General features: G+C 33.9%; 10 protein-coding genes and 1 pseudogene across 13 annotated transcripts in view; 7 read left to right on the top strand and 4 right to left on the bottom strand.

Annotated features, from left to right (window-relative positions):
* Nucleotides 1–2,013, top strand: part of LOC114743128 (squalene monooxygenase-like) — a 4,337-nt gene extending 2,324 nt beyond the window's left edge. Inside the window, exons 5-9 of one of the 2 annotated variants that reach the window (XM_028931323.1) lie at nucleotides 1–115; nucleotides 228–503; nucleotides 1,030–1,308; nucleotides 1,599–1,722; nucleotides 1,762–2,013. The exon at nucleotides 1–115 is cut by the window's left edge and continues 104 nt beyond it. In XM_028931323.1, the coding sequence (XP_028787156.1) occupies nucleotides 1–115; nucleotides 228–503; nucleotides 1,030–1,308; nucleotides 1,599–1,718 (790 nt within the window). In that variant the 3' untranslated portion in view covers nucleotides 1,719–1,722; nucleotides 1,762–2,013. Of the gene's footprint in view, nucleotides 116–227; nucleotides 504–1,029; nucleotides 1,309–1,598 lie in introns of both variants that reach the window. The other variant, XM_028931322.1, reaches the window with a different exon arrangement.
* A 1,326-nt stretch (nucleotides 2,014–3,339) lies between these two features.
* LOC114743123 (uncharacterized) lies at nucleotides 3,340–7,279 on the top strand. Its single transcript, XM_028931316.1, has 2 exons — nucleotides 3,340–3,446; nucleotides 5,180–7,279. Exon 2 carries the CDS (start codon nucleotides 5,334–5,336, stop codon nucleotides 7,083–7,085), a length of 1,752 nt encoding a protein of 583 aa, XP_028787149.1. The 5' UTR covers nucleotides 3,340–3,446; nucleotides 5,180–5,333; the 3' UTR covers nucleotides 7,086–7,279.
* On the bottom strand, nucleotides 7,278–12,842 carry LOC114743124 (LL-diaminopimelate aminotransferase, chloroplastic-like). 2 transcript variants are annotated; one of them, XM_028931317.1, is made up of 10 exons: nucleotides 12,747–12,842; nucleotides 12,500–12,600; nucleotides 12,177–12,244; nucleotides 11,922–12,038; nucleotides 11,464–11,526; nucleotides 10,723–10,827; nucleotides 10,545–10,595; nucleotides 9,608–9,928; nucleotides 8,426–8,632; nucleotides 7,278–8,104 (listed from the first exon to the last, which is right to left on the bottom strand). In XM_028931317.1, the coding sequence occupies exons 1-10, from the start codon at nucleotides 12,830–12,832 to the stop codon at nucleotides 7,811–7,813; spliced, it is 1,413 nt and encodes a 470-aa protein (XP_028787150.1). In that variant the 5' UTR covers nucleotides 12,833–12,842; the 3' UTR covers nucleotides 7,278–7,810. The 2 variants fall into 2 exon arrangements, with proteins under 2 accessions (XP_028787150.1, XP_028787151.1); XM_028931318.1 differs by having other exon boundaries at nucleotides 12,524–12,600.
* A 1,858-nt stretch (nucleotides 12,843–14,700) lies between these two features.
* LOC114743126 (AP-3 complex subunit delta-1-like) lies at nucleotides 14,701–17,779 on the top strand. Its single transcript, XM_028931320.1, has 4 exons — nucleotides 14,701–14,866; nucleotides 15,821–15,996; nucleotides 16,877–17,132; nucleotides 17,222–17,779. The coding sequence occupies exons 2-4, from the start codon at nucleotides 15,828–15,830 to the stop codon at nucleotides 17,532–17,534; spliced, it is 738 nt and encodes a 245-aa protein (XP_028787153.1). The 5' UTR covers nucleotides 14,701–14,866; nucleotides 15,821–15,827; the 3' UTR covers nucleotides 17,535–17,779.
* Nucleotides 17,780–20,143: 2,364 nt separating this feature from the next.
* On the bottom strand, nucleotides 20,144–24,194 carry LOC114743125 (DUF21 domain-containing protein At4g33700). Its single transcript, XM_028931319.1, has 11 exons — nucleotides 23,724–24,194; nucleotides 23,141–23,217; nucleotides 22,973–23,056; nucleotides 22,478–22,591; nucleotides 22,267–22,353; nucleotides 21,844–21,983; nucleotides 21,672–21,759; nucleotides 21,430–21,503; nucleotides 21,198–21,316; nucleotides 20,807–21,072; nucleotides 20,144–20,623 (listed from the first exon to the last, which is right to left on the bottom strand). The coding sequence occupies exons 1-11, from the start codon at nucleotides 23,899–23,901 to the stop codon at nucleotides 20,579–20,581; spliced, it is 1,272 nt and encodes a 423-aa protein (XP_028787152.1). The 5' UTR covers nucleotides 23,902–24,194; the 3' UTR covers nucleotides 20,144–20,578.
* A 21,326-nt stretch (nucleotides 24,195–45,520) lies between these two features.
* LOC114743120 (probable pectin methylesterase CGR3) lies at nucleotides 45,521–48,995 on the top strand (annotated as a pseudogene).
* A 1,518-nt stretch (nucleotides 48,996–50,513) lies between these two features.
* Nucleotides 50,514–54,135, top strand: LOC114743129 (protein trichome birefringence-like 13). Its single transcript, XM_028931324.1, is given in 7 exon segments — nucleotides 50,514–50,937; nucleotides 51,598–51,654; nucleotides 51,657–51,774; nucleotides 51,982–52,122; nucleotides 52,291–52,411; nucleotides 52,904–53,038; nucleotides 53,643–54,135. Coding segments are annotated over 7 exon segments (1,254 nt in total). The 5' UTR covers nucleotides 50,514–50,519; the 3' UTR covers nucleotides 53,907–54,135.
* A 347-nt stretch (nucleotides 54,136–54,482) lies between these two features.
* On the bottom strand, nucleotides 54,483–57,118 carry LOC114743119 (branched-chain-amino-acid aminotransferase 2, chloroplastic-like). Its single transcript, XM_028931312.1, has 7 exons — nucleotides 56,972–57,118; nucleotides 56,520–56,828; nucleotides 56,096–56,191; nucleotides 55,885–56,001; nucleotides 55,289–55,384; nucleotides 54,954–55,066; nucleotides 54,483–54,765 (listed from the first exon to the last, which is right to left on the bottom strand). The coding sequence occupies exons 1-7, from the start codon at nucleotides 57,077–57,079 to the stop codon at nucleotides 54,651–54,653; spliced, it is 954 nt and encodes a 317-aa protein (XP_028787145.1). The 5' UTR covers nucleotides 57,080–57,118; the 3' UTR covers nucleotides 54,483–54,650.
* Nucleotides 56,160–62,377, bottom strand: LOC114743117 (branched-chain-amino-acid aminotransferase 2, chloroplastic-like). Of its 2 annotated transcripts, XM_028931311.1 has the most exons (10): nucleotides 62,179–62,377; nucleotides 61,899–62,064; nucleotides 61,420–61,596; nucleotides 61,155–61,286; nucleotides 60,953–61,048; nucleotides 60,717–60,833; nucleotides 60,351–60,449; nucleotides 59,697–59,809; nucleotides 59,078–59,213; nucleotides 56,160–56,191 (listed from the first exon to the last, which is right to left on the bottom strand). In XM_028931311.1, exons 1-9 carry the CDS (start codon nucleotides 62,199–62,201, stop codon nucleotides 59,099–59,101), a joined length of 1,038 nt encoding a protein of 345 aa, XP_028787144.1. In that variant the 5' UTR covers nucleotides 62,202–62,377; the 3' UTR covers nucleotides 56,160–56,191; nucleotides 59,078–59,098. The 2 variants fall into 2 exon arrangements, with proteins under 2 accessions (XP_028787144.1, XP_028787143.1); XM_028931310.1 differs by lacking the exon at nucleotides 56,160–56,191 and having other exon boundaries at nucleotides 58,861–59,213.
* A 1,545-nt stretch (nucleotides 62,378–63,922) lies between these two features.
* On the top strand, nucleotides 63,923–64,462 carry LOC114743122 (pathogenesis-related protein 1-like). The gene has a single exon (XM_028931315.1). It carries the CDS (start codon nucleotides 63,923–63,925, stop codon nucleotides 64,460–64,462), a length of 540 nt encoding a protein of 179 aa, XP_028787148.1.
* A 1,052-nt stretch (nucleotides 64,463–65,514) lies between these two features.
* Nucleotides 65,515–66,695, top strand: LOC114743121 (pathogenesis-related protein 1-like). The gene is made up of 3 exons (XM_028931314.1): nucleotides 65,515–65,616; nucleotides 65,930–65,974; nucleotides 66,282–66,695. The coding sequence occupies exons 1-3, from the start codon at nucleotides 65,515–65,517 to the stop codon at nucleotides 66,693–66,695; spliced, it is 561 nt and encodes a 186-aa protein (XP_028787147.1).
* Nucleotides 66,696–69,718: the final 3,023 nt, after the last annotated feature.

Below are 69,718 nucleotides of genomic sequence, written 5' to 3'. Positions count from 1 at the left end.
TTATCCCATTAGCAGCACTGAGATTCGCTGTTTGGTTGACGTACCTGGCCAAAAAGTACCTTCTATTGCCAATGGTGAAATGGCTACATACCTGAAATCTGTGGTAGCTCCTCAGGTGCTGATATCATTCTTGACTCTTTATTATCAGTTATTTTAAATAATGAACATTCTTCAATACAGGCTAGCCAGATAACCTTTACGCAATAAGGGATGTTTTATGGTTTCAGGTTCCGCCAGAGCTGTATGATTCTTTTCTAGCAGCCATTGATAAGGGCAAGATAAGGACCATGCCAAACAGAAGCATGCCCGCCTCTCCTTACCCCACACCCGGTGCCCTTCTGATGGGAGACGCCTTTAATATGCGTCACCCTTTGACGGGAGGAGGAATGACTGTGGCACTAGCTGACATTGTTGTCCTGAGGAATCTTCTTAGGCCACTTCGTGATTTGCATGATGCTTCTGCTCTTTGCAAGTATCTTGAATCATTCTACACGCTGCGCAAGGTAAATGTGGTGTGAAGCTGCTAGATGACTGTTTCTTTGATATTAGTATTAGTGGTAAATCACAATTATGGCTGCCTATTTGTTATTTGTGACTTGTTCAAATGCTTGTAAGCATGACACATACGGGATATGACAAACATGACTCTGCGACACTATATAATATGGAATGCTCATGTAGAAAAATAAAATTAAATAAGAACATTTAGTCGTTTCACTCTCCAAATACTACGTGGAAACCAACAATTATGCAAAGTAAATCTGATATCAAGCTGTTAGATAACTATTTTCATGGCGGTAAACAATCTCTATATCTGGTTCCATTGCCAAGAAACATGGACATAGGCAAAAGATATGACATAGATTTGACAGGGACACTATAAAATACTAATCATGTGTGATTGGCCGAGCCATGTAGTACGGGTGCTAGATATGGCTACCACCTATTTTTATTTAGAGTCAGCGTTTTGTACTTTAATGAAGCTTGATTTGAAGGGAATTGATAGGTAGTGGCTGATTTTGTTTGCAGCCAGTGGCATCTACAATAAACACATTGGCAGGTGCACTGTACAAGGTATTTTGTGCATCCCCTGATCCAGCTAGGAAGGAAATGAGACAAGCATGTTTTGATTATCTCAGCCTTGGAGGCGTTTTCTCGAATGGACCAATATCTTTACTATCTGGCTTGAACCCTCGCCCACTTAGCTTGGTTCTCCATTTCTTTGCGGTGGCTATCTATGGTGTTGGCCGTTTGCTAATCCCATTTCCTTCTCCAAAGCGCATGTGGATTGGAGCTAGATTGATTTCAGTGAGTATTTTTGGTTGACAAATTTAAGTATGTTAAATTTGAGCCAGATGGGGGCAAAAAAAAAAAAAAAAAAGAAGCTAACATGAATAAGTCATATAAATACATTATAGGTGAATTTAATTGAAAAATGAGTTTGATGTGTCGTCAATTCATATTTGATTTTTCCACAGGTCTACCTAAGAATTTGTCTTTTTGAGTTTCTCATTTGGATAACTAGAATCTACCTTTCAGATATCACTGCTTAAACCAACCACAGATAATGATACATGTATTTTGTGTTATATTTTCAGGGTGCATCGGGAATCATTTTCCCCATTATTAAGGCCGAAGGAATAAGGCAGATGTTCTTCCCAGTGACCGTGCCGGCATATTTCAGAACTCCTCCTGTTCATTTACATGACTCAAACTGAGACCATATATAGAAGGGGGAGAACTTTTCGAGTTTGTTACTACATATAGTTTCTGCTATAGCTTTCTTTCTTTCTTTGGAAAAGAAAAAACTAGTTATAGTTCGTATTTTTCTTTCCCCTTCATGCTTGATTAAGAACAATAACTGTGGACAACTGCTGCTTCATGTGCATTTCGTTTTGTTCACTGAATTGGAGCAAAAGAAAACTCTAGGAGCCTATCTTCCAATTGTAAAATTTACAGAGACCAGTAATATGTTTCCTTCATAGCTAATGCAAGATCATGTTTTAGGCTGCTGCTTATGGTTTATCTATGTTCATAAAACTAAGAAAATTGTGTGAAGAGTAAGTGATGCGATGGGGGAACGCCCTGAAATGAAATATCGGGCTTGGAAAGATGCCTACTCTAGGCAGATAAGAACGAATTTGTTTATACCAAAAAAAAAAAAAAAAGAACGATTTTGATTGTAACTTGTGAACGCTGACGTTTGTTTTTTGACATTATTTGGAGGATGAGGGATATGATTTTGACTGGAGAAAAAATGAATTCTGGATGACATATCACTAAACTTCAAAGTTTTCTGTTTTGGCATGAGGAAGGAATTCTTGACTCTTGAGGAGCATTCGGCCGTGTGTGAAGATCTCTGACAGGATAAAATGCTTGGCATCGTGAGAGATTAAAGTTAGTGATGTATTTTAATAACAATCAACTGACTTTCCGCATTGGAAGACTCCTAAGTAGTATTTTAAGTTCAAGTTCTAAATATAGATACTATTTTAGAAGCTTAATTCGGTTGATCTCAATCTCATTTGTTCAAGTTAATTCTTTTAGATTACGGCTTTCGATCATGATTAAAATTACCACATATTTTCTTCATCCCTATTTTAGTTGTTTTCAATTTTTCAGAAGAGAGAGCACACAGAGACTAAGGAAACAACATTCATTTGTTATGGCAAATTAATATATTTTGTGAGTAAAAATATTTTTTTATTCCTATAATTTTATAGGATGTCTTATTTTTGTTCTTTGATCTTATAGAATATCTTCTAATTCTCTAACTTCTTAACACACCATTAGTGTCAAATAATAATTTTTTGTGTCAATTATTGTTATTATTTTTTTAAAAAACTTTATATATTAAATCATGTTTTGTCAGCGTTTAACAATTTTAATAATAAGATTATTATTTTTAATGAAACTAACAGTGTTAGGACTAGCAAAATGAAATTTTAATTGAATTTAGGAGCGCGTTTAGAATAACTTATAAATAATTTTTTTAATATAATTTATAAAATACAAAATAACTATGTGAGAAGAGTTTTATTTTGAGTTATGTTATAAGTGATTGTATACATGATTCTAGATAGGGTCCGAATTTGAAACTAAAAGATTAAAGTGTATTTAATAATATTATTATTATTAATTATTAATAGCATAACTATAAATAAGTCTGCGACCCTGCGTCAGAGATTCTCTTCAGCTTTCTACCACATGGCGTTTCAGGATCATGTAGGTCCCTCTTTTCTTTTCGAAATGACGAAAACACCCTCAAATGACCCAAACCAGCCCTAGCCTTTCCCAGGAATACCCAGGATGTTCATCTCTCTGTCTCTTCCTCTCTCTGTCTTTCTCTCTCTGTCTCTATCTCCCTATCCGCTGATATGGCATCGCATTCAGTGTTCGGATCGGCCTCTTTCGGTCTCTGAGAAGCCTCCTCTGCTCATGCTCAGGTCATTATAATATTTGTTTATGCGACGAAGTCTTTTGCGATTTGGGGGTTTTCTCGACAAACCAGCTCCGGATTTTGGATGCTTTCACCCAAGTCAGATGTTTGTTGTTTGAATTTATTCTGTGTAATACGAAGTCGTGTTGAACGATTTTCCTATGATTCTGTTGCTTTTTTTTTTTTTTGGCCTGATGAGATTCTGTTGAAATTTAAGTTGAATTGAATTTCCCCCTTTGTTTGGGCCTTTGTTCTTTGTCATTTTACCGTCTACATGTTTGCAAATGTTTTAGAATATATATCTTTCCTTTAGTAATATTCTACTGCATATGTTTCCATGAATTCATGCCTTTCTAGTTTCAACAAAATTTGTTTCCCCACCTGTTTTCCAGCTGTCTTCTTCGGCTCTCTAAATCTTGTAATAAGACAGTAATTAGAAGTTGAGGTAATCGTGTGATTCAGCTATACAAGTTTAATCTCCTTTGGCATCATTTTGGCTATGGGAACTGACAAGCTAACAAGTTTACTTCAAAAATGACGATTGTTCTTGTCATCTGATAGACCAATCAGCATTGCTCTTATTGCCTCTTTTTATTACGAGTAGCATGTGGCTGTGGGATGCGCTCATTGCACTAATGCTGCAAATTAATCTCATATGCTACTTTGTATTCACTCTACTCTTTTTGTAACTAATTTACAGAGATTAAGAATGTTAGATAAATTAGTTATTTGCGAAAAATTATACTGGTTTGTCTAAAATATCCTTTTTAATCATTTGCATTGGAAATTATCTTATTGATAGAAATTCCCTTTAACGTGTGAAATCAGTAGGGATAGTTTGTGAAAAAAATTATAAATTTGAGAGACATGTGAATTGAGGCCATACATTTAGAAGCAAAATAAATTCTTAATTAACTTTTTCATTTAAGACTGGAAGGAGTATTTTTTTTAATGATGTGTTAGAGATTCATGATATCTTTGACATTTATGTGCTAATAAAATAAGTTTCGGTCAACATATTACCCGCATTATTGAAGTAGACTGTTAAACTGTCGATGAAATCAGTGTTGTTGAGTTTCAAACCTTGTTATCTGCTGTACCCCGTTTGTGTTATATGAATTTATCAGATTATACTCAATGGGTTAGGGGCAAAGTGCTACCTAAGCTCTCGATTTTTTATTTTAAGTTTTTATTCTGTGCTTTGAGTTTGCACTTTTCACTCTCCTTTGTTATCTTTTCTGGCTCACAACCCAGCACCAGCAGCAAGCCTACGTCAGACACTAAAAGCAAATAGCATGCCCACTTTTTTTTCTGGTTCTGCTGGTTGTCATTTGGTGATCAAATGTTAATATGAAAGGTTTCTTCCCGTTTTACGTGTGTATGGATCCCTGACAGCTCCCTATGAATTTCTTTAGGATGTGCATCGGCTGAGAACCATTTATGGGGCTGTCAAATTATGAATTGCTAACCTATGCACGTAGACTGCTGATCCCACTGTAGCCTGTCATTTAAGCTTAAATCTTTGCTTCTCTTTGGTTTTATTTTCAGAAATGCTCCTGTGGTGGTGCTGGTGTCTGAAATTGTTTGTGCTTTCATGTTTATGATGTTATAATTTGCTTAAGAAATTAGTTATTACCTTTTTCTGTGTAATCCTGTTCATTCAATGAACTCTTATATCTTTTTTTTCCTCGGAATTAGTTCTGATGTATTTTGATTATGTTATTCGGTAAATTGCTGCAGGTTGTTTAGATGGGAAAGCTTATTTTAACCTGGCTGGTCACATTCGCCAATATAGTAGAGAAAATGGCCTTGTTATTTTTTCCTCCCATGTGATGGAAATGGTTTGAGTGGTTGATGAATATGTCATAGGAGTTTACACCCAAAACTTCACTGCATGGAAGATCACACATTTGTTGTTGGTCAAAAATTCCCTGATGTAAAAGCATTCCGCAATGCAATTAAAGAAGCAGCTATTGCGCAGCATTTTGAGCTTCATATCATTAAAAGTGACTTGATACGTTATTTTGCCAAGTGTGCATCAGATGGCTGTCCATGGCGCATTCGTGCTGTCAAACTCCCTGATGCTCCTACCTTTACAATTAGAAGTCTTGAGGGGACACATACTTGTGGGAGAAATGCACATAATGGGCACCACCAGGCTTCTGTTGATTGGATTGTGAGTTTTATTGAGGAAAGACTGCGAGATAATATCAATTACAAACCAAAAGATATTTTACATGACATCCATAAGCAATATGGGATAACAATACCATATAAGCAAGCTTGGCGTGCAAAGGAACGTGGCCTTGCTGCAATATATGGCTCCTCTGAAGAAGGATATTGCCTACTTCCTGCATTTTGCGAGCAGATAAAGAAAACCAATCCTGGAAGTTTTGCAGAGGTGTTTACCGCAGGTGCAGATAACCGTTTTCAGAGGCTTTTTGTTTCTTTTTATGCATCGATACATGGCTTCCTTAATGGTTGTTTGCCCATTGTTGGACTTGGGGCAATCCAACTGCAAAGCAAATACCTTAGCACATTCCTTTCAGCAACGTCATTTGATGCTGATGGTGGGTTGTTCCCACTTGCATTTGGTGTTGTTGATGTTGAAAATGATGAAAGCTGGACTTGGTTTTTGTCCCAGTTGCACAAGACACTTGAGGTAAATAGTGAAACCGTCCCGCCAATGATATTCTTGTCAGAGGGACAAAAAGGTATTATGGATTCAGTAAGAAGGAAGTTCCCTAATTCTTTTCATGCATTCTGCATGCGTCACTTAAGTGAAAGTATTGGCAAAGAGTTCAAGAATTCTAGGCTTGTCCAACTTCTGTGGAAGGCAGCATATGCCACCACAACCTCTGCTTTTAGAGAAAAAATGGCCGAAATAGAAGAGGTTTCTTCTGAAGCTGCTAAATGGTTACAGCAGTTTCACCCATCTGAGTGGTCTCTAGTACATTTTGAAGGAACACGATATGGTCATTTGTCCTCTAATGTTGAGGAGTTCAATAGATGGATTTTCGAAGCCCGGGAGCTGCCAATTATTCAGGTGATTGAGCGGATTCATAACAAGCTCAAGACTGAGTTTGATGACAGGCGTTTGAAGAGCAATTCATGGTTCTCTGTACTCACTCCATATGCCGAGAGGCGAATGATGGAGGCTATTACCTGTGCATCCACATATCAAGTCCTTAGATCAGATGAAGTGGAATTTGAGGTTCTCTCAGGTGATCGCTCAGATATTGTGAATATTGGTAGCCATAGCTGTTCTTGCCGTGATTGGCAGCTATATGGAATACCATGTTCTCATGCTGTTGCAGCTCTGATGTCATGTAGAAAGGATGTCTATGCTTTTACCGAGAAGTGTTTTACTGCTGGTAGTTACAGAGAGACCTATGCAGAGGAAATACATGCCATCCCTGAGAAACTTGAATGGAGAAAAACAGATGAGACTTCCACCGATGACAAAGCTGTACTTGTACGGCCGCCCAAATTCCGGAGACCACCAGGACGCCCTGAGAAGAAAAGAATTTGTGTTGAGGACCTTAATCGAGAGAAGCATACAGTGCATTGTAGTCGGTGTAATCAAACTGGACATTACAAGACAACGTGCAAAGCAGAGATTAGTCATAGTATAGAACAGTTTTAGGTGTCTAATTTTGTACTCTTAGGTCACATGAACTAGCATGGTTAGCATCTAGGGACAAAATGTTAAGGATGTACCCATTATTTAGGCTATGTAAAAAATTTATTCAACTCAATCTGCATGTATAAACTGAAGTAACTTTGTAAGATTGTCAGGCTTGTAATCAAAAGCAAGTTCTAGCCGTCCCTTGGCTCATATGTTTTGAACTTTTCTTTTTCTTTTTTTCTTTTTTTGGCCACCAGGAGCTCAAACGCCTATTACCCATGAGAGGTTAAACTTGCAATTTTACATTTAAGATAGAATGGAGGTGATTAGTGTCATTTAATACACGCCCGTTTGCACAGATGTGCTTTCATACACGCACATGCACAAACAAACAAAAATACACACACAACTTGTTCGTCATGGTAAAAGCATTGATTCAATTGAGATGTCTTCGGAAGATATGAGGAGCAATTTATGTCCAATGCAACCTTTTTAGTGTCCCTAAACAAGACCTACACATTAGTGTCAGACACTTGATCGTCTGCAACCTTCCCTCCGAGCCATGGGGGCCATTTCATGAATGAAAATAGAATAGAGCGATGGAAATGAACAGAATGAGGATCAACTTCTTTTATATATAACCATATATAGCACATCAGAATATATTATTTCAAGAGCTAAGTTGAGGCCAGTCTTCCTCAGTCCAAGAAGTTACAGCTTGAAACCAGTGAGATAATTTAAGTTCAACTGTATAGCTCCTTGAATCTTCTGCAGGCCTCCAAAATATTTTCCCGGTGACCAAATGCGCTTACACGAACAAAACCTTCGCCACCAGGTCCAAAACCGCTGCCAGGGGTTGTAACCACATGGGTCTTCTCAAGTATCTCGTTGAAAACATCCCATGAGCTTCGTCCAGGGAAATGGACCCAAACATATGGTGCATTTTTCCCTCCATATACTTTAAAACCAAGCGATTCAAATGTCTCCACTATTATCTTTGCGTTCTCTTTATAAAATGCGATGACTTCCTTCATAGCCTGCATTCAAATTGAGCGAGTCCATCATGTAGCTTGTCCAAGAAGTATTCTACCAAAGGCCAAACCAGCTTTCATAAAAGAGGCACCTCAGAACCCACAAAATTTTCAAGAAGTTTCTGTTTCTTTCTCGATAAAGAACTGTGACACAGAAAACCTGTCCTTTTATCTTTTTACTTTTTATTGGGTGAGAATGCTAATTTTTTTCCCCCAATAAGGTATGAAGAACTGTGAAGAAAATGTAATGTTTTCAGTAAAACTAGCATACTGGCTAAATCATGCAGCATTCTTTCTTCAGAAACTCGTACAAAAACAATAACTGACCTTGAGACCTTCTGGAGAAAGGCAAGCCAGACCCCCTGCCTGGGAAATATTGGATGCACCATTAAAGCAAGTACTCATAATTCGGCTGAAATCCTTGGCAACAGGAAAACCATCAGAAAACAGTAACTGCTTTGGAACCACACTCCACCCAAGTCTAACTCCAGTGAATCCAGCATATTTACTAAATGATGCAGTCTCGATCGCAACCTGCAATCTCAACAAGGTTTCATGCACAATATTACGATACAGAAACCTACCATGTATCCACGGTTAGAAACAGCTTCCTAACTGAACCCTCCTACTATGTGTTAGCCTACAGAAAAAGCCTAAGCCATCTCCCATAAACTTTTTGCCCAATAGTTTCCTAGATGGACATCTTGCCTGATGCCATCATGCCATTGTATTTGAAAATTTCCCTGATTAGTAACCAAGCTACCTCAGTAATATGGTGGACGCAACCATGAGACAAAAAACATAAAGCACGTATGCCTACACTTCTGGTAAGATACTTAAGGGAATGCAAATATTAGGTTGAAAAAGCTACCTAAGCTTGCAAGATGTTTGACCAGGCAAACCATTTGGTGAAATGAACATTCAGATAGGCTAATGTATGTGGGTGTAGAGACTTATCAGCTCAATCGATATATCGAAGTATCTAATAAAATCTCTTAAAAGACTGATTATTCACAAAGGTATGGACAGTGTGACTCAATTTTCATGCTCTGTCCAATCCATGGGAAACATGTCTAGTTGAGCACCAATAGCTCATGTCAGTTTGACAAAAGACCGTAGTGGTAAACGAAAATAAGCAAATTTTTTGTCAAAAAAACAAAGAACAAAAATGAGCAAATCTCACAATATCTCAATTCAGAAGGCTAGGCAATTGTTAAATAAAAAATTGAAAGAAAATGGCATTTGCACAAGTTAGAATTATAAGATCTAGATTGTGGCGGGAAAAAAATATTTTAGATAATGTAGCAACAAGTGCCACAACTCAATTGGAAAATGACAAGTAAGAGAAGGGTCCATCCAATGCATTCTATGATAAAAATTAGCATTGTATAATCAGAACTGTGTATCAATGTTAATAAATGACAATGCTCAAAATTATAATCAAGATGGTGTAAGACTGAACATAAAGCTCAGCAGTTTTTAAGCACTAGTTGCTAATTCTAGACTGACCTCTTTGGCTCCTGGGATTTCAAAGATGGAACGTGGGCTGTCATCTGATATATATAATGCGTATGCAGAATCAAATATTATTATTGACCCATTATTCTTAGCAAACTGAACTAGTCTGCTTAGTTGCTCCCTTGTGGCCACAGCACCAGTAGGATTGTTTGGTGAACAGAAAAATATTATATCTGTTCTTGAAACAGAGGATAAATCAGGGAAAAAACCATTTTCAGGACTACACCACATGTATTCAATTCTCCCGTACTTCTGAGGATCCTTCAGATATTGGCCAGTCTGACCCATAATAACACTTGAGTCTACATAGGCCTGCATCAAGAGGCTCAAACATAAGAAAAAATCAGCTAGAAATAATGTAAAAATGTAAAAAAATTCTTTCTTTCTTTTTTTTTCCTATTTCTGAATTCTTCAAGACGGTAATGAGGGCAGTGATCAGCACATTAATAAAGGTAACTGTAAAAGTTGTTTTATGGTCAATAATTTAAACAGCATATCAGGACCGAGAGGACTGATGAACAATACGAAAATGATTCCTACCCAAGTTTGCAAGTGAAAGGCACTAATAATTCCCACATGTTTACATCTGTTGCAATTTCAAATCAAGAGCAGTCTTCTTTATAAAAGGGCGTTTTCTCAAATGCGAAAATAAACTCACATTCTTAGGATTTGAAAGAACAGTAGAATCTCAAGCTCTCTTCCAGATTTATTTTTTTTTTAAATTAAAAAGTAGACACAAGCTAATCAGACCATTTTCCATTGCATCAAAGAGCATGACAGGCCAAATGAATGAACTAAAATAGTGGGCACAGCGGAGAGCAATAATGGGACAAAACCAAAAAAACTTCAAGCCGTATTAAAAGCAGAAATGGCTTGCGTAATCAACTGTTAATGAGACCATATTAATGCAAAGTGAAGCATAAATTACCGGGTATGATGGGTTTTGCACTGCCATCCTCACATTTGAGCCAAAGACAACCTGTAAAAACAATCATGAAAGGACAAGTTGGAATTTGAAATATCTTACTGCTGAAAGCTCCCCGTTAACAGCAACCATGTTGAGAAAGGAAATTATTGACATATAAAAATTAAATTTACGATCAAACCTGGAGACGAGATATGTCGCATTTTGATCCATCCGAGACAAATATATCATCTTCCTCTATGCCAAGATCACTGTAAAATGTTGAAGCGATTGCCCTTCTTAATGGCTGCGTAGATTAGAATCACCAGTCACTCTTCAAATATCATAAATTTCATTAATATAAATTTCGACTTAAATGAACAACTAAATAGGATAATTATATGATCCCAAGATCAAATTCCTTCCATCTTTATCCAATTAAGTTCCTGAAATAAACTATAAGACTTGTCCAAAGGATTGTTGAAGTGTTCAATCACGGTACAAAGATAATGTTCTCTAGCTACTTCAGTGCTTTTTTATGATAAGAGGAAAAAATATGATATTAAAAACTTAATAAAGAATTCCAGATGCTTTGCTTATTTTTCTTGGTTTAAGTAAGAATTTATGTTGGAACACAAAACTTCCAAGCACACATTATGACACAAGTTCAATAGCCATCAAAACTTGAATTTTTTTAAGGTAATCAAAATTCGAGTTTTATTTCACTTAGGGCTTATAAAATCTCCTTCCGAAAGTCGGTGTGATAAGAAGCATTCTTATAAAGCTCTCATTTTTCACTTGGCTCTTTGAAAAGCATGTTGCATTTAACACCAGGTGTTAATGCACCGGATGTGTCCTTTCCAAACTATCAGCATAAGTAGAAATCTTTGATATGCAAGAAAAAGTACTGATAGTGCCTTTTCTTCAAGTCAACACAACATACCTTTTCACCTTCATATTCTCCATAACCACGATAACCCTCAACCGTAGCTAATGAATTTGCTTTCTGAGGAAAATAGTTTGATGCTCAGTTAGCTACAGGCAAAGCACTGGTTTTATTTATGAGTAACGAAAGTGTTTTTCTTGAATCAAATAGGAACATTGTACAAAGCATACCAACATCCCATGTAATCTCTATACTTAATTACAATCTATAAAAAAGACTTGAACAGAATCAATAGAGAACGGAAGGGGGTTTATACTAGTCCTTGGTGCTGAGAAAGCAGAGTTCGCACAATGAGGAATAGCACTTAACAATTGCTTGACTTGATCTATTTCTATGATAAACACATAATTAATGAACAAGCCCCAACTTCAATTAAAAAAAACAGAGAGAGAGATGCTTGTAAAAAGAAAACATAGTCCAATGATGCATTAACTTCATTAAAGCAAAAGCTGTACCATTGCCATTGCAGAAGCTATGACTTCAGGAATAGGGTCAGTAGTATCGCCAATTCCCAAGCTTATCAATTTTGAGTCTGGGTGCTTTAGCAAGAGTGCAGATTTTCTTCTTGCAACCTATTGTCCACGATAAAATTGAGGATATAGATTAGAAGGTAGAAAGTACGATATCACATATCATATTAGAGTCAAATGAAAGAAATAAATAGGATTAATTCATAACAAAAGCAAAAAATATCCAGTGGCATAACAGACCTCTGGAAAAAGATAGCCAGCTTGAAGTTTAGCCATGTTTGCATTGCGAGAGACATTAGTCCTGTAGCCTTCAACGTGGAAAAGGGAAGAATCATCTTAAATTCTAGATGATAAAGATCATTTTTTCTACATAACGCTTTATATACAGTTCTCCAACGAGTTCTAGTAACTAAATAGTCAATCATTTCGATAGAGAAGGCTGAAAAAGGCAAAAAAATTGGGAACGATTATATAGAAGTATTGTGGATCAAGTATTCTAATGTATCATATCTGCATGCAATTATTTCATAATCACAAGGGTAAAGGAAAACAGAGAAAACTACAACATAGAGAAGATTTCTGGGTACCAGTCTGCAATTCTTGAGGTGTCTCAACGCATTTACAAACACCAAGGCTTTTCGCTGGCAAAGAGACGTTCTGATTCCTGAAATAGCCAAAGAAGGCCCAAAAAACAAAAAACTTTTGAGGTTAAAACAGAAGAAAGTTGCAGAAATATTGATCAATGTTCAAATTCAATGCAGGCCTTCCTGTGTAGTTGGAGATATGAAATGAGAATTAGAAGCAAAATACCGTGAATTGAAGTTAGAATGACTCAAGAAAGAAGAATAAGATGAAGAATAGAGTGGAGAAGTCGTGGGGTTATGGATCATAGCCATTCTCGAATGAGACAGAGACGCCACAGAATGGTGGTACCATGAGATCTCTATTTATACTATTGTGACTTCATAATTTTAGCAGTCGATGTCTCCATAGGCAATTTCAAAAAGTTTTATAATAACTCAAATTTAAAATTCCAAAACCGCCCACATCTGAGCTGTATGTGACTGGGTGTATATATCTTCAAGTCATTTCTCATTCCTCAAATTCTATTGGGACTTTTTTCTGTCTCTCTGTTATATTAAAAATATATTTTACTTCAAAATATATATATTTTAATATTAGATGTTGTTGCTTTCAAGAAATGAATTCATGGAGAACTCGCGCAAGCTTCTCCATCCCCTAATCCAAATCAGCACTTGGTTTGTTGTCGATCTATTTGAAAAATGGCATGGAGAATGAAATAAAATAATCAATTTTTTAAAAATGATTTTATGAATAAAATCTTTTATCTTTCATTATTATTATTAGTAGAATAATAATAATGAAGCCTTTTGACCAAAAAATAATAATGAAACCTAGTCCCAAAAAATGAAAAAAAATGTTATAAAGAAAGAATTGAAAAAAAAAAAAAAGAAACAGAACTAGCAGGCAGCTGCCCGTTTCCATGTGATAGTGATAGTCATAGTATTCTCGGGCTGTTTGGGATGTTTAAAAAACATTTTAAAAAAATATTTTAATATAAATAAAAATAATTTTTTTCCACATATTTATTTCAAATTTCATAAAATTATTTCTAAAACTGTGGCTTATTTCTTATCCAAATATTCTCTCAAACTGAAATTGATTGGTTCACATCCTTGCAAATCACCTTTTCTTTTCCCTTTCCAATTTCTCTGGCATTAACTATGGATACTGCTTCTAACAATTAATTTCAACTTTAATTTGTGACATTATGAGAAATTAGTTTCTTTTGCATGTTAATTTTAATTTAAAAAAAAATGTCTGTACACGCTTTGATGGCCTCAAAAAAAATTATAATAAATAAAGAAAAAAATTATCCATAAATATCCATTTGAAAATTTCATTGCCCATAAACACATAAGTTACTTATAAGCAATAAACAAATATATTATATTAGGCCAAGTAGTCAGTATGAGGTAGGAAGGCATGCATTTTGCTTATAGGTTAAAAGGAAAATACATTTTATGTATAGCTTAAATAAAAGAAAAAAATTACTTATAAATTTTAATTAAAAAACTAAATATGACTAAGTCTTACAAAGTTTATTTAATAGTAATATATCTTAAAAAAAACGTAATATTTACAAGCCTAGTTTGTATAGATTAAATTGTTTTGAGATCTATTATTATTTAATAAAATTTAAGGGAAAGTAGTTTTTCCTAAATTTTAAATATACGTGTTCCAAAACTCCTATAACTACATGAATGAAAGATTAAGGGTGTGTTTGGATAGAAACCAAACCATGGTTTCAGAAGTGCTTTTACGGATTACGAAGTAAATATGTGAAGGAGATTATCTCGTTTTGCGAAAAAGTGCTTCTGAAACCATAGTTTTGAGATATCCAAACAGGTCCTAAATCATCACCAGTGGCTCTGTGCCCAAATGCCCAATAAAACTTCAAAAAAGAAAAAAGAAATATTATCATAAACAATTTATACTCTATGTTTAAATATTTTGATAATTAATACAAAATCTGGTTAACTAATCTATATAGATTAAAAATATTAGTTCAATTAATTAATATGATATATTTTTTTAAAAATATTTTTAATATCTTTTTTAATTTTTTCCCTTCTTTTCTTACTTAATTATTATTTAAAAAAATAATATTAATTTTTAAAAAATTAATAAATATAAAAAAAAAAGTCTTACGTATACGAAAAATTTCCTAATTGGTTCCGTAATCTATGGAATCATACCTGCGTGAATTGTACTTGCGCCTCTTCCCGGGCTGGAAGCTTCGATCGGAAGAACCCTAACCCCTCTATTCGGCGACCATCCTCTTCCCCGCGACCTGAGCCGAAGCTTGAGCTCTGAACGCTAGAAGTCTCTGGGCGAGTTTGTGGCGGGTAAGTTGCGATTTTTGGTTTCCTCTTCTTCATTTGTTTCTGTTCGAATTAGAGGCTATTTATCCTCACGTTCTTCTCTCCCCGACGACTCTTCTATAGTCGGTGACATGAGAAAATCTTGATCTCTGACGGCTGAAGTTGTCTCGGATATCCTCTTATCGCGTTTTGCTTCGATTTCTGGCTTCCTATCAGTCTCTGTGTCCCCAAAAAACAGAACTTCGATTCGAGATATGACCTGAAGCAAGAATTTGTTCCATTGTCATCGTTTATCACTGAAATTTCCGCCTTTTAGGTCATTGAACCAATTACTAAGGTCGTTTATCTGGAAAGCTGGACGTTATTCGGAATTTTCAGATTCTCGAAAGCTTTACCATACCAAATTCCATAACTTTGATTGGGTTTATGTTTCCGGTAGTTTTAGAGTGTCTTTTATATATTAATACAAGGTAGTTTTAGAGTTCTTTCACGACTTTTTAAGGACGTTTCTGTTGGTTTATTTATCTCGATTAGAATGGGATGGCTTCTACTTTATGTTAGGTCTTTGGAAAGGAAGATTATCTAATTTAATGGTAATGTGTTGTCTGATTGGAGTTCTGCTATGTTGAAAAGTTCAAAATGTTAAAAAGTGATGTTGCAGTGGAGATGGTTTTAGGCCTTGGGTATGCAAATTGCTTTAGATTTTTGCTCCCTTTTCATCTTGAACTTATAATCTACCAATGAAGCGAACCATTATTTGTTGCTTTAAATGCTACTCATGTTGCCAAATGCCAATGGCCTCTGTGGGGCCAGCAATTTTGCATTCGCAGTTTGAACTGGAGAATTAGAGTTCTTGTTTCACACCCTTTAGAACTACTCCCCGGTAGTGGATTGTTTTAATTATTGGAATTTCTTTTCTATTCTTCATTTGATTGTTGTTCCCCTTCCTTTTTTCCCCCTCCTTGTTGATTTGTTCAGCTGCTTAATGGATCTGGAGACTGAAAACCGACTAGCTGCTCTTTTTATGAGAGAAGCAGCTGAATTGCGACAACAGGCTGAAAAGGAAGGTGTTCTTGCATATCTTCGACAGCCTAATAAACGGCATCGGCCAAATTCACGCTTCCTCACAGCAACTGTACTTGGGGTACAACAAGGTAGGTCCTATTTACTGTTTTAGAAATAGAACTTGCCCATTGTGTTTGATCACGGAAATTTTATCAAATGAATATGAAATTTGAAGGAAGACAGTAGTTATTCTAACAGCAAGCCATTGGTCCATCTTTTGATGGGCCTTTATATAATGTGATTCTTAGTGACTGTTTTCTTACTGAGGACCATTGCTCTTAATTTTTCCTTCTAATAGTTTGTAGAACTTCTGCATAACTGCCAATGACAAAATTATAAACTGCTTTCCTTTTATGAATTATTTTGACTTGAACCAATTTAACACCCCATTCAGTCCACAACAGTTTCTGATTCATGCAATCTCTGCTTAGCATTTGTGGTTCTATCTCTTCTGATTGTATTAAATACACCTACCTCTGGGTTGATAAATCTCAGCAATTGAGTTTGAAGTGGGTTTTCTTGTGTACTGTATATATGCAAATCATTATGTATTTCTTACTGATATGTTAACTGAGACCCTGTTGTTTTTGCAAAGTAGTACACACGTACAGTCTTTGATTATTTTCAGAATCATGAGAAAAATATTATAATATTTGCATCAAGATATTGTTATGATTTTTTTTCCATGCTGGAATGTGCCAATATTTGGTAAAAATCGTCATGGGAATCAACTCAATAATCATAATCTTTAATTATTCTTAACATTAGTAAAACCAAAATGTTTACAGTCTTTTGAGCTAGAGATGATAGATTTGTCAAACCTGTTGCAATTTAAATTTGTTTTTGTGATTAACTTGAAAATCCTCTTCTTCCTGTGTGTTTGGTAGTCATTTTGTTTAGCATTTTTCTCTTCAGCTACTATCTTATTGTCTTTTCTGTGTGTGCTTCATTCTTTTATTCATTTTTCAGCAAATCGAGCTGTAGATGTAAATGAAATGTGGCGAGTGCGGCAGAAAGAACTAGAGCTGGATAAAAGGCATGAAGGCAGATCTAAAGATCAAAACCCTGGCAACAGAAGCCATAGGGATGGTAACTCATTAAGAAGCGCCGGAAGGTTTGCCATGGATGATAATACTGCCTCTGCTTCATGCTCTAGTAAAGGAGAACCTGACCATTGCCCCGAAGGTTTAAGGGATGAAGAGCTTGAGATGTTTCTAAACTCTAGGTATTCTTGCTTTTCGACATTTTATGTGCATGGTACTTTGATGTAGACACACTGGTTAAGGTTATGACTGAAGAAACTGTCCTTTGCAGGACCAAGCGAGGCAGAGGAGCCATTGGTCCGAGGATGGACGAGACAGGTCCTTACCTTCCACGTCACTTTGATGAGGAGGAGCCTATTACAAGTTCTGATGTGAGCAACCGTCGTGTTTATGGTCCAGAAAGGCCTGCTTCACTGAAGTCTTGTGAATCTTCTGAAGAGGAGGAGATCCATGTTAAAAGAGCGAAAAAGGCTAAAAAATCTCACTCAGGGAGCTCAGACAAGGAGCATTCTAAGAAGCACAAATCCAAAGAGAAGTCTAGACATAAGAAAAGGAAGGAGAAAAGGAGCAAGCATCGCCACTGAGGTGTATTCTGCTATGTATTAATTTACAAGGGAATGTTGTTACTTGCCCGGTATGTGTGCCAAACTGTCCATTTTGATTGTACGCATGCTTAAGTTCTTGCGTAGATGTTACGTGCGTAGATATTTTATGTAACATCAAATGCAACATATTTACAACTAGAGACCGATCTTCCAATCTTGTGTGTAAATAGAGTTATCTTTGGAATGTCGAGATATTCAAATCTAGCTTGATATTCAGATGATGTTGGGAACTACTGTTGACCCCCTCCCCCCCCGGGGGGGAAGGGACCGAAAGCTGCAATCTTTGATCATGGCCAATTCTGTCTGAGTATTTTCTCTCAGTTGTGACATTTTAATGTTCACTTTAATTTGATTGCGACCACCCAAAACCCTTGAGCAAGTTACGGAATTGTATCCAAAAGTCCTTCCTGGGGACCATATCCGTAAGTTGACCAAGAAATCTATCATTTTGGTGCTCTTAGTTGGAAAGGAAGAAACCCATACTTGCATGATCATGAATTGAATCTCTTTTTTGAATTCCGTTTGTCAAAGATTAGATATTTATGGCTATCTGTTCACACTCTTCATTTTTGTCTAGAACAGTTCTTCATAGATGTTGACTCCTCGTTGTAATCTTGATTCTTCCAGTCCCCTAAAACGGAGTCATTTGGAGTTTACAGTTTAAAATTTCGCGTAGAAACAAAATTAAACATGACATGTAAACTTGTTTTGCATTTTTAGAGTACGCAGTACATATGTGACCGTCTTAAGGTACATCTTCAAAATTTTTTTTTTAAAAAAAAAATTCACAAATCAGACTAGGGCATTAACAACAATAATTAATCAACTAACTTGCCTTCCAAGTCTCATTTCTTTACCAAATACAAAAAGTTGGTGCGGACCCTGTTGTAGATATTGGCTGTCTCAATTTGTTTTTAACTAACCCCTCGTCTTTAGTTGTAGCGTAGTTATAATTGTGGTAGTTTGTGAATGCAACTTTTCTAAGTCACATCTTCCTGTGGCAGCGAAGAAATTAAAAGAGGCACCGGTTCAAAACTGCAATTGAAATACTATCTCCAATGTCAACTTATACGAAAGTGCCTTTAAAAAGCTATCCAAACACACTCGACTTTTATTTTATTTTTTTTATTTTCATATTGTATTCTGATCATTCTTTGAAAAAAGTAGCATAAGGTCTCAAATAATGAATATAATTATTGAAAAAAAATTTTAAAAATTTTAATAACAAGTAAGCAGTTTGAATATATTGTTATTTTTTATACTAAAATTTAGGGAGAATTAGAGAGAAGGACCAATAGGAAGTGATATTTATTAAAAAAGATCATAAAAATTAAAATTATTTAAAAGGACCAAATATTCAAATATAAATTTAAAAATACTATATTGTTTTTATTCAAACCTCTTACATTTTGTCTTATATTTTTTTCCTACATTTTATTTTTAAAACTAATGTGAATTAATAAATTTCACTAAATTAGACACAGTTTGTCTCAAAATTTACAACCTACATAAAAATTAATTAAAAAAATACGCAAACATTGTTCAGTCTTGTAAAATTTAAATCTTTATTTTCTTTATAAAAAATTTTTAAAAAATTTTAAGATCATCACAGACTTTAATTAAAGATGAAAATTATATAATTTTATTAAAATTTAGATTATTATTAATTCATTATATAAGAAATATTTAAAAATTCAAAGAAAATGATTTCTTTAAATTTCTTAACGTTACATGAATTTTTTTAATTGTATAATTAGGTGGCTTTTGTTAAACGATTTTGAGGAGGGGTCTTATAAAATTATAATAAATTAAATCAAATTAAATTTTAATACCATACTTCTCGTATCTGGCACCGAAGGAAAGATTTATAAAAAGGAAACCGTGAATATTTAAAACGAACAATTGTCAATATCTTTTTTTTTTGTACTGAAAAGAATAATTGTCAATATCCTGCCTATGTCTGTTAGTGGCCTTGGTCTCAGCATGACAGGGAATGCCAAGACAAGCTGACAGATTTTGCGTATATTTTAGATCAGATAGCCATCAGAATCAGAAATATATGCATCTTGGTCCAAAAAAACTGAGAAAATTATTGTGAGATTTGAAGGAGGAAAGTTAGTAATATCTAAGAAGTATCACAACAACTGCTGAGTAACTTAAATTCTAGAGAGAATTAGAGAGAAGAACCAATAGACAGTAATATTTATGAAAAAAGATCATAAAAATTAAAATTATTTAAAAGGACTAAATATTCAAATACAAATTTAAAAATACCATACTACTCCTATCCAAACCTCCTATATTTTCTCTTATATTCCTTCCTATATTTTATTTTTAAAACTAATGCAAATTGCCAAATTTCACTAAATTAAAAATCAACTCAATTCACAAAATATGAGTTTAAATCTGGCTACTGATATGATAACACCTTGTTGAGTATCAATTAATTAATTTATAAAACACTATATTTATTTATATACATTTACTAAAAAGATTCAGTAACAATGCCTACTCTCTCTTCTTTTTTTTCATCCATCCTAATGTATTTATCCCCATCTGAAAATATTTTCCAAAAATGGCAATACCCATCACAGGAGGACATTGAACTTCATTGATTCTTCAATATGAAACTTACAATTGAATTATAGCACTTTTTTTTTTTTTGGCTAACGCCGACAAAAGCGCATCTAATAAGAAGTCCAAAACATTAATTTTACACTTAATGACATAACTTGCCCCACCCTCAAAACATGAAAATGTGCAGCAAAGCACGTGATGATCCTGTGGGGTGGTGGATCCTCGGCAACAAAATGTATCGATGATGCAAAGTACAGAGTAGCTGTAGTTCCTCATACCTACCCTATTCCTGATCATGGCTTTGTCATCTTCTAATCTAAAATCACATTTCTGAATCCCGACCTATTCGAAGCTCTCACTCCTAAATTGCAATATCCATGTACATAAAACAAGAAAACGATGCGATTATTTGGTGGCTCTGTACATGAACACTGGATCATTTTTGGTCAGGAGTCCTCATAATGATGATCTGTCTCGTCATATATCTCCTCCTATAGCAAGAAATGGTAATGTCAATAACGGTTTTCTAGAGAATAGTTTTGAGTTTTGTGCTTTGTGCTTGCACTACATGTACGTGGGAGAGTGAATCCCATACTGACTGCCCTGTACTGCGAGCAAAAAATTTTCTAGGCGTGAAAGAAAGAAGAAAGCAAGTTTAGGACGACTCTTGATACCTGTAAAAGCTCTTCAATAACATCTTCCATTGTAATGATCCCAACAGCTTCTTCTTCTTCTGGAAGCCTTGGAAGTGAACTTCCATTAATCTCCAGAATGTCCGAGTACATATTCTTTGACCATTTTTTGGATCGAGAGCCAAGCTTGGGAGAATTATGTGAATTTGGAAAGCTTTTCCACTTATGAAGTGGCTTCTTTTTGAAGAGAACTTTCTCAGGAGAAGGTTTAACACCATCAATATCCACACTCCACTCTTTCGTTGAGCCTATGCCAGAGGAATGATAGGCAGTGAGAGGTTATTATTAACTGAAATTACCAGTTTGAATTCAAAGGAACCTATATTGTATGATGGTAAAGGATAAATATGTTAATCACAATATCAGCGCTTACCATGTTTACTGGCAGAATGTTGGGATGAATTTTCACACTGCTTTACAACAACAGCCATGTGGCTATGGCCCTTCTGAAACTCATTCAAGATGTCATACAGTGGCATACTGCCTTCAACTCTGTCAAAATAGGTGATTCAAATACATAAATTTATGGCGACATATCACACAACATGCATCAGATTCTATATAGGATCAACATGCCTTCTATCATGAAACTATTAAATATATACCTTGGAATCCTTCGAATGGTCACACTCTTCACTGGTGCCTCATCTTCTGGGTGAATTGTCAATAAGTTCTTGACCTAAAATTTAGCAGCGCGGATTTAGGAAATGCATTGCCAAGGAAAAATTGAGGCAAAAAATAACTAGATATTGAGCAAAAGTACAAAGAACGTAAACCAAAGAAGTATATTGCAAAAACCATGGATCTCATTTGATCAAATTTACTGAAATGATAGAGGCTCTGCTACCAGAATAAGTCCAATAATGTTTGTAGGTCGCTCATAATAGACTGGGACTCTGCTATGCCCTTTCTCCAATATTAAACTCATCAATTCCCTGCTTAACATCATACATTCAACTACATTGTCAACAGCCCTATAACATACTATGGGAAAGTCGCATTCTATAATAACACATTACCTGTCAAGCCTTGCATTAATATCAATGGCAAAAGTTTCAGTTATAGGGGTCATAGCATTACTGGCAGTTTTCTCAGTTAGTTCAAGTGCCCCAGCAATAATAGTTGTTTCATCATGTGTCAATTCTCCACCTTTTCCAGCCTAAATTTAAACAAAGGACCGTAGTATCAAATAGAAGATAAAAGTGCATGCATTTCAAACTTCAAAGTAAACGAGTCAAGTCTAGATAGCCACAAGAGAAAAAGATAAGATAGTCTCCAGTCACATTCTAAGAAAACTGTATCACAAAAAGGCAGCATGCTAATGAAATAACAAGATGACAGATAACTAGTTTGTTCAACTTCAAAAGAAAGGGAGCAAACAAGATTAAATACAGTGCTTGCAAAACAATAACAAAAACACATCATATAGCTCTGGTACAGACCTCATTACCGTGCATGTCTACAAGAGTTTTTAACTCAGCTCTGCGGAAAAGGGCTGCATTCCGATGACCCAGCAAAAAGTCTAAAAGCTGGAAAACCACAGATATGCAAAAATGCAAATAGGGGAAAATAAAACAAATCAGGAATGAGAATATTAAATTTCTTTGCTCACTAGCAATGGATTAACATAATTTTCCACTTGATTTATTTCACCTTGCTGATTGGAAAAGCAACTGGAAAGCATATCCATACAAGCACACGGACAACGGGAGCCACTGTTGCACCAATCAACAGCCCATATCGAGTACAAACAGACTGAGGGATAATCTGTACAGAAATAAAATTAAAGAGATGTCAGAGCATTTCTCCTCACCATGCTGAATAATTGAGTATTAAAAATTCTTCCTATGAGATACAAGGCTTGTGCTGGACAAGCAGCAACTGCGCAAGTCATGGTTTATTTACATAGTAAACAAGTCTATACACAACCCAAATTCAGAAACTTCAGCTGCTTCTCATGATCAAGTTTAGCAGATTATCATCATTAATTACAGTGATTTTTCAAATTGCCAATCATCTGTGTTAAAAGTCATCTACTGCCTCATTAAGAACAAGGTGGAGCCGGGGACAATGAGACATATTTCAAATCATTCATATACTTGCATTATCATTAATATATAAAGGGCGAAAAGAGAAAATCATACTCACCTCACCAAACAGAAGAATCAATGTCACTGAAATCAGGATAGCGCCCCACCACGTAACGAGACCATCAAGAAAGATAGGAAGTGCCTGAAAACCCATCACCACCTAAAATTAACTAGATTTTTTAAGTCATAAAACTTATCAAATCACACATTAGAACCTAGGTTGCACCTCCATGGCCGCGGCATTGCAAATCAGCAGAGTACAGAGCAATAAATGTTGATTTCTGACAACAGGCAATATCTTCTCTGTAAAGACAAATAGCACATTAAAAGGTCGAAAGCATTAATGGCAGCACAACATCCAACACGGTAATGTATTTTCTATTTCTTGGAACCCAAACATTTCTTAATAAAAAATAACAGTCAGTTAGTAGCGCAATAAACACTTAAGGAAAGGAAGGTTGTTCAGAGTTTCATCCATGGGATCTGGGACAGCCACGTTTAATCGGAATTCCAAAACACAAATCACATCATACCACCTCAATAAATTTTGCGTCAGATGAAAATTTTCAAGAAATCCATAAAGAAAACTGCAAATCACCAACTGTAGAAGGCAAATTTCCAAAAATATGTGCAGTACGACGCTCAAAAGTCTAAATCATAGCTACAACCTTCACAATTAGCTGACAAGAAATCACGAAATTAACAATAAAAAAGTGCACATAAAATAAGGGAAATTAATTAACTAAAAGTAGGTGCAAGAGAGAAGTAACTCGAGAAAGGATCAGAGCTCATCAAGCAAAGCAAATTACCAGCATATTGGCGATCCTTAGGGGTGCCAGACTTAGCGAGAACTTCAAGATCAACAAGACTCAAGGACATGAGGCCCAAGGTAAGGCCCGACATCAAGCCAGCAAACAGGACGAGAAGCACAATTACGGCTAAGAAAAGGAAAAACTTTGGCTCACAGCAGTAAACATGCTCCGCCATTAAAGCGAACTCTCTAGAAACTTGAAACCACTACTTCTGGTTCCTGCTTGCCACTGCAAAGAAGCTAGAGAATAGGAAGAAGTCCAATGCAGAAAAACTGAACAAAAAAAGAGCTAGGGGAGGGAAAAGAGGGTGAGAAGAAGCGGTGGAGAGAGAAGCATAGGTTGCGCCGGAGGAAGGAAAACGACGGAGGAGTATATTATCGACGATTCGAGCAGTAATTCCTTATATACGCGCACACAAATGAACAATGGAATGCGAGAGAGATGGAAGGGGTTGCTTTGCTGCTTCGGATTTGGATTGTTCTTTTTGGGTGTGACGAGTGGTGCGGTGCGCTGTCTTCACAGAAAGTGAAACTGATTATTATATTACAGAAACAAATTTACGATACGATTTGATGAGAAGGAATGACCATGTAAGGAAGTGCTTGAGAATCCCTCCCCTTAGGATCTTTCTCTCATTTTATTATCAAAATCCCTTTTTTAATTCTTAAATTCAAAAAGGAATGGTTCAGGTATAATATTTTATAAAATTATTATTAAAATATTTTATGAATTAAATTTTTTTATATTATCAGTAAAAAAGGTTCAAATTAAATTTTATCAGTTTAAATTTATTTATTTATATTCATCCAAAAAAATCTTTATTTATATTTTAATAATAATTTTATGACATATTATATTTCAACCATCCATGTTTTTATTCTCGAAAAAAAGGATTTTAAAATATATTACTGATTAATCAAAGCACCTTAACAAACTGAAAGACGCATAAATAGTTTATATAGAAATTATACTGATTAATATGTATGTACATATGTAGACACAATTTTAATTAATAAAAATTTCATTATACTTTAATTCAATTATACAATTTTATGTGTAAGTTAATAAAAGAAGAAAAATTAACGAGATAAACAGAAAATCTGATTGTATCAATATTCAAGTAAAGCTACTACACAGATCTGTATACAATTTGGTTATATCTTTACTTTAATTTGTGATTTTAATTATGAATATGTCTTTAAAAAGTGTGATATAGTGTAAAGATTATCCTTATTTTAGATCTACTACAAATAGAATATTAGAATTTATAATAATTAAATTAAATTTAAATAGTCCAAATTTAGTATCTGTTTGGTTGGGCTTTTCAATGGTGAAAAGTAGCTTAAATTGGACACAAACCTAATTAAAAACTTGGATGAAGTTTGGATGGGCGATTGGGCAATCTGGATTTTGTTTAAAAAGCTATAATAAACTATAAGTTAAAATTAACACTTATGGCTTTTGAAGTATGGAAAGAGAAAAATTTAAGAAATTTATTACATTCTTTGATTTTTATTATAAACATCAAATAACTAATTCGTAGATAAAAATATCAGTTAAAATTAGTTGGAAGTAATAAATAAGTTAGAAATATACTTTTGTTTTTAAATATGTTCTTAGAAATATATTTTTATTTTTTCATGTTTCACTTTATATTTAAAATATTTTTTATGATTTCTCTAAAGTTTTAAAATTTAATTCACTCATTAAATTTGACTCTTCATATTAAATTATTTTAATTTCATTGTATTATGTGAAATTATAATTTTAATCATATTTCATTATTTATTAAAACTCATACCCATTTTGGTCATTTTACAACCAAACTTACTTTTACTCAATTATAATTCAAACAACATTTTATTAATTTCACTTTTGCGAACTAACTTTTCTGAATTCCAATCCAAACACAATTCAGTTTATCCAATTTAATTTTTATCCAACTTCACTTTTTCATAAGCAAAATTGATAATAAGTTATTTTTCTAATCGCTGATCCAAATGGACCCTTAATCTAAGCAGTACATAACCACGGAATGCCCCTTCACTTAGATGACTTACTGATTTTCAAAAATTCACTCATTTTTATATGAATTATTTATTTAAAATTTAGTAATTTCAAAAAAAAAATTGGATTCTTCGGTTTTTTAATAATGAAATAGTTGACTTTATTCTAAAATTTAAAATAAAGGAAGTATTTCACCAAGAAAAAATAAAGGAAGCATAACTATTATATGAATATAAATTCTGAATTTAAATCTCATTGACAACGTGAAAATCTGAATGATAAGTATTTTATAGGCATCTATACAAGTACTGTACTTCTTTAATGAGTTAATATAATTTTTTGTACATGAAATTTAGGCTTATTTTGATTTTAGTCATTCAATTTTTAAACTCATGATTTTAGTTCTTAAAATTTATTATGTCTTAAAACATTAGTCCTAAAAAATATAACAATGTTTGAATCTACTAAAGTGTTATAAACAGTATTAAAATAATGATGTAGACTCACACATGACACCTATCTAAATTCTGTGTGAATAATAAAAAGGAAAAAGAAACAAATTCTCAAAACAAGGCCCTTCAGCGTCTTCTTCTTTTTCTTTTTTTTTTACTATTCATTTCAGGAACTGTTCACTACGCTGTGCTCTGCTATTTATATAAAATCTGATTAAATATTATCCTGTGAGTCCGCATCATCATTTTTAACGTCATTAGTGGCATTTCAGTAGATTTTAATACCAATACACTTTTAGTAACTAATGTTTTAAGATAGATTAAATTTCAAGAACTAAAACTACAAGTTTAAAATTTGAGGGACTAAAACTAATATGAATTCAAATTTCAAGTACCAAAAATTATATTAATTTTTTTTTTGGGGGGAATACTAACATTTTATTCTAGCCGTTTTCATGGAATTAAGAAGAGCATCATTCAAATGAGATTCTCACCCATTGTTTTTTTTTTTTTTTTCAATTTTGGACTTTAGGTCTCTCGCTTTCATAGGATTCAGTTTGAAGACAAGCCATTATATTACAGGACAAATTATTATCATTACGGCCAAGTAACAGCTGAAGACGATACTATTACTGGCACTACAAAAAAATATGTTAATTCTAGCGGTTAGAGTGTTACATTTCTAGCGGTTTTAACCGCAACAAATAAAATTTGTAGCGGTTAAGTAAACCGCTAGAAAAACAGGTGCAAGAAAAAATTTCTAGCGGTTATCGCAACCGCTACACATCATGGTCAAAACGATAGAAAATTTCTAGCGGTTACGAACCGCTAGAAAATATCTGAAGGAGACACATTCCTAGCGGTTACAAAACTGCTAGAAATTTTTTCCGGGAAAAAGTTTCTAGCGGTTATAAAACCGCTAGAAAATTTTCCCGGAGAACATTTCTAGCGGTTTTGTAACCGCTAGAAACCTGCTAAACGAAATTCATTTTGCCGGGAATTAAATAATTTCAGTAGCGCGCGAAAATTACTAGCGGTTATAGAATCGCTAGAAATTTTTGGGAAATTAAATTTTCCCGCCAATTGAATTTTAGGAATGGCGGGAAAAACTTTTCTAGCGGTTTTGAACCGCTAGAAATTTTGGCGCAAAATTTAAATTTGACGAAATATTTCTAGCGGTTCGAAATGTTTACCGTGCCAGAAAAAAAAAATTATGGTTTTTCATATTATAATTTTAAAAACCATTAAATAAATTATTTTGAAGAATTTTTGTTAATTTGTATAATTAGTTATATGTTACATTTTATATATTCAAATTTTGTAATAAAAAATATGTAATTAAATTATGAATGTGTCAAAAGAAGTGAATTTAATTTAATAAGATAATTTAATTGAATATTTAATAAGATAGTTGAATTGAAGATGATATATTTTGGAATATTGAACCTATAGTATTAGGTTGATGAGTATTTGAATCAGTTGAGGAGGGCATGACAAATGTGGAGAAGAAAAATCTGAAAGGAAAGGAGAAATAAATATGTTAGTAAAAGATACAATGAATTATAAAATAAAATTCACTTACCATAGAGTAAAGAGAAAAAAACCACAATATGAGATAGTAAGAAAAAAAGAGAGAATTATGAAGAAGAATAGGAGAGGAAGGAAAAGAGATGGAATACATGAATGTAGAGAAGATATGGTATTTATAGAGATCAGCGACACATTTGTAGCGGTGTTTTTGTAGCATTTTATTGCATTTTGTAGCTGTTATTCATTTTCTAGCGTATATATAAGCGCTAGTAATTAGTAGCGGTTATATATATAGCGGTTATTAACCGCTAGAAATTTAGTATTTTTTATTTTTAAAATCTGAACGAATTTTAATTTACAGGTATGTATTTTGTAGCGGTTAATAACCGCTACAAATTACAATTTTCACGAAATTTATGTTGTATTTGGGAAAAATTAGTAATTAGTAGTTAATTATTTAAATAATTTAAGAAAAGACGTGTACCTGATAAGTGGCAAATTATCATCTCCTTGAGGAAAGAAGTCTTCAAAATTCGAGGGTTGGAAGGGTTCACTGTCGTAAATAATGTCACCATCACCCATATCGTAAAGATCCCGTGGCTTGAGGTGAACGACCATATTCCAGTCTTTATGTTTCTCGTCCTCGACATAGTAAATTTGGTGTGCCTCAGAAGCAAGGATATATGGCTCATCATCTTCAAATGCCCCCGTATGAATAAGTCTAGAGAAATTGACTGAGGTGATGCCCAAATGGTCAGTAGCGAGTCCCCGTGAAGTTGTCGTATTTGCCTAGGAGCATTTGAACAGTGTCACGGTGAAAAGCTGGTAAGTCAACTCAATAATGTCAATTAGCTTTCCATAGTAAGTGACGCCTTCAAAGCGCATATCGCCATCACTACTGCTAGCATAACATCTCGTTCCGAATGTCCCGCAAACTCCAGAGTTTTGTGTGAGCAATCCCTGATCACGTCCAACCGTACAGAACTTGAAGCCGTTGACATTGTACGCGGTAAACCTTCGTGCATGGTCTAACGGACCGAGAGAAAGAGCTCTGAATTCATCTGTGTATGGGCTGTTGTCATTACGTATTCGACGTGTAAACCAACTGGGAAACTCTTTGTGGACTCTTTTATCAATGTCAGCAGAACGCGCACGGCCCCGTAGCTGACGCCTGAGATAACTCCTAAACTCACTATAGTAAAGTGTAATTTGTTAGAAGAGTCAGTAAGAAACAAATATAAAGTGTAAAAGCTAGTGAGCTTATATGATATATATACTTACTGCATGAAGGGTTCAACTTGGCTGCAATTTATCAAAACGTGTCTGTGTGCCTGGAGTTTCTCTGTAGGAGTGAGTCTGAAGAATTCATATCCTCCAACTGGTTTCCCAACAGGAGGAAATAAAGTTGACGTGGAAGGACCGGGAGGAGAATCATCTACGCGACGCGGGCGGTTAAAAGATGTCTCCATGTCATCAAAGTACCTCGAACAGAAAGTTAGGACCTCATCTCCGGAATAACCTTCTGCTATTGACCCCTCAGGCCATGCCTTATTCCTAACATATGATTTTAATTTTCCCAAGTACCTGTAAGTTAAAATTGCATTAATAATTACGAGTAAATGAAAGAACAATGTGAAATTTAAAGAGGCGGGAATAAAAGATAATCTAGTACCTCTCTATAGAGTACATCCATCGATAGTGAACTGGGCCAGCAACCTTTGCTTCTCGAACAAGGTGGACAGTCAAGTGAACCATAACAGTAAAGAATGATGGAGGAAATATCATCTCCAAGTGACAAAGTGTAAGAATAATTTTATTTTGCAGCTGATCAAGCTCTTCCGCTACCAAGACCTTCGCACACAACTTCTTGAAAAATGAACATAATTCTACCAAAACCACCGATACATCAGAAGGAAGTGTGTTTTTCAAGCCAATGGAAGTAACTGTTGCATAAGAACATGAGAGTCATGACTTTTCAACCCAGTAACCTTTCGAGCCTGCAGATCGATACACCTTGAGATGTTGCTAGAATATCCATCTGGTACTTTTATGTTCTTCAACGTCGAGAGGAAGATATCCTTGTTCTGCTTTGTCAAGGTGAATTTAGCTGGCTGAAACTTGTCGTTTTCATCAGGCCAAGCCTCTTCACGAATTCCCCAGGCTCGTAAATCTTTTCTAGCTGCGAGATGGTCTTTGGACTTTCCAGCTTCATTGAGCAACGTATATAGCACATTATCGCACACATTTTTTTCAATGTGCATAACATCCAAACTGTGTCGTAGCAAATTAGATTCCCAATAAGGAAGAGTGAAAAATATGCTTCTCTTCCGCCATTGCATAGGTTGCGTATCAGATGTCCCACGAGATCGTCGTCCCAATCGTTCGGGATCCACACTCTTACCAAACTCGATATGAACATCTTCTAACTGCCGCAAAATATCCATACCAGACAAAGTAACAGGAGGATCTCTCTTCTTCTGTTTCCCATCGAAGCGAATCCGTTGCAATCTAAGTCTGTGCTTGGAATCAAGGAACCGTCGATGTCCTATGAAGCACCACTTGCGACTGTGTGGAAGGCGACATGGCACAGAATCAAAATTGCACTCAGGACAGGCCAACCCAGTATGCACATTCCAGCCAGACAAAGTTCCCAAACCGGGAAAATCACTTATTGTCCACATCAAGGCTGCACGGAGATTGAATAGTTGCTTGTCATGTGAGTCATATGCCTCAACACCATTCGTCCATAGGTCGAGCAATTCGTGTATCAACGGTTGCAGGTATACGTCAATATCATTTCCTGGTGCTTTCTTGCCAGGAATGATCATGGAAAGCAAAAAGGAGCTCTGCTTCATGCACATCCAAGGTGGTAGATTGTATGGAATTAACACCACCGGCCAGATACTGTAACTTGTGCTCATGTTTCCGAAGGGATTAAAACCATCGGTTGCCAATGCAAGACGTACATTTCTAGGATCATTGGCAAAGTCTGGAAATTTCGCATCAAACGCTTTCCACGCCTCCGAGTCTCGTGGGTGCCTTAACCTACCATCTAGGTTTTCCTCAGTCGCGTGCCACCTCATGTGCTGAGCCATTTTTGATGACATATACATTCTTTGCAACCGTGGTTTCAAAGGAAAGTATCTAAGAAAATAATATATTAAAAATTTAAAATACCGAATATTTAAGTACTAAATATTGACTCAATTTAAGAAAATTGATGACATAATCAATTGTTTTAAGAATTTCAAATATCGAATATTTTTAGAGACGGAACAAGTAACACGCTGTAATAATTTGTACCTGAGAATTTTGGCCGGTTTCTTCTTTTGCTTCTTGCCCTTCCGTACCGACTTATAGCGTGACGTCTTGCATCTCGTACAAATCTCTTTGTTGGCATCATCTCCCCAGTATAGCATACAGTCGTTTGGGCATGCATCTATCTTCTTATAGTTCAAGCCAAGCTTGTTAATAATCTTTTTTGCTTCGTAAAAAGACGGAGGGAATTCAGCTTGGGGGAAAGCATCTCCCAGTAATTCCAGCAACATAGACATCGCCTTGTCAGTCATACCGCACAAGCATTTGATGTGATACAGCCTCACCAAGAATGACAACTTCGAATACTTTGTACACCCAGAATAAAGAGGCTTGTCAGCTTCGGTCATGAGGTCAAAAAATTCCCGAGCAGTTTCGTTTCTTAGAAACTCCGGTTGAGGTCCCTCTACTTCATCTTCGTTGGGATTCGAGCTTTCGTGAACACCAAAAGCATCACGCACAGCATCATTCACGGCATCGGCTTCATCCACTCGAACTCCCATCCGTGAAACTACTGGCACTGACTCAGCACCCATATCTAGCCGTTCCCCATGTAGTTGCCAAAATACGTACTCTCGCGGAAAAGGCTTAAAGATTAAATGTTCCCTAACAATATCTTTGGGATGCCACTTTTTGAAATTACATTTAGGACAGGGACACTGAATCTTACCATTTACGGCAGCATTGGCGAAAGCAAAATCCAAGAAATAGTTTAGACCAGCCAAGTATTGCGGAGTCGACCGGTGCAAGTTGATCCACGACCTATCCATGACTAATAATGCTCAAATTTCGTGAAAATATGACACAGAGCTCAAAGAGAAGTTAAAATGGAATTCAGTTGAAGTGCTTCAGCTTATAAAGGAGGCTGGAGGAACGGTCATTTTTTTGTAGCAGTTACAAAACCGCTACAAATTTGTAGCGGTTTTAACGGAAATTTTCAATTTCCAGCGGTTATTAACCGCTAGAAATTCTAAATATCGGTTACAAACCAATAAATTTCTAGCGGTTTAACGGGAATTTTCTCTCCATCGGTTTTGAATTTTCTAGCGGTTATAAAACCGCTAGAAAATTAGGTAAAATTTGTTAAATTTTCTAGCGGTTCACAATAAAACCGCTACAAAATATGGTTAAAATCCAGTTGAATTTTCTAACGGTTTTTGAACCGCTACAAACGCTATTATTTTTAAATATTAAATAGAAATACCGCACAATAAATTAATAACATTACGAAAATAAATATTTATTAAATTAATAAATGATTATAGAATTATTTTGATTAATTAACATGTTTAACGTGTTTAATAAATTGTAATGTTGATGTTGTAATAAATAAATAAATATTTCAATATTAATTAGTACTTGACATAAATAAAATTATAGAAATAAATCAATAAAGGAAACAAATAAATATAAAATTTAGATAAATATCTAAATAGTATATAAAACCGTAAAATCAAGATTCTAATAAAATCTCATACAATGAAAGCAAATCATGGGTAGGGGCAGAAGCAGCATCATCGTGATCATCCTCTGCTGAATCCTCCGGCTGGGGGTGGGCAGGCCGCTCAGCCTGCTGGGACTGGACTGGCGGATGGGGGGTAGGGGCGGGACTGGTGGCATGTGTAGGTCGGGGATGTCAGGAACCGAGATGTTTGGAGCTATACTGACCACCATATGACGCAGAGCCGTAGCAGCTGCCAAGAGCTGGTCAAGCTGCGTCTGGAGCTGACGATCACGCTCCTGGAACTGACGATCACGCTCCACGATTCTGGCCTCGAACTCTTGTCTGAGCTCCTCTCGCAATTCCTCTGAGGATGAGGAACCCGGCCGCTTCGCACTCGCATGAGAGCTCCCAGCAGTATATGAAGGGCCAGCGCCACTTGAGCGGGGCAACCTAGTCGGTGTAGGTCCAAGTCCAAGCCCGCTAACTCGACCAGGGTGCTGCGGCCGGCCACGACCCGCTAAAAGTGAGGCGGTGGGATCCAAGGCAGACCCCTGAGACTCACGCAACTCGGAATCGACCTGAGTCATCCGTGCCTACCAAAATTAATATAAAGAAGTTAATTATAATATAATGATATCTACACTGTGATATTATATTAATATTTAATTTATTACTTACCGCTATCTCCTCAACCTCATCCGACGCACGCCCGTCTCGGGGTCTATACACCATCGACCACATCTCGCCATAAGTGGGCGTGTATCCCTGCTCCTACTGCGTCTTTTCCCTCTATAAATGAAATCAAAGAAATAATTAGTTACAAATTAAATACATCTACATATTTAATAAATTTATTTCAAGTACTCACAATCTCGTCATAAGTGATCGCAAAGCTCCTGGATCCAGCCCTATGACGTATCGTCTGATGCCTAACGCTCCTAGCATTTCTCCTAGAAAGAGCCTGAAGCAAAATGTAAAAAAATTAAATTAAATGAGTCAAGTCGGATAAAAAATAAAGAAATTATAATTAATACAATATTATCATACCATCTGGTCAGCCGTCATCCTAAAATAGACGTAAGTGGACCAGTCTTGGTCCGGGACTCCACCAGGTACATCTGCCAGTATCTCCTGGAGGGGCCTCGTCCCGTCACCTTTCTTCTCCCTCCACAGGTCGGCCCTCCTGTTCTTCCATGCCATCCCAAGCCTCTTGATCGTGTCAGCCCTCAACTCCTCCCCCAGAATAAATTTACTCTATGATTAAAATAATAAATTAACTAAATAACAAATTATAAACAAATAATTAAGCAATTTCAATAATCAAAAAAATTAGTTTTTAACTAATTTAACAATATTATAAATAAAATATAAATTAATCAAAAACAAATAATAATTAAACAATTAAGTAATTTAAATGAAAAAATATTTTTACTCAACTAAATTTAAAATTATTATAAGTAATAAATTAATGAAATCAATAACAAATTATTTCATTTAACTACTTTTAAATAATTTAAATAAAATATATATATTCATTTAACTACTTTTAAAAATATTATAAATAACAAACAAATTAAATAAATAAAAAATTATAATCAAACAATTAAATTATTTGAAAACAAAATATATAATCATTTATTTAAATTAAAAAAAATTATAAATAACAATTTTATATTACCTTCATCATTTCCCAGCCTTGCTGCTTCTTGTCTGAGGTGATCTTCTTCCAGTCCTGCACGTAGATGGGGAACAGCGTCCACTGCTGACCAAGGAGGCGCACGTACTTGTTGTACAACTGGCCACCTTTCTTCGTCGGTTGGCCCAACTCATTGAGCGGCACAACCACTCGTCCGCCCGTCATCATAGACAGCTCTCTGGCTGTCAGCCTCCGATAGGACCTGTTCCCCTCAGTGTCTGCAAAATTTAATTAAGAAATAAATTATATATCAATAAATTAATACAATTTCTATATAAATTAAATACTGATCAAAACTTTAAAAAGTTAAATAAATACTTACCGACAAATTCCACCTCATAACCAGCCTGACGTCTCGGAGCAGGACGCTGTGCAGCCTGGGGATACTCATTCCCCTGATCCTCTCCTCCTCCTCCTCCTCCTCCTCGTCAGCAGCATCAGCATGGGGTTGCTCATCCCCAGTAAAATGAGCCTCCTCAGTCCGCTCAACACCATCCTGCTCCATAAAACTGAGGATATCCTCCTCGCTCAGATCGTAGTCATGAATGCTGGGGAATGGCTCACCAGCATCATGATGAACCTCATTGGGTCCAGCTCTCTCAGGATCAACTGGGTCTTTCCCGTGTCGACGAGGCATCCTAATAACAACAAATAGTAATTTTATAAATGAAATAAAAAGAAAAATTATTTATAAGCTATAACATAATAAAATAAATAAAATAAAACATAAAATAAAAATTATTTATCAATAAATTACTATTTTTACCTGAAAATAAGGATCTGCAACTGAATCAGAACTCGAATATGTTTGTGAAGAAAATTCAGCAGAGCTTCGCTTCCAGAACGATTGAAGAAGTGAGAGTGTGGAGGGGTATATATAGACCGACGATTTCTAGCGGTTAGGCACAAAACCGCTAGAAATTTCTAGCGGTTTTGAGCCGAACCGCTAGAAATTCCCAACGGTCACATGTGCCTCGGGAATTGGCTAGCGGTTCGGTCCAAACCGCTAGCAATTTCTGGCGGTTCGGCCAAGAACCGCTAGAAATTCTGGCGGTTCGGTCCAAACCGCTAGCAATTTCTGGCGGTTCGGCCAAGAATCGCTAGAAATTCTGGCGGTTCAGGACCGAACCGCTAGCAATTTCTAGCGATTCGGCCAAGAACCGCCAGAACTTCTGGCGGTTCGGTCCTGAACCGCTAACAATTTCTAGCGGTTCGGTCCATAACCGCTAGAAATGCTAGGGGTTTGGACCGAACCGCTAGAAATTTCTAAACTCCTCGGGGAATGAAAAAAATTTCTAGCGCTTTTGTCATCAAACCGCTAGAATTTTTCGGGTTTCTAGCGGTTATTAGCTGAACCGCTAGAAAGTAAACGCTAAAATTTGGCGCCAAGTTCCCGCCAAAGCCCGGGGAATTTTCTAGCTCTAATTTTCTAGCGGTTAGGTGGTAACCGCTAGAAATGTGCGGGTAATGGTCAAACCGTCTGTATTTGCAGCGGTTTTTATAGGAACCGCTAGGAATATTTGGAATTTCTAGCGGTTTTGTTGAACCGCTAGAAATGTTCCGCTGCTATTTCAGCAATTTCTTGTAGTGTGGGGGGATCCAAGGATCGAAAATAAGCAACTCATGAAGCGAGGCATGCTTCGCTGCAATCCCATGTGCACAAGAATTATGATTTATGAAGACGGGTTCGGATCCTCCTCCTCTTCTTCTTCTGTTTAACTAAAATCCTTTATCTTTAGATTAAAAAATGGTTTAAATTTAATATTCATAAATCAGTTTGAATTTAATATTTTATGAAACTATTATTCATTCCCTTAGGTAATAACTAATCGAATCATATCCATCAAAATACAACATGCAACTTATTCTCACATACTGAAAAAATTTAAATTAATAAAAAAATTTAATTTTATCCGTATTAAAGTTTTTTCTTTTTTTATATTTACAAGTTATTATCATTTCTTTCTCCTGGTACTTTATTTCCAACTAAAATTAAAAATGATTATTGAATACCTTATATTTGTAAATGAACAATACTGACATCGATTCCTTATATTTATTACGTCAAATTTTTTAATAATAATAAACTATATATACTATTTTTAAAATATTAATATTTAATTATAAACACATATCGAAATATTAGAATGCATAATCATGTGTAATTAAATGAGCTAAATATTTGTTTTGTAATTTTATATTCGAGGGAGGTTGGTCGAAACGATATGCAATCAGCGCATTATCATTAGTTACTTTCTTTGCGAGCCACACAAACGCACCCCCACATGTATTACATAACTGCGTTCCGGGCCCACCCCATTTTAGGTATTCACCTTGCTTTTGCTTTTTGTATTACATAAAGTGTCTTTCACAATTGTCAACTAAACTTTTAAGCGATTCTGTGCATACTTTTTAGATAAAGTTTTATGTTCAATCGCTGTGAATATTAAAAATCATTTTTTTTAAAAAAAGGTCACATCGAGGAACTTGAAATAATTATTAAATAATTTTTTATCATTGTAGCAAAATGTAAAATAAACTCTGCTTTTCAAGAATTTTTTAAAAATAAATTAATATGTGTAGATTTAATACATGTATTCATAACTAAGTAAATGAGATATATATGCTAACTTTTTTAATCAATAATCTCTTTTACTCTATGAAAATAAGATATTCATAATGAATAGATATTATCTTTCATTAAATTCCCAATCAATCATATGCATTAAAACTGTTTCAAGATGAAAATTTCTTAACATATGGAATTATCATATAGACTACTTGGGGCAAAATATATAAATATTAAAGGCAAAATCTATTGAGGTCTTATATTAAAAATCAAATTAAATATCTAACTAACTTTTATATTAAAGATCGAAGGTATTACAATACCTCAGTTTATTATGTCTCCCATATTCATATGTTTTTTTAAAAAACAAATTATTCATATTAACTACACATATTACAAGAATTTACATTAAGGGTAGTTTAATTCAAATAATTAAAATGGTATTTTAAAGAAATCAATACACATTTTTTATAAATAATTAATTTAACTAATTTTAAATTTTTTAAATAGATTTTATTTTATATTAAGGATAAAATGCAATATACTAAATGTATGTTATACTCCCTTCGTTCCTTATTATAAGAGACAAATAACCGAAGTACGTTGATAAAAAAACAGTTAAAATAGTTAAGAACAATTAATATGTAAAAAGTATATTTTTTTTCAAAAATGCCCTCATTAGTAAGGAGAGAGAGCATGAGAGAAAACAATTAAATTATTAAAAGAAAGAGAAGTGGGAGGGAGAGAGAGTGTGAATTAGAGATAATAAATATGGGTAAAATAGGAAATCAACACAAAAAAGTAGAGACAACTTTTAAGTGTCTCTTATATATAGGAACATGCTATAAGCATCAAATGTCTCTTATAATAAAGAACGGAGGGAGTATCTTTTTTTTCCCAATCCTCCACCATTCAGGGGGAAAAAAAACTCGCGCGCACCCTATTTAGAGATGATCAAACACACTATATTAAAAAAAAAACAAAAAAGAGATGATCAGACACCAGTAGAACTTAAGGAAGTGTTTGTGTCAACGGGACAAACAGTCCTGACAAACGGCCTGCGCATGACGTTTGGAGTAATTCACAGACATAAAGGCTATTTTGTCCGAATTTCTTTCTAAATTAAAATTACAACATTAATGATAAGGTTTTTCTTCAACTCGTGAAAATTAGAGCATGAAATTTATCAAGTTCGTGATTGTTGATGTAGATGCTTCATGGTTATTGTTAATTTGAAAACACGTTCGAATTAGAAATTAGCACTTAGCAGCAATAATTGGATTCTTAGTTGGCAAAAACAAAACAAAAAATTGGATTCTTAATTTCATGCGATCGTTTTCGGCAACAATGATACTCATCGCTAAATCTAACACTACGTATTACAGTAGTAGAAATTGAAAAATCAATTTCTCTATCAAATTCAAGCGCTTATTGTTTACTTTCAATATATTTCACATATACTACGAAAATCTTAAGTTTTATTAAATTTAAAAATTTAATATCTTTTCAACTGTATCTTTATTTAATATACATTATATATTATGAGAATAAAATCAATATAATAATAAATGAAATGTGAAATTATATATTCATATAAAAAAATTTCTACCTTATAAATAGGATTAGAAATTTTCTTATCTCTTTACCATATAAACAGGACCCAGAGAATATGTATGTATGAATCAGCACACGTATATGGCACGTGTACCGCAATATATCTACTCGTATTGGGGCCACGTCCTCACGCGGTCGATGAAAGCGCAATTAATGACTAATTAAATATGATGTTACTGTTAGCACTTAATAGTGATCGTTCTGTCTTTGGACCAAAAAAAAATAATAATAATAGTGATCGTTCTGTCTAAGTGCTTAATTAGCATTAGCCCTTCCAAACACGAAAGAGTCAATTTTGACCTTATCCCAAACGTCCTTAATTAGCTGACTAGCGTCCCTTACCTACTCCCCCTCTGTCTTTTTCTTTTTTCGGTAAGACTAATTTCCCATTTGCTTCAAAGAATATATGCCTCTTGCGGCTCTATGATGTAAAACTTAATTAAAGTTGATGTTTATTTTATATGTAAATCATATTTCACATATTTACTAATTTTTTAAAATTAATTTTATTGATATTCTCTCAATAATAAGCAAGTATGAGAGGGAGAGGAAAAGTTAAGAAATATTCAAATTAACTAATTTAACTAACATTTTTATATATTCAAATTAATTAGTTTGGTCTTACAATATGAAACAAAATAGTATATAATGGAATGGTGATTACAGGATATTTATTTAGTATACCGTCTATCCTCAATATAACACTCAGTTTGTAGTTTTATATTTAGGATGGGATATTGTATGTCATTGAGAAATCATGGAACTGAATTTTATGTTTATTCATAAAAAATAAAAAAAAACTGCTGTGAAGTAATTTTTTACCTCTATCAAGACCAAAAATAATGGGTATATATAAATTTGTGAATTTTGATTAATTGGGATTTGGGAGTATGCATAAATATCCACAGGTTGAATTATGCAAGACTGTATCCGAACTGCATGATATGTAATAGGGATAGATTACCTATTTTGTTGTCCAGTTAGTAATAAAAGATCTAGTTTATAGTTTAATTTAATCTATAAATTAGATCTTATATTATTAAGGGTTAAAGTTAAAATGTTATAATCAACATTATATTAGATTCTTTTACTATGCTAACAAAACATTTGAATTGGCAAATTAATTAAAGTGCATCAGGATGAGAGTATGGATAGCAGAAGATAGATTGGATATCTCAATCAAATTTGCTCTATTAGAATGCAAGGCCGAATACTGGTAGTTACCTCAGCGGAGCTAAGTTGATTTCTTTTCTTTCTTTCTTTTTTATTTTTTTGCTAAAGTATAGGTATCCTCTTATTAGAGACAATCTTATTCGAGACACTATTGAGTACTAAATGTGGACATCTCTCCTAACAGAGATTCAAACCTTGATTCGTCATATTGTGAGGGACTAGTCCCTTCTGTTAGACCCAATTCCTGTTAATAGCTAAGTTGATTTCTACTATCTCTCGATGAGCAGAAAATGTTCGGACGGTTAAGTGGCTAAATAATTATCCTTATATTATATTATTTTGTCGTAGTTGTCAAATTTATTGCTTTCCACTGTCTGAATAAATAAAATTCTCATGAAAGAAAAACCCGATTTGTATTGTACAACTTTTGTTTCTGGCCAAAAGATTTGCATTGTATAACTTTAAAACAGTCAACCTATTTATTAGTTCCAACGTCGGCCACCTTCTAGCATTCAAAAAGACAAAAAGAAAAACTAAAATTAATTTTAATTTTTTTTTTTTAAAAAGAGGGGCTCACGAACACATATATAATTAATTGATTAATTGTACAACATATATTTATTGGTATGTCAGAGGTCTTGTTCAATATTTGCAACATTACGTATACATGCAAGGAAATTTACGTAGCTTGAAAGGATTAGGATACAAATTTTTTTGGTGATAAAATACCTTAAAAAAACTAAAAATTATCTTACAAGGTCAAAGGATTAAAATATTGGACACTTGAAATGATCAGAGCATAACCTAAGACGCACGAATTCGTTAAAAAAAAAAAAAGAAAAAAAGACGAGGGACATTGCCGAAAAATTACCAAGACCGGACTAATTATATAAGAGAGGGCAGGTAAGCTATTCATTAAATTAATGAAAACAAAATAAAATTGAATTTAAAATATGTATATATTGTGATAAAATTGATGATATCCAATTTCTTGCAAGGTACGTAAGCGACGAAAAGTTAAAGGAGTTTGAATATTGTTTGTTTCCATTACATTAGTTTATTACGTGTTCTTAATATTTTTGATGAATTGAAGTTCCTTTTGGAGTTTTGGCCTTAATTGTCTCTTATGACGTGGAATGTTAAGAAGTTCAACCTGTGGCGTCGTATATATAAATATTAAAATTGTATAATTATTTGATTAATAAGACCATTCAAAAGTAATTTAAATCATTCCTCAATTGAAACTCTTTTACATGAATAGTTTGAGAAAAAATTATATAAATTTAAAAGATAAAGTAAATAAAGATTTTATATGTAAATCAAAATAAAACTTATCAATAAGCGTTATATTTTTTGGGTACATTAATTAGCGTTTATTTAAAGGAAATAGAGCACATTCTAACAGCATATTCACAAACACTCGCACCGCTGTCTAATAATAAGACAACAAACGGCCCATGACACGAACTTAGCTACGAGGGATATGATGCCAGCGATTGGCTCAATAGTTGTTTACTAGGAACGAGCTTTCTTCCTCCTCCGTTGACATCTACTCCTCTGTCCAAATCTACAAGTTGTTTGGCAGAATGTTAAAAATACTTATAAATCGTTTATGTAAACCGGGACAAAACTGTTCTCACATATTTATCTTGTATCTTGTAAATTACGATTGAAAAGTTATTTATAAGCTATTCCAAACGAGTCCTATACTAGTCTAAATATTAAACTTGAAACCTGTCACTTTTTTTTTTCAAAATCAACATTTTTTTTATTATAAAGTATTTTTCAGTAATATCTTAAAATAATTTTTAGTATAACTAACACAAAAAAATATTTTTTTGGCCGCGCCCAGTATTTGGCAAGTTACACTTTGAACTATTTTTTTAAACAAGTACCTAATATCCTAAACTAATTTTTAGTACATCCAGTACTCACTCTAGATTATTTTTCATGTAATAACACCCAAACGAACATGGTTATGTGGGTGGCAGTGTGAAACCCGAAATGTCATCCAATAGAAATCGCTCTTCCGATACGAATTTTGATTCTCTCCATTCAGGTCAATAAGAAAAAGTTAATTCTCTAATAACTAATTTAATAATATTAAAAAATTAGTTAAATTAGTTATTATAAATAAGTATTGAGTTTTTAAAATATCCTTATTAATTATGTGTATGTATAGTGTATCGTTTGATGGAACCCTTTAACATATACAATTAATATAATATTTGAAAAAAAATTCCCTCTCATCATAAATATAGAGCAGCTTCTAAAAAGCCTGCTTAATGTAAAAATATATCATTATTGATTTTATTTCTATTTAAAAAAATATACATCTCAAATTTCTCATATTCATTACATAAAGTTTTCTGGTTACACATAACTATGTGTCCTATTAAAAAATAAAAGACACATAACTACGTGAAATTAAAGAACTTGATATAATGAATATAAATAACTTGAGTTAAGTATTATCTTTCATTTTGACTCTCATTTTATAACTCCTAAATCCTAATGCAAATTTCAATAATATCCCTATTAGAAAATAAAATTTGAATTCTGAAGAGAATTAAGGGTTAAAATAGTATGGCATTAAATAGAGGGGAAAAAATAAAAAATAATTCTTACATAATATATAAATTTACTTTCAGTTGAAATAAGAGAGTTTCAAGAAGAGAGACACGATAGAATCCAAACAAACCTCTTGTTGCCTAATGCAAACTGCGGCCGTCTGTCTGGAACTTTATGTTTGCTACAGGCAAGTTGATATCATACTCAATAATTAACAATAATAGCCCTATTTTATTTTTACTGGCGTCGTCAATTTATCGTTCTCCTGGAGGCTGGGGCCACACAAATGCAGCATCCCCAGCTAAGCTATTGGCTGGGCCCTCTTGCTTTCCCAGCTTCAGCAAAATGTACAAAATTCAATTATAAAATAAAATTCACACTTAAAAATAAAAATGATTTACAGCATATTTCAATCCCAATTTTCATAAAGAGAATAAGCTTCTTTCTAATCATATTTCAATTTTCAAGTGTATTAGTTACAATTATTATTATTACAAGAGCTATCTTTAAAGAATTGATAAATATGAGAGATAAAAAGAATTAGATCTTATATTTAAAATCAAAATAAAAATCAAATAAGTTTTTATATTAAAGACAAGAGGTGGTAAATTGCAAATTGTATTCCTCCTCATTTTCTAGTCCCCCCAACACAATCTAATCAATTTAGATGAAATTTGAATGGTGTGGATTTAACTTGAATATTTTATAAAAAATATTATTAAAATATTTACATTAATAAATTTAAATTGATAAAATTTAATATAGATAGCTTAAAATTAGAAGATGAGGAAAGAACAAAAGACAAGCCAAGGGAAGGTGTTAATTTTGTTGTGTTCGCAGAACAATGGATACGATGAAATATCACAATTTCTGGCATGATTTAGGTAATAATAATATTTTTATTACTATAGATAATATTTAAAATCTTCTTTTCCAAAAGATGATGCAATACATTTTATTTTCACCCCAATGTCATTTTCTTTTTAAACTTTTGTCAAATAATTAAGACATTAAAGCCTAATCTTTTGACAAATCACTTCCACCAAGACATGACTAATATTGTTGAAGTCATTTGACCTTACCTTATATACTGTTGCGTCTTAATTAATTATGGCTTAAGTAGGAAATGGCGATTGAAGCGCTTAGTATGTATCACTGTTCACCTTTATTATAATATTACCTTCACTCTTTAATATAATATTTATTTAACTAATTTGATGATATAAAAAAAACTAAATAAATTAATGCTTCTTGTCCTAAATATATTATCTAGTTTGTGATGCAAATTACATTACAAACTAGATATTATATTTAGGATTGGAGATAGTACATAATTATAACATCATAACATATGTTATATGATCTTTTTAAAATACTCCACCCGGTTCATAATAGAAGAAGTTGATTAACTTTTCTCACATACACAAAATAGTAGTTTAATGATTAAATTTGTCCTAAAATGATAGGATTTTTTTATTTTACTTCTAAAAAATTATAAAGTTACTTTTAATGTTATGTTTTTATTATCTCTCATCCCCATCCTATATTTAATAGGAGTGAAAGTGAAAAAATCACATTAATCATTTTGACATATTATATTTTGGATCATAATTTTTTTCTACCCAACATCTTATATTATGAACTAGAGGAAGTGCTTATTATGAGAGATCATGTAATATAAGTTATAATTAAATAATTTATTTATTTTTCTTAATCTTTCCTATATTTTATATTAGGCAGTACATTGATTTCCATTATTGTTATGATTCAAGGTCCAAAAAAAAGGGTTAAAAAATGCTTATCTAAATTTTTGAAAGCTTAGTGCAAGAGCCCAAATCCATCTTAGAAAGCCTTAACGTTTAGAGGTAAGGCAACATTCAACTGACACGGAGTCTAGGCCCAATATCGGTATTTGGGCCTGACAAGCCCAAAGTACTTAGATGAAACACCCGCTTAGTTGGCCTGACGCTTTAATGGCCCTACAACACGAGAAATGATACCAACTAAAATTAATAGTGGTTTGTTATCTCCCAAAAAACAAAAGAAATCGTGGTTCATAATTGTCCAAAACTTAGCTTATAGAGACAGGTCAAATACCGAGGGTAAAAATAATTTAGAATCATGCTAATCATTTAGTTAATTTACAGAATTCAGATTTGGTAAGATTATATTTTATTTGTAATAAAAAATATAAATAATTTAAATTAATTGTTGTACAAAGATTCAAATGAAATGAATTAGTTTCACTTTTTAAATAAAAACAATTAGCACACATATTTTTTTTTAGAGGAATAAATCATGTGAAATGAAGGCTTGTTATCATGTTTGTTTTTACGTTAGTTTTGATGATTTATATTAATATTATACTCTTCAATCCTAAATATAAAACTTTTATACTAGTATGTATAAGGGTCTTATATTAAGATCGGAGAAAATAATGTGATTCTAAAGAAAAAATAAAACTCATTATGAAAATCATGGATTGACAATAAAGGGAGTCACTGAGACTACGCGCAACCATTAAGGATCCATACGTGCTCTTTTTTCCGGTCTCAAAAAAAAAAAATACGTGCTCTTTTTTCGGTTTTTTTTTTGGGGGTTTGTTTTTTTAAATAAAATTTATATTTATCTTATAATCTTGCAGATTTGTTTGTCTTTTTTACCTTATACCCGAATGACAAGCATTAATTTATCGTCTTCCACGCATCATAAATAATCAAATAAAATAAGATATTTAATACATCTCACTGTTTATTTTTAAAGTAATACTTTAATCCTAAATTCAAGCGCTAGCCATGATAATTTTTAGATTTATATCATATTAATACACAAAATAGTTTCCATGCCTGCAAATAGAATCAATTTTTCTAAACTCTTTCCACCATAATCAAAAATTAATTTATAAGATTCAACCAAATCAAAAAAGAAATAAAAAAAAATCAACGAGTGAAGTCTATGGAGTATTAAACAACCATTCTTAATTACATATTACGAGGAGATTAAAGAAGTAAGTGAGTTAGTTATTTGTCCTAAATAGTGTCTGTCTTTCCTAAAATATCCTTGCTAATCAAGGTATTAACTAGAACTAATATCATCTTTAGAAGACTACTTTGAAAAAAAAATATAAATATGAGAGACAAAGTGGATTGGGGTCTATATTTATAACCAAAATAAAAATAAAATTCTTATATAAGAACCGAGTAGTATTATACTTCCAAGATAAATAACCAGTTTCTAAAAAGCAAACAAAAAAAAAAAAAAAAAAAAACTTAACTCGTGCAGGATAGCAGGCGCATTTGGCACTTATCTACCATGCGCCTTGCGCGCCATCACCATTCACCATCAGAATGTCCAACCCTCTGCGTCTTCCAGTTCAGTTTCCGAGAGTTCCTCAAGATATGGGACTCTGTATAAATTAAAATGTGATTTTGATTTTTTGACAGTCTAACGAATCAGTGTTGCCGCATGGGTCATAGAATCACCCGAAGGATCATAATGTTCAAGTTAAGAAAACATTATTTTAATTAATGCGCTTGAGTTCTTAGTTTGCATCACTCTTTTGTCTGTGTGAGCTTCGAGGAAGATAACCGTAGATCTGAGTCGTGAACCAAGAGATTTACCTTCTTTGATTTTGTATCAGGTAACCTTCTTCCAGCTTCCCAAATGATTAACAGTCAATTTGCGCTATCTTTTAAATGATTAACCTTTTTCGGGGCGGATGTGGATTTGTTATATGACTTGGAGCTTGAATCCACTGCAATAGCTAAAACTTTGCATTATTACATAATTACTTTTGAATTTTTGATATATTCTGAGCATGCTTTCTGGATGTCATGAGCTATTTGTAAATTTGTAACAAATATGATTGCATAAACGTATTAGATTGAGAACACTATATTGAGCCTGCTGCTAGAACATATGCTAGGTTTAAGAAGCTCGTTGCTATCATCATGTCAAGGAGGCCAGTACATCCTGCTCGCGTTTCACCCGGTGGAGGAAATGTACCCTTTGTGGCTTCAATTCGGTCTAAATCTCGCAACTCCCCCTTCCTATCCATTGGGCTTCTTGTCCTGGTACTTCTAATTTTTATTCTATTTCTGTTGAACGGGTATCTGAATTCAGAGATACCTGGCATCTTTAGGTTTGGTATGCGATATTTCTAATGGCCTGTTTGATGCTACTGTGTTGCACCGAACAATTCCTACATTTGTCCCTGCCAGCCGCTCTTTCCAAAAATTCTGCGTTTTGTTATATTTCGTGGTAGTTGATCCAGAGTTTTTGGCGAGGCTTAATTTCACTAGACTGTATACTTAATTGATTTATTTTTTAAAATTTCAGGGCGCTATCCTTCTCATTGGTTATTGTTATAGCAATTCAGGTTTGTAACAGGGATCTTGAGTCCATGGATCTTTCATTCTTGTGCATCAAATTTCAATCAATACAATTTCAGGGCTTCTCAATCATTCATGTTGTGTGAATTTGGTTTTGTCAGTCAAAATGCTGCTACAGGCAAGGCTAACTAAGTTGAATAGACAAATGAATTGCCTTAACTGCGACTGGAAAAACATCAAGGAATAAAATTGAATTATATTGATAGAAATTATGGCATCATCATGCTATGCTCTGTTATTATTCTCGAATTGTCAACTTTATGTTGGCCAAAAAAAAAAAAAGAATTGTCAACTTTATAAAAGAAATAAACATAATGCAAATTTTGTTTGAGATCTGAGACGAGGTGAAGATACTCTGAATCCTGAGCTTCCCTTTCCTTTGAAATTGCAGGTGGGGCAGACGGTGGTCTGAAGGGGTTAAGTAAACTTGAAGGTAATTAATTATACGATTTTTGTGACCTTTCTCATGCTTTCAAAACATTCTTTATGTGGGAGAACTTGGTCATATGTTTATTTGAGGTTGTAATGCAGAATTACTTCAATTTCTCTTTCTTCCAATTTTTCTTATTAGCATGTACATGCAGGTGGTGCTACATGCACATTAGAAGTTATAAAAGCATTGCCAGTTTTGAAGAAAGCATATGGGGACAGCACACGAAAAATTTTACATGTTGGCCCTGATACTTGTTCTGTGGTGTCTAGTTTGTTGGCAGAAGAGGATACTGAGGCATGGGGGATAGAACCATATGAGTTAGATGATGTTGATGCAGATTGCAAGAGTCTTGTTCACAGGGGCATTGTGCGTGTAGCTGACATAAAGTTTCCCCTACCCTATCGTGCAAAATCATTTTCTCTTGTTATTGTGTCAGAAGCATTGGATTACTTATCTCCGAGATACCTTAATCAAACTTTGCCAGAGTTGGTCAGGGTATCTGCTAATGGCGTTGTCATCTTCACTGGTACATGATATATTCCCTTCTGTTGATTCTTTTCTTCCAAATTTATATTTTTAACATTAGAATCTAACAAAATATAGTTTTGAACTAGATTTTTGTTGGGCATCTCTTTTGGCATATTTATTTGACCATTTAAAGGAATACATTCATGCAATACAGAAGCCATCTTTCTAATTTTGTGTATATTGACGTGGAAATGACGGAGTGTGATGACGTTGTGCAATCCTTGTAGCTAATCTCACTTGGTGGGATTTGGCTTATTGTTTTTGTTGATACATGGAAAGGAAAAACGAGATGGGGACATAAGTCACTAAATCTCTAAATTCCAACTATGTGCATAATTAAGTGTGTGACGAACTGCTGGTGGTAGCCAATTTACAATTTGTCATGGCTCAGTATAATTTTGCGTGATTTTCCTCCTGTAATTTTTTTTGTGTGCTTATCTGAAGTAATTAATTTCTATGTTATTGATATCAATACAAGTCGGTCCTAACTTACATTTTTTATAACTTAACTTTTTCTTGGTGTGTTTTTCCACAAATTGTGTCACTGTGTTGTATATGAATGAAGTTTTGATTTTCTTTTTCTTTTTCCTGATCATTCATTTTCATGCAGGATATCCAGGTGAGATAAAAGCTGGAAGCAGAGATGCGGCCAAGTTTGGTCGTCCGGTAAGTGATTTATGTTGGATTTCAATGGTTATTGCTAATTTAAAATTTAAATTTGGAAGGCAAAGGAGTCATTAATGGTTGATTTGGTATGCCCTTGGTACGATGGCATACTTTGAAATCTGTAATTTATATGTGATGATCAAGAGAATGGCGCTGATCAGTTCTTTCTATGATCACATTCATTCGGGCTTTATCTAAGTTTTCTTTCAAACCATTTCAAATTTTGTAGGAAATACTGAAAAGTTTGTCTGTTGAAGTAAAATACACAGCTCTGATGAGATTTTGTGTTTATAGGCCAAACTGCGCAGCCCATCTTGGTGGATAAGGCTTTTTTGTTCAGAATAGTTTAGAAGAGAATGAAGTTGCGGGAAAGAAGTTTGAACAGCTTCACTCAAGGGTTCATACACACCAGCTTGCCAAGTGTTTCACCTCAAATCATTCCCCTGAAAATTTTGGTTTTATATCTTACAACCCAGCTCACTGTTAGAAATGATGCCGTCAGAGAGCAAATCAGACACTCAAAGGGTAATGCCCTTACTTATATATTACAGAGGCTATACAGGTCTTGTATTTACATTCTAAATTATGATGCTGATGAGATAATATAGGCAAGTTTTCTGTGGGTCTATCTAGGTTAGTTAATAGGTTGATGCCAATGTCGACTCCTTGGTTTTATGATTTGTTGTGTAAGAACAGTACTGTAAAGTTTCTCAGATATTTGGTCACTAGATTGCCAAAAAGCGAGCTAGGCCTAGCGGCAAGGGAAAATCTCAACTTTTGGGAGTTTGTATCAGAATTCAGGTCTTGTAAGATCAATGATCTCACTAATGTATTGAAGTCTCCTTCTGTTTAATACTACTATGCTAGTTGGAATCTGGAAGCATGTTTGACATGATGCCATTAATTATTAAAAAAATTCAAAACTCTATTGTGTGTGTTGAAGTTACATGCATACAGAGCTACAGTAATTTGTGTGCAATAATATTAGGTGTAAATTACAAAAAATGCAATCAAATTTCCACGGTTCAATATTATCGGAATTTCATTAAGGACTTGTTAGGTAAAACTTCAAAGTTTTCGATTCACTGTTATTTATTTTGCGTTAAAAATTATCTTTTGTATTTTTGAAAATTTAACAATTATCATATATTCATTATTTTATTTAATTAATACATATAAATATATTTTGATTAGAAATAAAATAATTGTATTTTATCTTCTAATGGTTTGGGAGGAAGGGATACAAGTGTGAATGTTGAAATAAAAACTTGAATATTTGCCAAGAAAAGGCATTACTTTCCTTTTATTTTATTTAAAAAGTAAAAATGTATATTCTAATATAGTGTTAATTCAAATATGTTTTATGTAATTTAGCTCCCTTTTTGTCGTTTGAATAATCACTCCACTTAGAGAAAAATACTCACGACTATCTCCCAAAGCATTAGCTCACTTCACGGTATTATAAATTGAATATTGTCTCAATGACCTTTTAACACTTTGAATAATCATCTTCGATAGGTTAACATGATCTACCTGGATAAGGAAATAGGAATTCTGTTGATTGCATCAAGACTGAACAAAGCAACAAATCGAACGAAGTATTTGTTTTTTCAAATAGAAAAAATATTTTTTTTTAAACTACGAAAAAGGGGCAAAGGGTGAAAAATCTCTGAAGTTGTTAGAGTGTAAGCAGTCACTTTCATCAAATGGGATTAAGAAATGCAATCTTTTTTTTTTTTTGACAATAAGACATGCAATCCACTAAAGGACAAAATAAGTAATTAAAAGTATATTTCAATATTTTACAGAATTATTTTCCTAAAGAAATATGTGATAGAGTATTGTTGCAACTAAGTTTCTATTTTAGTAACAAAACAGGTGATTGAAAATCGACATTACATTTTTTTATAGATAAAATTTTAAAACAAGTTTGCTAATAAGGGAAGAGAACATGGAACCAAATGCATTTTCTATTTTTAATAATTCTTTTAAGCTTTCCATATGATATTCTTGAATCTTAATCAACAAACAACATACTAAATCAATGTCTTCATAAGAAATTATCATATACGCTTTATATTTATACTTTTCTCAATAAATGAAGAATTATTTGTATTCTAATTTGTATATTTTTTTTAATTAAATTTTCATTTCAAAATAATATTTTAATCATACATTGAAAACACGAATTTAAGATAAAAAAATTCTAAATTATTGAAATTCATTTCAAATATAATTGTATAATAATTGAAAAAAGAACACCATTAATTACAGAATCTACCCTGTAAACTGTAATATTGTTGTGAAATGCCGTTCCAAAATTAGTAACTCGATTTTGGATCGTTATAATGGCAGCAAGCAAGCAAGCAAGCGTGCGGACAGTTCACAGGACTGAACATGTTCCATGGCCGCGAGGGATCCCAACCCCATCACCAGCGCCAAGAAAGTCCCTCTTTTTCCCCTGCTCTCTCTCATTTGCTTCACTTCCATCTTCCTCATTCTCTCCCAGTTCCGAAAGGCTTCTATTCCTTCGGCATCAACTTCTCCTCATCACAGCTTCGACATCGCCGATGAGGAATTGCGGAGCATCGTTCGGGTCGGGTCCTGCGACTACTCCGATGGATCCTGGGTCTACGATTCGAAGGCGGCAAGTGCTAGGTACGACCACACGTGCAAGGAGATTTTCAAGGGCTGGAATTGTAGGCTGGGCAACAAATCGAACGCCGGAGATATTGTCAAGTGGCGCTGGAAGCCTAACCGGTGTGATCTTCCGGAGTTTGATCCCCTTGGGTTTTTTCGGGATTACAGAGATACCAGCATCGGTATTCTACTTCCCTTTTGCTTTTCGTAGCCTTAGCAGTGTTTTTTACTTGAATTCACTTGCATTCGAGCCAGTTGGAAATGTATAAATCATGTTTGTAAAGTGGGACATCACTTGGTTACTTGGCATCCGGTTGATCTGCATTGCCTGAATGTTCGAATAAGCGAGTATTGGCATTTTTTGGGTCATAGGATCATAACTGAAATGAAAGAATTTAATTATGTTATTGTCATTTAAAATGAAAGGCAACAAATCAAAACTTTTCCATTCCACAGAGCTCAAATTGTAGCATTCCTTTTAACGGAGCAGTTAGATTTGTCTTCTCGGGTTCGTTATTCAAGTAAACTGAGCGTTTTTTTTCATTCAAAGTAAAAAAATATAGCACTTTAGTTCTTGGAAAATTCTGTGAATGTGATTGTCAATTTGATAAACTGTGCGTGTGTTTCGGGCATCACTTTGATATTTGAAGGTACAATTTGGTTTCATTTTCACCTAGAGCTTCTGAGATTATTATAAATCGAAACAAAATTATGTTGTCTTGTATTAACCTGATGATGATACAATCTTTTGAAAAACAAGAATAGGTTCTGTGGGCTCCTAATAATACCAATTTGGCATTTTCAATGATTTATGGCAGCTTTAACTGGTTTTCACACAGCAGGTTTTGTTGGGGATTCCTTAAACAGGAATATGTTTGTGTCACTTTTCTGCACTCTTAAAGTGTGTCCAATGAAGTGAAGAAGTGGCGACCAGCTGGTGCTGACCGTGGATTCACATTTCTGCAATACAATCTCACCATTGCGTATCATCGAACAAATCTCTTGGCTCGTTATGGTAGGTAAGCTTTATTGTCATGATGATTTGATTTGTAATTCTTATTTGAGCTCTTGTTGTAGATTGATGAGTTCACTTTTCAGTATTTTGTAGGTGTTTTTTGTTTCTGCTTTGTCCCGTTTGTGTGATTTACTTGATTTTACGCCATTAATTAGACTGTAATATTTTTGAACTGCATATAAATGATAATTGTTATGCCTGTTTCATGCAGATGGTCAGCTAATGCCAATGGCGGTGCATTAGAATCTCTTGGATACAAAGAGGGTTTCAGAGTTGACGTTGATATCCCAGAAAGCACATGGGCACAAGCTCCAAGCTTTCATGATATTTTAATTTTTAATACTGGCCACTGGTAATTTTTTATTATCTCTATATTTCTTCATTCGATGATGTGTGATTCTAGAAGCTTTCATTTCTAATTAGCTGAGCTGATGCTGGACGGGTTATTCTTCAACATTTTAGAAGATTTCATGTGACAGCTTTTATGATTTTTTGAGATTCTTTTTGGTTATGTGAGCAGGTGGTGGGCCCCTTCCAAATTTGACCCTGTGAAGTCACCTATGCTTTTCTTCAACAAAGGTCAGCCAGTAATCCCTCCATTGCCTCCTGATCGTGGCCTTGATTTGGTTTTGGAGCACATGGTATGGCTAATGCATTGCTTTCTTATCCTCTCTAGTGATCAAACCACGCATCCGATATAATACTAGAGCTCTGAAGTTAATTTATGCCATGGTCATGGCTGGTTTTGTCCAGAATTAAATCCCTGTTTTGGGAAATTTTAGAAACTGATTTCCTCACAGCAATTTGTTGCATAGAAGCATACAAGATAATATTGTAGAATGCTTCCTACAAGAATTGCTGCTGTCTAAATCCGAATTTCTAGTTCCCAACTTATGAAGATGAAGAGAGCTCTTTTCAGGTGATATCAGTCATCAAGAGATTGGTGCTTATTGGATAGAAATAAAATTCGGTTATTGAGTGCAGAATGTTTACCCTGATTATTGAAAATCCAGAAGATGCTTATAGTTGTTGATTTATGAACATATTCTGCTGTTGCCAGCAACTCTCTTTTAGCCATAAATTTTTGTGCCAGGTTATCATAATTCAACATTTTGGAATGGTTTTCTTTACAGATATCCTATGTGGAGGAAAGAGCGAAATCAAATGCAGTAAAATTTCTCCGTACGCAATCACCCAGACATTTTGAAGGTGGTGATTGGGATCAAGGTGGTTCTTGCCCAAGGCTCCAACCTTTATCAACAGAGCAGGTGCTTCCTCTAAAAATTGTTTGATATTTGGTTCATCTTTGGAATACCAAAAGGTTTAAGCTGTTCAAATCTTTAACAAATCTCCTCACGCGATAATCTTAATCCTCTACTTTGTATTAATTCTTTTAAATATAAGTAGATGCGGTGGCTTGAATCTCTTTTCTGACCACTTAATTGGAGAGTTTTTAATCCTAATGCCATTTAAGTTTCAGAGAAAATGTTCATGGATAATTTTTAAGAGATAACTTGCATTTCATGCTTCGGATTCTTGTTTCACTTAGAATAATCAAAAGTGGAGATTAGTGAAGTAACATGATGCCAGCCATCTGGGGTTAGTTCAAGTAATAGGGGATTGGGTGGGGGTATGGAAAATTTAAGGTTTAAACTCTCTTGATGTGTTAAACCCAAAAAGAAGATGAAGAAGTAACATGATGCCGTCAAAACAAAATTAAACCTTCAAATACTGAGTTTATGGATTAAAAAAAATTATAAGAAGTGAATTGATATTAGGCTTATCTTTTGTGGAAGGCCAAAATTGAGTTTACTGAATTATATTTACCTGATTTACTTGATATTCTGATCCGGCAAGTTGTTTCCTTCTCAGGTGGAAAACCTTTTCTCAGTGAATAATAGTGGGACAAACGTGGAGACTCGATTGGTCAACGAACACCTTAATAAGGCGCTTTCAGGGTCTAGTTTTGTTGTTTTGGACATAACTCACCTGAGTGAGTTCAGAGCTGATGCTCACCCATCTACGGCCGGTGGGAAGAAACACGATGACTGCATGCACTGGTGCTTACCAGGACTCACAGATACTTGGAATGACTTGTTCATAGCGCATCTATATAATATCAAGAACAGAAATTGATGTTAGCTTATTCATATTCCACATATAAAGAAAAGAAAATTGTTCATATGTTTTCTTGTACTACGCACGTGTTTTGATGACTTTGATTCAACAATTACTCTAGTTCAGTATATAGATTAGAGTGCTTGTTTTTCTCAGTTTTGTCTGAAGTTACAGAGTCGAATTGATGATAAGATGATATGGTTCGCATGATACCAGTTTTAATTATTAGAACAGAAGTGAGTACGAATTCGTTATTTTGATTCTCCAAAAGTTCATCAATTTTTATGTTACTTTCTGTCAGACTTGTATTCTTATTCTTGTTTGGTCCTCCACAATCTAGTCCTTGTTTTGGTGACCCGCTAGTGAATTTGGAGGTGTTTGGAAAGCTCTATAAGCACTTGAGAAAAATTCTTTATCATATTTATCTTGTATTATATAAAATCACTTCTAAAAAGCTAATTGAAATACCCCTACTGATGGAGCGCACGTAATGAATAGATACAGTTGACGTATAATAGAAACTATTGAAAATCCTGAAACAAACTCTTGAAATTTGTCGCAGGTTGGGAATTCATAGCACTCAGCACCAAATGATTAAAAAAAGAGACAAGTTAATAATAAAACAGTAAATAAACTATTTGGGATATTAATTTTCCTCTATTATTTTTCTTTATCCCTCATTCCCTATAATGTACAAATCATCAAAGGTCAATAAGCAAATCTCCAAAATCAAATCCATATAATGAAGGTAACGCTCATTGCTCAGTCTACTTGAACAATCCAGTTCTTTGTGGTCTCAACAAGTCCTGTTTGAATACCAACCAGGGTGTCATACAGTTTTTGACACACACTGTCAGCTCCTGTTTTGTATTCAACTCTGCATGATTGGAAGTTTTGGAATTTAACACCAAGTTGTGACATATTCCCCAAACATCTAAAAACATGTGATAGGAAAAAAAAAAAATAACAGAAAAAAAATGAAAGGGAAACAAAATCATGATCTGTTTGTTCTATTTACACGTCATTGATTAAATCTACTTAGAAATAAAACTGAAACTGGCTTGCCTTCTGTTATTATAGGTCACAGATGCAACAGACTTGACACCCATGGCAGTTCCAGTGCAGAAAACTTCATCAGCTTGCAGCGTTTCCTCCACTTCAACATCACGTTCCATGACCTTTAACAACATAGTTCATAAAGCCACTTCCTTTGTAAGTTTTACTTGCCATGAGGAATCATCAACAATATATAGTAAAACAGGAAACTTGTTCACTGGATTCTCTGAAATAAGACTACCAAGTCCAGAGAATTCTATGGAGAATCAATAAATTAATAGTGAGTTCACATGTTAATCAATTTATATGTCAATTGTCAGAGAAACTGAAGGAAAGTGAGTCACCTGATAACCCAAATCGGTGGCAAGTTCAATTATGCTTTTCCGTGTGATCCCCGGCAGAATGCTTCCATCTGCTACTGGGGTGCTGATAACGTTACCCTCCATCACAAGATAAAAAGAAATATGAAGTAAACTAAAATAAAAATATTTGTATAATTAAGATCCTTCATTCTTTACACATGCATCATCAGCTATATATGTAAAGATTATCCAACGAAATTGGGGGTTGGGGGTTATAAGACTTTCTTAATTACCTAGGCGTGATTTCCTCTATAGATAAAGCTCGAATTGAAATCTTACAACATTGAGTTTCTTACACACACACATATTTACATACTCCTTGGGCACTATGAAATGGGTTTTATATTTAGAAACGGAGGAGTATATATTTTGAATTTAGAGAGGTAGGCACCAATGGCCTAATGTTACAAACAAGATAGAATTTGTAACCTCCCATTTAAAGCAGAGTTTTCCTGCGACAAAGCTACAAGACCATTGGTTGAGTTTCTTATATTTAACCCAATGAAATACCGATGATAAAGACGATTGGAAGCCATTGAAATGATGTGAAACTGAGAAAGTAGGATATGTTAGCATACCTTGACAACAAACACATTACTTGAAGAAACTTCCTCTATATAATTTGCAGTTGCAGCGTCCAAGAACAAGACATCAGAGAACCCCTGTATTTTAGCTTCATTGATTGCTCTGAAGACCTGCAGCAGCAGGGGAATAAATCAAAGGAAAAATTGGATGATAATGGCGAATCAATATAAGATGAAGGGAGTGTTTAATATAGTGCATACTAACAGGGGCATAGTTGGCGATGCTCTTGATCCCTCCAGTTCCACCATGCCCAGTTATTGCTCGGAACAGCTTGTTCTCCACTTTAAGGTCAAGTGGACTCTGAACCATCAACTCCAGTTAATGCTTAGACTTGTATATATGAGATTAAGGTGCAATATTATTCATTAACTGCCGGCCAAAGAAAAATATCCATGAAGCATTCCCTATACTCGTCTAACACTATAAAGTTTCCAGGGGTATAACAATGCATATGAATGTTTTCAAATGAAGCACACCAGCAAGATTCTCACATTCACAATAGGATTTGAACTCACAACCGACCAACTCTTGTTGGTAGTATTTTTTTACCTCTAAGCCTTGTGTATATATAACAATGATGTGAATATAATTAGTTTTGGGAGAAAGAAGAAAAGAAGTAGAAAGAAACCTTGTGGTAAGAATTGACAGGAGAAGCGTAAGTAAGGAAAGTAAACTCAGGAGGTGGCCGGAGTCCTAAAGCAACGCCACTAGCTATGAGCAATGGCCTTATATACAGAGACCCTTTTCCTGGCGGAGGAACCCAACGACGATTGGCAATCACAGTGTGCTTCACGGCATTAACAAATTGCTCAACCGAAGGGCAAGGCATGCACATTCTTTCTGCTCCCATCTTCATCCGCCTCGCGTTCTCTTCTGGTCTGAACAGCAATATTCTTCCCTCGTCACTTCTCTGCGCCTTTAATCCTTCGAACACTCCCTGCACATTTCACTACCAATCAAGTTCCACGGAAATGACGCAAATACAAATCTGATTTCCTCCGTGTTAAAAATGACGTTCTAATTTCGTCTCTTTCAATTAGTTTCAGATCTAAATGCCAGTTTCTAACAGAGTAGACACACCTGAGCGTAGTTTAAAACGGAAGCAGCGGGGTTGAGGGAGACGCTTGAGAGGGGCGTGAGAGAACCGTGAGAGAAATGTTGACCAAGCGAGCATTTCATCGCGTACATGAAATCGGTTGGGAAGAATCGGAATCCAAGTTCCTCCCATTTCACCTTCCTGCAGTTTTCTCCTCCTTCTCCCCTGTTTTTTTTCCCTCGCATAACTAAATATCCATGTTTCCGTACAAGTTTTTGGGAGGGGAAAAAATACCAAACTAATTTCCAAATTTCTTAATTTTTTTTAACTTGACCCCAAAAAAAAAATCTCTAAAATTTTATATTCATGTAAGTACCTCAATGATAATGAAATTAATCCCTTTAATTTTTCTATGAGGGCCAATTTAAAAGTTTGAAGAGGTTTATTGTCAAGTGTTGAAAATAAAAAGGGAAATAAAGAACAACAATAATTTTGTTTAATTTGTTTAAATATATAAGTGGGAAAATGAGAGGGATGAGTCAGAGGAAAAGGAAATTACCCAAGGGCTTGGGAAGTTGCAGGAATAGAAGAAGAAGACATAGTTTAATTTCTCTGAAAATAAAATAAATATGGAGCTCACTTTGATCTTCGATCTGACCCAAACTCAAAACCTTCCTGATTGTTCTTATACACACGCACACAGAGAGTATATATGTAAGTATGTTTGTGTTCTTTTGTGGTTCAGTGGCTGCTTAGATTGTAATAACGGTGGGTGGGGTTGCATGCTAGTGAAGGCCAAGAGGGAGAGATAGACTGGGCACTACTACTACTACCCACTCTCGGTTGTTATTACTTTGCAGTTCTATGAAAATAATGTAACAATGAAATAAGAATGTGACAAGTGAACATCCACGAGTTTAGGTGTGAAAAATGACGCTACTTACTTATATTATTTTTTGTTGTTGATTATATTCCTTTTTTTTTGTTGAAATTTTATAATGATTTTCCTCGGTTTTAAATTATGGCAAAAAATTGAGTACTTTCAAATTATAAGACATTTTCTAAAAATTATGCTTTAAAAGTGTAAGACATTTTATTGAAAAATTAATGAAATGTTTATGAGTTTTCTCGGGGAAAAAAAAACATATCCTCCATTTATATATATTAAACTAATACTTCTAACTGTGTTTTTATTAGTTTTTGTAAATTAGTTAAGAACATCCTATAATTAGTCTAAGGTTCACCTACCACCTTTTAGTCCAAACAACTTAAAGTATTTTGTGGTTTATGTAATACTCCTTCAATATTTAATATAATATCTATTTAACTAATTTGATTAGATTAAGAAAGTTAGGTAAGTCAGTTAATTATAAAAAATATGACATGTTTTTCTTAAAATACCATAATCATCTTTCTTAATATTCTCTCTCCTTTTTCTACTTGATTATGGTTGAGAGAGTATCTATAGGAGTAATTTAGAAAAAATTGATAAATATAAATAATATGTCTTATATTTAGAACTAAAATCAGCTTAATAATTAGGTCTTATATTAAGGATAATATTTTTTTCAAGTACATTTACCATCTTAAAATATATTTTGTAATACTTAAAATAAAATTGTATTACAAAATATTTTAGGGTGCTGAATTCAAAATTGTGTTTTCTTCTTACCATCTCATCAATCAGTGAATATTGATAGTTTTAATTATAACCATATTACTTTTCACCCGAGAAAACTATTGTTATTACTCTTTTTTTTTTTTTGCCAACTATTCAATCGTACTTAGTTTTTTAAAAAAATTAATTTCCCATCCGCAAAATCAATCTGTCTTTTTTTCCCCCCCAAAACCATTCACGATTCATCCATTCAAATTCATTCCATGTGTCTAACACAGCATCGTGAAGCATGCATTGCTTTTTTTTTTTTTTTTTCTGGTTGATGAGCAGCCGTTATCATGTGTACAATATACTCTATCAGAACAAAACTTAATATTTCTAGTTAATTATAAAAATTTCAAATTAAATAATCAAACTTCTTCAACTAATAATGTTTAATCAGCATAATTTTGAGATTGTGTAAGACATAACTAATTTAACTATAATTTTTAACTTAAAAGTAATTTATTGAAGCTTATAATAGCTATGGGACCAGAATACTGAATGCGATGGCTTATTCAATTTGCAGAGTCCAACCCCTCGTGTCCTGAATATGTCCTGTTTGGATACCAACTAAAGTTTGGAGGAGTTTTTGAGAAACTGCTTCTGGTCCTGTTTTATATTCAGCTCTGCATTTCGCCATGTTTAAGCTAATTAGCATTCGGAAATTCTCAGGTCTATTCTTTGAGAAAGTTAAACAGCCAAGTTTAGAAAACACATTAAATAATGATAATATTAAAATTTATATCTTATGAAATACCACTTCCGGTTCTAATTATTAAAGTCAAGTCAAACAAGATCTTATATTGAGGACTGAAGGTATTACCTTATAAAAATAATAAACATATAACACTCCGATATTATTTTTCTAGTACATCATCCAGCATCTTAATCTTATTTATAATGCATCAGCACCCCTAACTCATAAATAAGATTAGAGTGTTGGATGAAGACGTATCAGGAAAATAGTATCATGAAACTGGATGTATGATAATTAAGATAAGGATACTAAATGCCACTGAAAAATAATACCAGGACATTGGGTGTTATTTTATCCCGTAAAAAAATTAGAAAAATTATTATAAAAAAAGGGTCCAAGTGAATGTATATACCTGTTATTATTGTGAGTGATGGATGCAACAGGATTGACACCGACTGCAGTTCCAGTGCAGAAAACTTCGTCAGCCTCCATTAATTCATCCACTCCTACTTCGCCTTCCATTACCTACGCGTATTAGTATATAGACATTATTATTCAAACTAAATCATCAAAAAGGTGTGAATTTTTTTTGTTTTTTGTTTTAATCATGGAAAAGTGGAAACACATTCATAATACCTTCCTCGCGGTTTCAAAGGATTTCCCCAGTACAGGACTAATGGAACATGTGTATTATTTAGTAGTAGTCTATATCAGGCCTGAAAAATGAGCTGTTGTTATTAAAATTATAAGGTCATATTATTGTTATTAAGAGGATGATATAATCACTAAGCAGGCAAGGAGTTATCTGACCAAGCCTGCCATGGGGAGTGATGAGTATGAGCGTTATATGAATACTGTTTTAAACGCCCTGATTATGTCAGGAAAGAAAATATCAAGGAGATTATCAAAGTTAAAGCTAGAACAAATAAAATTAAGGGAAAAATAATTCTTCCTAGTATTTGAGAAATGAATCCTATTCTTTATAATTTGTTAATAGTATATAATTTATTATAATTATATATATAGTGATGATATATTAATACGAAAGGAAACTAAATTAAATCACCTCATAACCCAAGTCAATGGCAATTTCAATGATGCTTTTCCGGGTGATTCCAGGCAGAATATTATTTCCTCCTGCGGTTGGAGTTGAGATAGCTTTCCCCTTCACAAAATAGTATACAAGTTTGTTATTATGAGATTAATTGAAGACCCCATGCATGGTTATCCAAATAAACATAATATTTTTGAAATACTAACAATGAATCTTTCTATTATACTACTCCCGGTCTTAATTATAAGACTTCATTCATAGTGTATGAACAAAGTCTTATAATTAGGACTGGAGATAATATATACAAAGCCAATATATATTGGTTTCCTCCATGCATATATATGTCTTCAATTTTCTCTTTTATTTTCTTCAATATACCTTGACAAGGAAGATATTGCATGAAGAAAGCTCCTCAACAAATTTTCCTGTTGCTGCATCTAAGTACAATATATCCGAGAACCCTTCAGCCCTCGCTTCCTTCAGTGCCTTATAAGCCTTCAACATCGATTCCATTATTCGATCAATATACTTTAATAACGGCAACTATACGTAATAATCTCTGATCAAATAATGCAAAACAATATGTTAATATTATTATTCTTTTGCTTGCTTACTGGAGAATAGTTAACCACGCTCTTGATCCCTCCAGTTCCTCCACTCCCAGATATGGCCCTGTATAGCTTGTCCTTGATTACCAAGTTCAATGGACCCTGTACATAATAATATATCCATCCTGTATTATCATATTTTCATGGAAGAAAGGGATAAAGAACAAATATTTGAATGAGTGAAATCAATTCAAGTGTTGAAACTCACTTTGTGATAGGTTTTGACAGGAGTGACATATATAAGAAACGTGTACTCAGGTGCTGGAACTAAGCCTAACACACTTCCTGTTCCCATAAGCAGTGGCCTGATATACAGTGAACCTTTCCCCAGAGGAGGCACCTGATGTCCCAGAATTTTTCAAGCATACCAAAACATCTCTTTAATTTGTATAAAATGAATCAGAAAGAGGGAGAAGATTAAATTTAATCTGAGCAAGAGATTTGAGGGCGTATGTTATACATACAGTACGTACCCAACGTTTATTGGCAAGCACAGTTTGCTTCACAGCCTTCACAAATTGCTCAACAGATGGTGATGGCATGCACATTCTCTCTGCTCCAATCTTCATGCGCCTACCATTCTCTTCTGGTCTAAACATAACTATACGCCCATCTTTGCTTCTGTATGCCTTTAGCCCTTCAATCACTCCCTGCAGAAATCCATTTTTTTTGTAGCGGAACTTAATTATACATTTCATTCTGCAGAACTTGTACGTGTTCAAGATGAGATCCTATGACCCTTGGATAAATATCATTCTAATGTCTACTTTTGATCCACTGCTTTCAAACAAGATACAAAGAAGAAGCATATGATGATACCATTTTGTGACCTTTTGTAAAATGCTATGGTATCTCACTTATACTGTGAGATCTAAGAGATATATAGAGAACATGTTATGTCAGTACATAAGAAATGATTTAGAGAAGGAATAATGTCTGCTTAATAAATAACCTGTCCATAATTTAAGATTCCAGCAGAGGGGGTGAGGTGTAGATTCCCATAAGGGACAAGGGTTCCTTCTGAGAAAGTATCTTCTTCTGTGGAGCATTTCATCATATACATGGAGTCCGTTGGAACTATGCCAAATCCAATTTCATCCCAATTGATTTCCTCATTGCTGTTTCAGATAGACATTGAAATTTGGAGCCCACAATGAGGAAAGGGTAATCAATCAAGCAAGCAAGGATATAAAATTAAAGAACAAGTTAAAGCAATAACATCAATCAATTACCAATTAATAGAAGGCGGAGCCATAGTTGCGTTTGGCTTTTCTGCAACTTCTTCTTTGACGAATGATGAGGCAGAAGGGGGCGCGCGCGCGGGGGTATAAATGATGATGGTCTTTGTGCATGGAAAGAACAGGGAAAGAGTCGAAAAGGGTGTGCCAGAGAGTGATGATGAAGAGTGTCAAAGTAAGCAACTTCATGTGTTTTGACGAACGCTACCTATTTCCCTCAGTGAATCCTGTTCACCTACCAAAGTAGGTGTAGATGCAACAATATAATGGTGGGCACTGCCTTCAATAAAAGAGTCCCTATGGATTAGTATAATCTCTAAACATAAGGAAATTCGAATCTTAATTCGTCGTATTATAAAACACTAACTCATTTTATTGTCCCAGTACCGTTGCTAAATCTTTGTTAATTGAATAGTCGAACTTTATCCTTCAGTAGGTAAGACCGTGAAAGCATATTTTTGACATTGGGAGCAAAGGCTTGTTCTGGATCAACAACGAACATGGCCTCACTTGCCCATTATTTTAAAACGAGGAGCTTTTTTTTTTAAAAAAATTTATTTTTAAAACGGTTGCGTCTTAGACTGGGTACAGCAAAAGTTTCGTCCTGGATTGATACATAGTAAAGTTTTTTGAAACGTGTAGGTTTGAAGGAAAAAAACTAACGACTCTGGCCAAGAAAAGGGCAAAAGGGAATTTTGGAAAGAAGAAGAAGAAGAAGAAAAAATGCTTGAAGTTATAATTGCCAGCAATGCTAAGGTATAATAAACAACGTAAGATTAGTATTTTGGCATTTATTTATTATTTTTAGAACTTAGTTGTTATTAATTTTCTTACGATGTACTTACATGTAATGCTTTTGGGATTTTTTCCGTAATTTTTTTATCAACTAATGTAACACATCTCATAATTTTCTTTTCCTTGCTCGTTATGAATAACTATGCCTCATTATTTTTTTATATGATTGATGCTGATAATCGGTAATGCTTTCAAACAATCAGGACCCATGCATCATTGGAATATAAATTGCAGTCTCGCTCACTTAAATGAAATATACCCATTATATTAAATTAAATACTCACATGCAGTACATTTTTTATTTTTTTAAATTAACGAAGAAGTTCAACTTGAATAATAAAATAAACGTACGTGCGAGTGGGAGAGAAAATTCCTAAACAAATAAAAGCGCGCAAAGCTAAGTGATCTCCTCAGACATAATAACAAATTAATTAAGACTGTCTTAATATAAGAGCTAATTTAACTTTTAATTTGATCCTAAATATAAGACCATATCTATACTTTGTCTCTCATATTCGTTGTTTTTTTCTCCAAATAATCCTTGTAATAGTTGCATATGTCAAACAATACTTATTTATTACAAATAATTAATTTAAAAAAAATTTTAATCTATTTAAATTAGTCAACTAACTCTTATTTTAAAGACGAAAGGTAGTATTATTATAGGCTGATAAAACGATTTCCAGTGGGATACCATAATTAAGAGCATGAAGCAGAAATGGAAAAGAATCCACACAAATGGAATAAATCTATCACATTTATTTGTAACAAATCCTCACAAATTAAGTCCAAAAACAGAAGATTATTATGATCACCAACGGAATATGATTTTTGCATTTATTACTACGCATTTTATTTTCTATAAATTCAGCTCTCCTTCTTCCTCCCCGTCAAACAAACCGACTCAACAGACAACATCAAAAACACAGAACCAACATCAAACATGTTGACTTCCTCATCATCAAGTTCAAACCTCAACATTATTAATGACTTCACCATCTTCTTCTTCATATGTTCACTGACCACATCCTACGTTGCCCTAGCCGGGAGCTCGCCTCAAGACTGGCTGGATGCTCACAACAAGGCTCGAGCCGAGGTGGGCGTGCCGCCGATCACGTGGGACGACAAAGTGGCGGCCTACGCTCGGAGCTACGCCAACAAGAGGGTCGGCGACTGCGCATTGGAACACTCCGGGGGACCCTACGGCGAGAACCTGGCTGAGAATTTCGGTGACATGGACGGCACCGACGCCGTCAACTTCTGGGTGTCGGAGAAGCCCAACTATGAGTATGAGTCAAACAAGTGCGTAAACGACGAGTGTGGACATTATACGCAGGTCGTTTGGCAGGATTCTGTTCGTCTTGGGTGTGCTAAGGCTAAGTGCAACAATGGATGGATGTTTGTGATTTGTAGCTATGATCCGCCAGGCAACATTGAAGGCCAGCGGCCATATAATAGAGGCATGATTATTAATCACTATTAATTTGCATACATATCATACTAGTACTATATTATTAATTAATCATAATTACGGGATCTTGAATAATTGTCGTATAGAGAATGACGCGAACGGAATTGGAGGGGGGGGGAGTTAAAAGAATGATATGATATGTAATATTCAAAAGATTGGCTAATGGCTTGCCTCATTTTCCATTTTGCTTTTATTTTTTTCTGGGTTAGCATTAAACTGAAAATCTCATATACTCTTGTCCTTAATGTAGGACCTAATTAACTAATTTGAGTAAATTAAGGATATTAGTTAAATTAGTTAATATGATATATTCTTCTTAAAACACTCTAAGTATATTTTTTTAATTTTCTCCCTTCTTCTCCTACTTGATTATTGTTGGAAAAATATCAGTAGGTTAATTTTTAAAAATATTGATAAATATGTGAAATAAATCTTATATATATGATTAACAATAACTCTCTAATTAGGTCTTCATTAAGGAGAAGAGGAGTAATATTTTTCTTTTTTAAATATCTTCTCCATTCATATTGAATTCCAGAAACACTAGAGAAAATCGACCATAAATGTGATTAATGGTTTTTATTTTGCTTTCCCAACAAGCCACAGAATATTTTTCTGCCAGGGGTTATATATTAAAACACACACGCACGCACGCAAACTTATAAGAAGCTGCACTTTTTACATTTTCATTGACAAAAAAAAAAAATATTTGTAATTATTAAATAGAATGATTCATTTCAAAACTGTAATGCATATAAGTGAAAAACATCATATATAGGCTTATGCATTCTGAGAATTTTACATTCTATTTTCAACTTTCACTAAAAATTTTTTTTATTTATTTCCAAGTTATTCAAATTAATTAGTGGAGACGAGGAAGAAGAGGTTTTCCACACAAATTTTGTCCACTTATTACAACAGATTAAGACTATATATTGATCTGCCCAAATATAGAAATCAAAGAATAGACCCCTATAAATACCCCCAGTGCAACATGGTTATCTCATCCATCGATCCCTATTACCCATCACAACACAACACAAACAAATTAAAAGGAATAAAACATGAGGTCCTCATCATCAAACCTTAACAATGTTCTGGCCATCTTCGTCGTCGTCTGTTTACTCACCATGTCGTTTGCTGTCGTAGCCCGCGGCCAGGATGAAGTACGTACCTGTTACGCTCACAATGATTTTCATTTTTTTCAATTGACAATATCTCATTTTATAGTTATCTACAAGTTCTGAGATGTTTTTAGGCCATTAAGAAAGTTACAAGTTTATTCCGTCAGAGTTAATTAGAATCATTATTTATGTATTAATAAATTACTACACCGCCGAGAATTTAATACTCCTCGGATTCTAAATATAAGACTTATTTTAATTTATAGCGTAACTTATATTATAAAATGAGTTTTATATTTAAGATTGAAGTATATTATAGGATGACATGTAGTAACCAAATATTAATTTTTTTCAGGATCAACAGAACCCGCCTCAACACAGGGCACCAGCTGGATCTGGCGTAAGTTTCTTCATATTTGTTCTCTTATTATTTAGGGTTAATACCTTAGCTTCTTCAATTGGGAATCACTGTGTATGTCTCTTCTTCTTGTTTTTTCTTCTTGTTTTTTCATTCAAAGGATAGACAATAACAATATGAGATTACAAGCCGAATCAAACCCACAATCTCTTATTTGCAAAAGAGCTTTTATATCATTAGACTACAAAAATATTAGCATATCTTCTTCTTTAGATTATACTCTAGCTAGCTAGGGCTTGCATAGAAAGACCCTAACATTGTGTTCATCATGTTCATGGGTGGTGTTCAGAGCACTCCTAAGGCGTGGCTGGACGCGCACAACGAGGCACGAGCAGAGGTGGGTGTGCCGCCGCTGGTGTGGAACGAGAGCCTGGTGGAATACGCCCAGAAATACGCCGACTCAAGGTACGAGAAGTGCGAGTTCGAGCACTCGATGGGGCCTTACGGCGAGAACCTGGCGATGAACTACGAGGACATGGAAGGCACGGACGCCGTGAAATTCTGGTGCACCGAGAAGGCGGACTACGACTACAAAACCAACACTTGCAAGACCGGCGAGTGGGAATGTGGACACTACACTCAAGTGGTCGGCCGCAAGACCACTTCTGTCGGATGTGCCAAGGCTAAGTGCAAGAACAATTGGATGTTCGTGATTTGCAGCTATTACCCTCCGGGAAACATTGAAGGCGAAAAGCCTTACTGATCATATATATATACACATTCATCCCTATATATATAATAAGCTCATGATTATATTCTGAGTTTCTGATGATTATGTATCAGCAAGATGAGGCTTATGAGTAAAAGAAAACGTACGGCTCATGAGTTAGAATAATAACTAAGAGATTTCGTTCAACGAATTAGTTTTTAATTATCTATCTACTGCCATTTTGGTTTTATGTGTTCAGTGTTGGTTAATTGTTAGAGTTTGTATAATGGCCATTTATAGGATTATAATGATGGCTGTGGTTGTCGTTCAACCTCTGTACGACGAATTCATTTAGGGACTTCATTATATATCAGATTTAATTCTTGGTTTATTAAATTTCGTGTCTCTAAATAGAGTTTATGTTGTTGCATTTTCGTCCTTCATATTCACTTTACAGGAAACCATCGCCCTCAAAGATAAAGTAACAACGGATGTGGAAAAGGAAAAAAAAAACAAGAAGAAGAGAAGTTCCTTTGGACACCAAAATTACTTGTCAAGAAGCTTGAACGTGTTTAGAAAATTAAGGACTTTCTTTCGCAATAAAAATATACACATTTCCTCTTTACTTCCTACTCTCTCTAGTTTAAGAGTTAGTTAAGAGTTGGATTTAGTTTTAAACTAGTACGGTACCCGTGCAATGCACGGGGTTGAATTAGTATTTCTTCATATACTATAAAAAAGTTCAATAACTACATAGTGATTAGTTAAATTAGTTAAATTCATATATATACTTTTGTCACCAAAAAAAAAATCATATTATGCTCAAGATAAAAGATTATAAAAAGTTGCTTTGTAAGTAGTACTGAATTTTCTTTTTGTGATGTTTCTATCATTTAAGATCATTATTTTCAAGATATTTAGAGTGTCTTGCTCTTATATTTTATATACTTTTCTAACATGTTTTGCTAATATAATCACAATTAACCATATGTCATTACAAAGACAAATTGACTTCACCTATAACATTATTATGTATAAATGTGATTGAAGTACTTAATTTTGGTAGAAGACAAGTATCCACTTATATATATATATATATATATATATATAAATAGTTATTTAATTTTTTATTTCCAATTTGAGATTTAAAATACACCTGTATAATTTAAGTTGATAACTATCATCAACAATGTAAACTATAAATCATTATTGGACGGGACGTGGTTCATTTTTTCATAGTTATTGCTTCATGTGCTTGATATAAGATCCCACACATATGTTTACACAAAAAATGAGATCATAAAATATAGTTATTTGATTTTATATTTTTATTAATTTAAAATTGAAAATATTTATTCAAGATTTTAGTCTGAATCTAAAATGTAAAATAAATATTAAATATTTTAGTTGTCAATATAATAATGAACCTTAAGTGTTAAAAATTGAAGAAAGAAACACTGTATACAAGTCTCTTTAAATTCTATTAAAATGAAAATAATGCTATAATTTCTTAAGGGCACAATCTTGCTTGAACTCAGTATTATATACTTCAGTTTTTTTTTTAGATAAAAATATGATTACACATCAATAAGATGTAATAAAATAAAGTCTTCTATTTTAATGTCAACGGCATAGACGTCCTACTCAAAACCGCCTGTGAAAAGCTTATGTTAATTGCCGTAAAAAAAATAGAAAAATAAGACACATTTATCTGACACGGGCTGCTACTTGAGAGCCTCCCATTAAATCCTACTTTATATTCTATTTTGTATAATAATAAAATTTACATCACAAAATAAATTTTATATTTAAAATACTATATTCTACGTCTTGCTCTCATCGACCTAGATAGTGCAAAACTTAGAAAAATATGCTACTTATTTTCAACATAGAAAAAATATGCTACTTGTTTTCAACAACAGGATAAAGAATCAATTCATTAATTGTATTTAGGCTAATAAGCGTTAAAGATAGACCATGTGTAATCTGAATGAAAAATTATAGAAGTAAAGAGTTTTTTAATTAATCAAATAGTCAGATTGCAAAAGACTTCTTTGTACATAATGATGACCAGTTTTGTTTTGTTGTATTTCCATTTTGGTCTAAAATTAATATTTTTATTTACATAAATGATAGCATAAGGGGTTAGAGCAAATAATTTAAATATACATTACGTAATATATATTATAATCACAAAGTTATATTACATCATATTTTATAATAATATTATATATTATAGCTATAATAATATACTACATACACGGCATGCGATGATATATTACGTTATTATATTTTGTTCTATCATACTTAAGATATTATACTATGTACTTTGATTATAATAATAAAAATAATTATTTTCATAATAATATGAAACAACAATATTTAAAAGATTTGACTGTTTCAAATTAAGTTGGGGACGTGGAGATTTTAACTGAATCTGGCTCTATTAAAAAGGCTATTGAAAATTAAGTATAATAAACTATTATACTGATTGACGGGGATTTGTCTATTAATCTTTAATCTTTAATAAGATAAGAGACACTTTTTTTTAAAAAATAATTTACACAGCAGTTACTGTTTTGTATGAACTGACATAACAAATCTGAATTTATCAATATTCCAATAATTATGTAACAAATCGACAGAGGAACATAGCGATCACTGTTCTGTAACTTTATTTCTCCATTTCCCGAGTCATAGTCCATATTGGTGGTTTAATATTTTATTAGGCACTATTATTTTCACAGGTATGATATTATGCCTCAATAAACCCTTTTTACCAATATAAATAGACATGGAAGCATTTAAACTAAGCATTTTTATGGATACATTTTTTAAAAGCGCAAATCACATATGGACAAATATTTCTATTATGCCTCCCACATAAATAGCATATCATGTAGATGCACTGCTCCACATTTTAGGGCCATGTATTCAATCATGGCAAGTGAGGTAGTTAACAGGTGCACAAATAAGCCAACATGCCATGATACCCCTTACCAATAGCACCCTATACAAAGTCTATAAAAGAATCACAACAGATGGAATCCCTCAATTCTCATATAGTTAGCTCTACT

Source organism: Neltuma alba, unplaced genomic scaffold, assembly GCF_004799145.2.
Source record: "Neltuma alba isolate B1F8T4 unplaced genomic scaffold, ASM479914v2 tig00003947_pilon, whole genome shotgun sequence".
Taxonomy (NCBI): domain Eukaryota; kingdom Viridiplantae; phylum Streptophyta; class Magnoliopsida; order Fabales; family Fabaceae; genus Neltuma; species Neltuma alba.
This window is presented reverse-complemented; position numbering and strand designations above follow the sequence as displayed.

Bases quoted from the DNA above. Each gene is read 5' to 3' on its own strand.
- LOC114743125 (XM_028931319.1), bottom strand. From the start codon at position 23,901: ATGGCGGAGCATGTTTACTGCTGTGAGCCAAAGTTTTTCCTTTTCTTA. The intron at 23,218-23,723 runs GTAATTTGCTTT...TTGTCTTTACAG, and splicing joins TAAGGATCGCCAATATGCTG to AGAAGATATTGCCTGTTGTC. The intron at 20,624-20,806 runs GTATCAAGAGTC...TTCTTGCTATAG, and splicing joins TTATTGAAGAGCTTTTACAG to GAGGAGATATATGACGAGAC.
- LOC114743124 (XM_028931317.1), bottom strand. From the start codon at position 12,832: ATGGCTATGATCCATAACCCCACGACTTCTCCACTCTATTCTTCATCT. The intron at 12,039-12,176 runs GTCTGTTATGCC...CGTGGACAATAG, and splicing joins CTGGCTATCTTTTTCCAGAG to GTTGCAAGAAGAAAATCTGC. The intron at 8,633-9,607 runs GTCAGTCTAGAA...TTGAGATTGCAG, and splicing joins AAATCCCAGGAGCCAAAGAG to GTTGCGATCGAGACTGCATC.
- LOC114743123 (XM_028931316.1), top strand. From the start codon at position 5,334: ATGGAAGATCACACATTTGTTGTTGGTCAAAAATTCCCTGATGTAAAA.
- LOC114743121 (XM_028931314.1), top strand. From the start codon at position 65,515: ATGAGGTCCTCATCATCAAACCTTAACAATGTTCTGGCCATCTTCGTC. The intron at 65,617-65,929 runs GTACGTACCTGT...AATTTTTTTCAG, and splicing joins TAGCCCGCGGCCAGGATGAA to GATCAACAGAACCCGCCTCA. The intron at 65,975-66,281 runs GTAAGTTTCTTC...GGTGGTGTTCAG, and splicing joins GGGCACCAGCTGGATCTGGC to AGCACTCCTAAGGCGTGGCT.
- LOC114743117 (XM_028931311.1), bottom strand. From the start codon at position 62,201: ATGGCTCCGCCTTCTATTAATTG. The intron at 61,597-61,898 runs GTTATTTATTAA...GGATTTCTGCAG, and splicing joins GAATCTTAAATTATGGACAG to GGAGTGATTGAAGGGCTAAA. The intron at 60,450-60,716 runs GTATATTGAAGA...TATTTTGTGAAG, and splicing joins GCAATATCTTCCTTGTCAAG to GGGAAAGCTATCTCAACTCC.
- LOC114743126 (XM_028931320.1), top strand. From the start codon at position 15,828: ATGGATCTGGAGACTGAAAACCGACTAGCTGCTCTTTTTATGAGAGAA. The intron at 15,997-16,876 runs GTAGGTCCTATT...TTCATTTTTCAG, and splicing joins TGTACTTGGGGTACAACAAG to CAAATCGAGCTGTAGATGTA. The intron at 17,133-17,221 runs GTATTCTTGCTT...TGTCCTTTGCAG, and splicing joins GAGATGTTTCTAAACTCTAG to GACCAAGCGAGGCAGAGGAG.
- LOC114743122 (XM_028931315.1), top strand. From the start codon at position 63,923: ATGTTGACTTCCTCATCATCAAGTTCAAACCTCAACATTATTAATGAC.
- LOC114743119 (XM_028931312.1), bottom strand. From the start codon at position 57,079: ATGTACGCGATGAAATGCTCGCTTGGTCAACATTTCTCTCACGGTTCT. The intron at 56,002-56,095 runs GTTAGTATGCAC...CTGCTGCTGCAG, and splicing joins GCATCGCCAACTATGCCCCT to GTCTTCAGAGCAATCAATGA. The intron at 54,766-54,953 runs GCAAGCCAGTTT...CCAATCATGCAG, and splicing joins GTGACCTATAATAACAGAAG to AGTTGAATACAAAACAGGAG.